This window comes from Schistocerca cancellata, chromosome 3 (genome assembly GCF_023864275.1).
Source record: "Schistocerca cancellata isolate TAMUIC-IGC-003103 chromosome 3, iqSchCanc2.1, whole genome shotgun sequence".
Classification (NCBI taxonomy): domain Eukaryota; kingdom Metazoa; phylum Arthropoda; class Insecta; order Orthoptera; family Acrididae; genus Schistocerca; species Schistocerca cancellata.
Genome location: NC_064628.1, coordinates 552,791,525 through 552,862,199, shown reverse-complemented (window position 1 = coordinate 552,862,199; position 70,675 = coordinate 552,791,525). Strand labels below are relative to the sequence as shown.

The window sequence follows — 70,675 nt, the reverse complement described above, 5'->3', positions numbered from 1 at the left end:
GGTTGAGTTTAAAAAATGAAAAAACTGACGAACTTTCCTGTCTTAATGCTATTTTTTATTCTTTTATGTAATTTGAATGTGCAGTTGCAAGTGTGCTGTTGTAGTTGATTTATGCTTCAGTTGAGCGGAGCGCAGTGTATTTCCTCCGGGACGGTGGGAGGTGGCATCGGGGCTTGACGACTTGGCCGTTGCCAGTGGAACTGTGTTTCTTTAGACCGGGCTTCATATTCCTGGCCTTCTGTCTTGACCTCGTTCTTCAGTATGGCTGTTCCTGGTTCCTGGTTCTGTTAGATCGTTAAGCTTTGTAGTTCGTTCCTTCGCCGCCTTAGTGGGTGCCCCTTTCGCTCGAAATGTGAATTTAAACTTGTAGCCGGCCGCGGTGGCCGTGCGGTTCTGGCGCTGCAGTCCGGAACCGCGGGACTGCTACGGTCGCAGGTTCGAATCCTACCTCGGGCATGGGTGTGTGTGATGTCCTTAGGTTAGTTAGGTTTAAGTAGTTCTAAGTTCTAGGGGACTTATGACCTAAGATGTTGAGTCCCATAGTGCTCAGAGCCATTTGAGCCTTTTTTTTAAAACTTGTAAAATTGGGTCATTCTGTAATTAGTGCCCGATCAGATTGCTGGAGGCTCCGCCTTATTAACTCTGTATTCCCTTATCAGCCATTTTTATCACATTTGTACCTTGTATGCTGATTGTGAAGTTTAATTCAAAAAAATGGTTCAAATGGCTCTGAGCACTATGGGACTCAACTGCAGAGGTCATTAGTCCCCTAGAACTTAGAACTAGTTAAACCTAACTAACCTAAGGACATCACACACATCCATGCCCGAGGCAGGATTCTAACCTGCGACCGTAGCGGTCCCGCGGTTCCAGACTGCAGCGCCAGAACCGCGCGGCCACTTCGGCCGGCTGTGAAGTTTAATTCTTATAAAAGAGAGTTTCAGGTGCGTATGTTCTCTGAGAAAGTTTAGATGCCGTTCCGCTGTTTGTATTAATTGTTTGTTTTTTAATTAGTGCCTACCGGTACTGGCACTACTTGGATTATTCCTTAGTCAGAAGTTCGTGTGCTTGGTGTCTTCATTGCCGAGCGTTGAAGTCTTAGTTGTCTTATTGTTACTTGTGTGCATTATGTTATGCCTTAGTGTTATACCTTGGTATTAATTTCTATTGCGAAAGAGAAGTCTCTGTACAGGAGAGCCTTGCGGGTTCAGAGTTTGACAGGTTTTGATTGTATGAAGTATTTACATCAACAGAAATTTTCTTAATGTTTTATGCATTTGTTATGCAGATTTCAACAGGGTCCTGGTGCTTCCTGTCGTATTACTGGACGCAAATAGCACGTCCCACGTGTCACCTGTCACAGTCGTATCTAAAAGAATCAGGGGTCCTATGTAACTCCAACTGCACACACCCCTCATCATTACAGAGCCTCCACCAGCTTGAACAGTACCCTTCTGACTTGCAGGGTCCATGGAGTCATGAGTGCTCTCTAAGCCCGTACACGTCCATCCATTTGATACAATTTGAAATGGGACTCGTCCGACCAGGCAACATGTTTCGTCATCAACAGTCCAAAGTCGGTGTTGACGGGCCAAGGCGAGGTGTAAAGCCTTATGTCGTGCAGTCATCAAGGGTACATGAGTGGACCTTCGGCTCCGAAAGCTCGTATCAATGATGTTTCGTTCAATGACTTTCACGCTGGCACTTGTTGATGGCCCAGCACTGAAATCTGCTGCAAATTTCCGAAAGGGTTGTACTTCTGTCACGTTGAACGATTCTCTTCAGTCGCTATTGGTCCCGCTCATGAAGGATATTTTTCCGGCCGCAGCGATGTTGGAAATTCGGTGTTTTACCGGATTTCTAATATTCACGGTGCATTCGTGAAATGGTCGCATGGGAAAATCCCCAGTTCATCCTTACCTCGGAGACGCTGTGTCCCATCGCTCGTGTGTCGACTATAACACCACGTTCAAACTTACTTAAATTTTGATAACCTGCCATTTTTACCTGCCATTGTTACAGCAGTAACCGATCTAACAAATACGCTAGACACTTGTGTCTTCTATAGGCGTTGTCGACTTCAGCGCCAGATTCTGCCTGTTTACATATCTCTGAATGTGGATGCCTGTACCAGTTTCTTTCTCTCTTCAGTGTAGAAAGTGAAGGTTGTTTCAGTTACTTTAGCAGTATTTGCCAAATGAGTTAATGGTACAAATTATATGTTTGAAAACCATAGAATCAACGGGAGATAACAGGAACGAACTTAAAGCATAGTTGATTTAGCTCTGCGCACAGCCCAGTCTTCCGATAGGTCACCAATGGAGATCCACTTCTAGCATAAAGCAAAAAGCCCAGTTTACGTGACACCAGTAAATTTTTCTTCTCCATTTTGCTATAAATTCACATGACCTTGGTTTCTTATTGCAAAGCATATGGCTGCAGGAGTAGTACGACGAGACCCATGTAAGGACACAGTATAACAATATTCTTTTCACGTCCTTCATTTACCTCAACATAAAAGCATGATAGCATGGCACACTGGTATCAATATAGATATTACAGACTACAGTAACTTGTTCTTATCGGGAAAATTTTATTTAAATCAAATGCGATAGTAAAAGGGAAAACTGAAACTGACAATATACTAAATTTATAAATTGGAGGCACCGGCAGTCAGCCTGTGAAATATAACACACATAATAATTAACAACATAAATCCCTAAGAAAAACTGAACGTTTATCTATGAATTCCACAACGTTAAACAAGATCGCTCCTAGGCACTGCTTGTGAAATTGTATCTCAACTGAACTGAAACTTCAGATTCAGATATCGCAATTCCATAAAAAAATAAAAACCTCAAAACCATGCAACTAATCCCTTTGTCAAGGGGTCTTTAAACGAGACGCAATTTTACAGCATTTAAACAAACTTATTGTAGAGAAAAATAGAAAAAGGAACAAAATCCTTCAAACAGCAATTTTAGTTTACGTAATCTGCAGCGTGATGAGCCTAGTAGAATCAGTACCCTCAACTTCCTCATCTTAAGAATAGCATTATTTACAACAATTTTATTTAAAGAAAACACTTTGTCATCAAGATTGTGTTGTTGCACTACGGCACCATTGAGAGAGCGTAGGCCCCAATGACTGCGTGGAACGGCGGAAGCACCTAAGTCAGCGCTGGACACGACACAGAAAAACAAGTTGCACTCTACAACATACGGAAAAAACAATAAATTTATAGCCAATCGTTGTGGCTCTTGTGAAGCTGCCGGCCTTTTTCGCAACGCTAATTTTAGTAAACACTGAATTAAGCGATCAGAGTAGTCAACTACTTCGGTAAATACCAAAACTCCTCGTATTGTGGCCCATATAGACCAGCTTTCTGACAAGGAGCTGAAAATTAATCATCACTAGTCGGATTCTACCTTTCCTCCTTTCCAGCATATTAGTATTAAAATACACAACCCAATTCATAGAAGCACTGGGCGTTTAAGAGGCTTAACTAACCTAAGTAAAACCGAATACAGGTAACGTGCAGCAAGCAGATTTGGAATTTACAGTATTTATAATGACACCTCCCAGACTGAATGAAGTTTAAGAATCACTAACAGAACTACAGGAGCTTAGCGTTTCTGACTGGTTTCACATTAAATCTTTTTAAATGTACGTGCCTGGCACGACCATAGAAAATTTATTTTAAACATACCAAAAACTGAGTTAAATACGCATAGCAATATAGAAGGAGCAGAACTCGGGCACTGCTGAACCAGAAAGTAAAATAGTGCAATCGCAACAAGGCAACAGAAAAATAGCTGCCAGAAACTTGGTATTTAGGAGCACAGAACTTAGAACGGCTCACTCACTAGAAAGGACGCCGTCTGTAACAGCAGCGAGAGGGTTGGACACACTGCGTGATGCCACAGGACGGGACGAAGCCACACCAGGTCTAACCGCCCACTGACAGGAACGGCTTCTACTGCGTACACTGGCAGCTCCAGTTCCGCTACGCCAACACGGCCTCCCACCCACGCGTCACGCCAAACAACAGCGGTCCCGCACTGTTCCAGGGCTGACTGCTCCTGCGACCGACATTAAAAGTCCCTCGAACCTCGCTGGAAACCGACCTGTCAGCCCGTCATAGCCCGCTCTTGTCTAAACTTCACCTGCCTAATCACGCTACGGCAAAGCAAGCTAAGGTGAGGAGCCGGCATACGGTTGGCGTCAGATATAAAGAGAAGGCGTCACCTCTCAAGCCACTTACGGCCAACGGAAGGTCATGTTAGCATCCTCATGCTACAGCAAATGAGACATCAAATTATTAATCATACAAAAACTTCCTATACAAATATACAATATAAAACTCCCACAGAGAGCACATTCAACGGTATAGCACTTCGTTTTCGTATATTCAAACTGTGAAACACCGCAAGTTTAAAAGTGTAGTTTCACACTGTAAACACACACACACACACAATGTTTCACATAAAATAATCTGTGTCTAGATCTACAAGACTACTCTGCAGTTCACACTTGAGTTTCGTAGAGGATTCATCGACCCTCATTCATCCCATTTCTCTACTGTTCCACGCTCCAACAGTGCGCATGAAAAGCAAACACTTACGTCTTTTATACGAGTTTAGACTTCCCTTATTTTATTACAATGGTCATTTCTCCCTATTTAGATAGGTATCAAAAAAATAATTTTCGCATTCGCGGCAGAAAGTTGGAAACTGAAATTCGTCAAAATATCACGGCGCAATGAAGATTTAATGTTGGTAATTTTTGCCTGACAAACATTAGTATATGCTCAATAGTAAACGTATGATGGCCTGGAGTTATTAAACAATTGTAATGTAAAAGAAATGAACCGTCGCATAGCAGCGACAAAATCTATTATTGTTTATCTTTGCCGCTCCTGTCCGGTGGCTGTAAATCTCTATGTACACATATCGATTAATGATATAAAACGAATTCTGTTGTTTCAAATGAGGCTTTGAGCGCTTTACTGTTTCTGTTCCAAGAAAGGCGGATGCGGACTTGCTGCTTTCCACAATCTGAGTTTTATAATTTGTGGAATATATTCTGTAAATGTACTAATTGTCTTCTCAATCACAGAACATATATGTTTATGTAATTAATTACGACCAGGCACCATCAAGAGGACATTAATCTCAATTATTGGCTATTGTGTGCAAAGCTTTTGTTAATAGGCACCAGCTATTGTAACTGTAATATAAAACGGTATGTAGCATTAAAAAAACGTGTGTTATATATGAAGTGTGCTTATTTAGACAAATTATCCTTAAGTATCTCCATCTCCTCATTACTTGAATGTTAATCATTTTGTATCAGTTTATCTCCAGAACTTACGATCACGCTGATGGACCGAACGCAGCATTGAGGTAGTAGGAACATTATCGTTTTACTATCATTTCTGAATCAATCCTTTTTAATTGTGTAGTGTTGTTTTTCTTTTAAAGTCAGTAAATCTTTTGTTCCCTTAGTGTCGATCCGGGTATGACTGCATCCCGGTCATGAAAACGCTCGCAAATGATAGTGTTACTTTCTACCAATCTCAAATAAATTAATCTGATGCTCTATGTCCAAAGAAAGGCCGATATTTAAAAAAATATTTATCAGGTGAAATAGTCAAATGGTTCAAATGGCTCTGAGCACTATGGGACTTAACATCTATGGTCATCAGTCCCCTAGAACTTAGAACTACTTAAACCTAACTAACCTAAGGACAGCACACAACACCCAGCCATCACGAGGCAGAGAAAATCCCCGACCCCGCCGGGAATCGAACCCGGGAACCCGGGCGTGAGAAGCGAGAACGCTACCGCACGACCACGAGATGCGAGCTGAAATAGTCATTACGGTGACTTGTTACGATAAGACAATACAATCAATCTCTGATTCTGTTGCCAGGTTACACACAAAATTTCATTATATTTTCAAAATTATATTTTTCTTATAACACTTCACTTGGTGCCCAAAACGAGACTGATCAAAAAATCATTTCATGAATGTCTTTAAAAAATTTTAGTGCTCGTTCTAATAACTGTTTCATTCTTTCATGTGGATACAGTTCATCCGAGAGAGAGTGGGAAAAACCATTGAATCGATCCGGAAAACGAACACAGGAAATACCAAAAAACACGAGTATCCAGCCGTACAGCTGTCAAGACAGCAAAAAGTAAGTGAAATTTTCATATGCAGTAGCCAAGCTTTCCTAGTGACGTAGCATCTTTCGAGTTGATCAAAACTTAACCCTGTCTTTTCCCGCCTTGAAACTGCTTTATTTCATTTTTTCCATAGTCAAGTCTTCGGTAGTTAAATTCAGGAATGTGTATTATTATTGTCAGTGTAGCGCAAAAAATTTTACAATACGGCGAATAGTTGCGAACAAAAGTGGTAAAAGGTGTGTCATTTAAGAGATAAGAACCATCTTGTCTTCGTGAGGTATGTGAACGTCAATTGTTACCCACAGTTAAAGTTTGATTCCAGGTCCCAGCAAACCATAGCACTACGTCACAGACAAACGACTGACTACAGTGACAAATAATATCGGTGGCATCTTGACGTTTAACAAATAATTCACGGACGTGGCTGATGATAAACAGCGGGCACAGACAAAAGCAGATGACGGCGGTGATTCGAATGGACCTCCCTATCCATTACGATGGCGCGCGATAGGTATACGTGCGGAGGCAGAATAAACCACGACTGAAGTTTTGGAAGCCGGTCCTAGTGTGCAAACTATTTCCGTTTTTGAAAATAGTGACCTGGCTGCAATGGTCGAATCAATAATGGAAAGCGAGTTCGAAATTCAAAGACAGAATGAAACACAGACAAGGGAATGTAAAAAGCAGGAAGAAAATGAATAAAAATTCCCGCGAAGACAATGAGAAGGCCGAAAGACGGCGCAATCAAGACCAGGTCCTTGCAAATCTTAATGAGAAGATAGAATTACTAAAAACAGAGTTACGAACTGACCTTCATTAGAATGTAGAACCTATCAAAACTGATATAATTTTTGTCAAGTCAGGTATAAATTCTGTAACAACAAGCATAAATTCAGTAAAAACAGACCTGCAAACAGAGGTAAATGACCTAAATCCACGGTTAAACAACGATAAGACCTAACTAAAAGCAGACATAACAGCTGCTTTAAATACCCAGTTGGTTAACGCACAAAACCAAATCAGCAGTCAGATCAAAACCATGAGGTTAGAAATTGACAAGTAGAGCCGAAAATAGAGGACATACCCAAACGGTTAGATGCCAAAATCGAAGCAGCCAAGAGAGGGCAAATTCGAAAGTGATGGAATACCGTCAACAATCTGCGACATTGAAAGAAGATTATAATGCAATTTCTGATGAGGTAGAGGGAGTTAAAACCGTAGTAGACACGATGGAGCACGTTATTGATGGTAAAGAATATTGTCAAGGCACATGCCGAAGCATTGTCCGGCCACTACCAGGAGTGGATTAAAAGCAAAGACGGAATCATAGAAAAGACGGTCAAGAACGAACTAAGGGAAACTGTCAAAAATGTAACTTTTGAAATACTGGTAGCCCCCGGATTAAAAGGAGACACGGTCCTGTCAGAATTAGTCCAGGTAAGACGAACGTTAGCTCTGGATCTACTTGAATGGCGTCAACAGATTACAACATAATTATGTTTAAACACTGACATGTTCGCACTGTGTATTTCAAATTGTTGACTGTGCTAGGCTGGTAAACATGTTTCTACAGTTGTTGATTTAGTTCAGATTAGATGGAACACTATTGCAGCAGGAAGAGCTGACTAAGTAATAGAGATGGCGACTCATCTCATATGGGTGCTAAGTGCTTACAGTGGTACATTGTAGTGAAAATATCGTGCTATTAAAATTAAAGTTTGTAGAAGTCCTTTTGTGATTTAGTAAGCAGAATTTTATTGCAGGACCACCTCTCTTGTAATATGGATAACAAGAAATAAAATACCGAGAAAAGTGCCAATCGAATAAAAGTAGTCGAGCTGTATACTCATAATTTTGTAGACATAACTTTATTCTCTTTTCTTTTATGTCTAGGTACGTAATTTTCACAGATATAGGTGTAATGTACTCTTAAAGTTTAGGTACAATCGTTTGACAGATGAGCATGAGTTAACAATTACAAATATGTCAGACGAGACAGAAATGGTAAATTATTTTTATAAGACTGGTAACGATCGTATCAGAACATTAGAGATATTGAAAGTTTTCAGTTATTATATATTATTAGTCCTGTTGGTACAGTTCTGACACTGATCATAGTCACAGTGACCGGGATAAAAATACCTAAATTCAGAATTCAAAAATTTTATTTAGAGCGTAAAACAAAACATTGTTAGTAGTTCTGCATTATCACTTACGTGATACGTTGGGTGCGAAGCGCATTTGTATATTTCCGTTCACGGCCAGCTGGCTGTGTTCATTGTGTCAGTCTTAAGAAGCTATTAATCAAATTTGAGCTTATGACGGGAGCACATGTAGACAACAGGCTGTCCTTTCGTATAATCAAGTCTGTGCAGTTAACAGTGGTACACAGTGCCAAGGTTTTCCGAACAGAACCGCGATGTCAGATCGCTTAGTTTTTAAGCAGTGGTAGAAGCTGTCTTTGCAGTTTAAATTATGGCAATTCAGGTCGGCCTGCTATGCAGACAACTATTCATTTTTATACCCAAATATGTTTTGACACATCTGCGCCATCATCAGTTGGTACTTTTATTTAGCATCAGCAAGGACCAAGCACACAACAGAAACACAAAAAAATGTATTTTGTGAACTAAAAATGTGTGAAGTTGTGAGTGTGGTGCAACTAACCAATGTATGTATTTCTACAACAGATGAGAAAGTAAATGAGTATAGGTGACTCGAAATTAACTCATTAACTTCCCATTGTAGATGTTCAATCATGTGGAGTTAAAAGAACATCATGCACGCCATGACTGTAGAGCTTTCTTAGTTCACAATTGCACTTTTTCAGCCTTATGGCCATTAGCAGGAGGTACTGCAGAATATTCTGTTTCAAAATACGTCGAACTTTAAAATCCTCCGACATGCTGACACGTCATCGTCAGAACTGAGCCTTTTCACTGTTACAATACACCAGCATTGATGGAGTGCGAAGCTCTGTACATCGCGAAATGATGTAAATTACGTAAAATATTGCCAATGTTAACATCCTTCACAAGAATCTCAGTAAACTGATTCTCTTACAGATGAACGCAGGCAATTAGCACGAAAATACATTCACAAATGACCGCATATAAACACTGTCTACGAACATGAGTTTACTGCGATTCCAATAAAGGGTATTAACACTGGTAATAGTTCATGTAATTTACGTGATGTTGCGCTTGTTCAGTGCTACTGTGCTGTTAGAGTGAAAATGCTCAGGTCTGACGATGACGTGTATACATGAAGGAGGATTTTAAAGTTTGACAAGTGTTTCTTTGATTATTATTCTCTGCAGTACCACTCGATTAAGGTCTTAAGGCGGAAACTGCAGCTGTGAAATAAACAGCCTCTAGTGTCAACGGAGAATATGATGTCTTTTAAAAAGTACGTATTTAGCTGTAAGCAATCGCAAAGTACAGTCGCTAAACATTTTTTTGCACAGCAAAATTTTACTGATAGTTAAATGGATTTGTTAACTCGCCAAGTAACCTCACGAAAACATGTCATTTGCAGATGTCAAGCTAAAGAATAATGTAAAGTAACTTCTACAGAACGTAACATTTCAGAGCAGGGTGTTCTGACGCTGGCCCGCAGGGTGCTGGCGGCCGTGCTGTTTGCTTGCCCTCGCACAGTTAGTACATAGAGGCCATGTGCCAGGCGGCCCCATTGCCCGTCCTCTGCGCTTGCGCTCGACCGCCCCGCCGCATTGCGTCTGCGTAAAGGTCGGGACACACATGTCCGGACCGTGTCCGTGCCGAGACACGTTCGAGTATCGGCCGTCACCCGGACAACGAAATACACCATTAAAACTAATGTAGCGGGCCCCACTTGACCGGGCCCTGCACGGGGAACGTCAACGGGCCGGGGCCGGGCCGGGCGGGATTCGCCGTGTTTAATTTTTCACGTGACGGACACGGCCTGACGGTAGAACTGTCTTGTGAGCTGTGCAACTGCGCAAGACTGTTCTGTGTACAAAACATGGATGTGGAACGACTAATAGAAGAAGTTCATAAGTTTCCTGTTCTTTACGATCAGGGAAGTGAAAACTACAGGAATATCGAGTACAAAGACAGAGTTTGTCATCAAGCTAAAAGAGGATTTTTTCAATTGTACAAGACTTTGAGGTGAAGCAACTCATGAATGACGTATCAGTCCATCAATTCACTCCATCATCCTCCAATTCCTCAGCACAATCTGTTTCAACACCATATCCTTCACCTGTGGAAAACGAGTCAACAGAACCTACACCGCAGCTTTTGGATCTGCAAAGGGATTCCCACAATTCGTATATAAATAACCAAAGCGATCATCCTCCAAGTTCCCCTGCATCCTCATCAGCTTCAGAAACTAATTCACTGAATAGTCCTCATTTGTTTTTCTTAGGGTAGTAGAAATTTAACTGTATTATTTACTAACTTATGTATTTATCTTTCAATTACCAAAGTAATAAAATAAAAATGCTGTCCTTAAAACTTCATATTTATTTGTGTTCTGTGTACTTTTCTTTAACCTACCTTAAAAAAACAGCCAGTCGTTCTTTCGGTGAAACTGATACTCTCCAGAAAGTGTCCTATTTTCTCAGTCTTGGTTCTAGTTTCTTTAAAAGTTCACAGAAGCTGTGCTGCGTCATCCTATAATATTCATAAAACTTAGTCTCAGCATCTATGGGATGAGAAAATAATTTTCGAAACTCTCCCTGTACCGGTCTTGTTTTCCAGGCACTGTGGATCCATAATTTTCTTCTTCTTTGCCTTGGTTCTTTTTGCTCTTCGTCTGAAGCAAGTGCTATAAGTCCTAATTCTATATTACGAAAATTAGTTAACATTTTTTACAGCTTTCACAAACAGAAACACAGATCATCGCGTCCGAGTCACTACAAGGAACAACAAAGACAGACGTGCCCCGGCCATGTGTGGCCCCTGCAGGAACGGACCGCAGCACGGCCGTCGCTCGTCCGACGCTAGGCCCTGACACGGCCCGGACGTGTGTGTCCCGACCTTAAGGCTTGGTGCTGCTCGTTCCCCCTACCCAGATGCCCATCAAGCTGTAACAGCTGTACAAGAGAACAGATAATAATCGCAATAGATTTGGTAAGCCTCCCTTTCATTCCAAAAATTATTATCTGAAATATATTTGCATTTTGCAGAATCTGACGATAGGGCAAATGTGCCTCAACGCACAATGAGAATTCACGTAATTCGCATGCTAAGAATGGGGTAGTTCCAGTTCCCTGTTAAGGGCAAGTCTTTGCAGGCGGCAGCGTGTGTGGAAGTCACGCCGACCCGCGGCTGTCTGCGGCCGGACACTCGCCGTCGACGCAGGGCTGCGGGTCCGCCGTCCAGTTGTGCAGCCGCTGCAGCCAGCCGTAGAGCGCGTCCCCCGGACACGTGGTGTTCCTGGCCTGGCGGTGGCCCAGCACCTCGAAGCCGGGCCGCAGCTCGCCCAGCGCCACGCCGCACCACATCAGCTGCTGCAGCGCCCGCAGGGCCGCGTCGTTGGGCAGTCGCTCTGTGGGGAAAAGACGAAACAGCATCCGAACTTGAGGGTCTCATACCTATACTGCATTGTCACATATGGTGCTTACGGAGAAAAAATGTTCACATGTATGTGAAATCTTATGGGACTTAACTGCTAAGGTTATCAGTCCCTAAGCGTACACACTACTAACCTAAATTATCGTAAGGACAAACACACACACACACATGTCTGAGGGAGGGAGGACTCGAACCTCCGCCGGGACCAGCCGCACATTCCATGACTGCAGCGCCTCAGACCGCTCGGCTAATCCCGCGTGGCGCTTACGGAGAGGTTAGGAGATCGACACAAGAATGGAAGCGACAGAGAACACCGTAAGATGACTTAAAAAAAGTGGAAAATGATTCAAGTAATAAAACATAGATTCGTTCAACTAGGCTGTTCGGGTATTTCCGGAACCGTTTAAGATATCGTAATTTTGAATTGCGAAAAGTCCTCCATAATCGACGTATACTTTCTTTTTATAGCTGTACTCGCTGAGTACGCGGCGTCGCCTGGAAATGTATTCACTCTAGTCTTCTTCTCCTCTCTCCTCCCCCCTCTCTCTGTCCAAGAGCTCCTCCACTCTCTGTTGATTTTCTACTTCCCCTGTATCCGTCTTCTCCCGTACCTCCAACTCAATCTTCCTCTTCCCCCTCTCTTTGCCAATTTCATCCTCTCCCTTCTGTCGGTCCGTGTCTGTCCTCCTCACCCCTGTTCAACATTTCCTCTTCCTGTTTCCTGTCCATTTCCCCCTCCCACTCACTCTGTTCGTCTCCCCTTCCCTTCCTCTCTATTTCTTCCACATTCTGTCTCTTTCCGTCGTCTACTCTTCACTTTTTGTGCCCGTTTTCTTCTCCTCCTCTCTTTGTCCATCTTCTCCTCCCCTGTCTATGTCGATATCCTCCTTTCCTCTCACTCTCTGACCATTTCCTCCATCCCTAACCCCCCTCCCCACCTCTCTCCTAACGTTATCACGCTCACTCCAGTGGTAGCTGGTGGTTCTTATACACACTGCATTTCTATCCAAATCATAATTAATATGTGTACCAAATATGGTTGAAATCGTTTCAGGTATTTATGATGATCTCTTTAACCACGGAATATGTCATAATGTTTGATATAAATTTAACATATTTTTTGCATATCTGTACGTATATTTCACCCGATTCACTAGCGAATTTCGCATATGTTTTACACATTTTACACTTAATTTACACGTATTTCACCTGTATCCCTAGCAAACTTCGCCCTGCAGTTTCATTTTCGCGCAGCTCAGCGTTCATGACGTCGTATCTTCTGAACTATGTGCTGTTAAGTTAGATAATTTTGCAGCTACATCCAGTGGTGTATGTGACTACCGTTACAAAATGTGTTGTGAACAGAAAGCATATTAAAAGATAATTCATTAAAGCGTCATACATTATGGGGCAATTTTTCACGCATCTTTGCCGTCGTTTCTCCTGAAATAGATCATTGTACACCCACCGGTCTTTTCCTTTTCTCCGTTCCTCTGATCATTCCTCCCCATCCCCCCCCCCCCCACACACACACACTTTCCTCTCCCTCCCCCACAGCATCTCGACACTGCATCTGGCAGCCTCATCTGGCTAACATCTAGTACCTGCACACTCCAACAGGAAGTGCTGACTCCTCTCCCCCCACCCGTATCTTGCTATCCCTCACCCTTTCCTGCCATATCCTGGACTGCTACTTGTATTCGATGTGTTGTACAATGGTCTGGTTTTTTTAGGTACGTTCAGTAACATATGTGTATGCTGTATACGAAATGTTCTGCGAATAGACTTCGCAGCAAAGAAGTAATAAATTAAAACGCCACGCATGAATCGACAGTTTTACAAGATTCTTAATATTTGGCGTCATAACTTCGGAATAATGTGTAGTACAATGATATATTTTAGCAGATACTTGTGAATACTATCTGCAAAAGTATCGCGAATACGATTATCGCTAAAAAAGTAGTAAATTAAAACATCATAATTCATTTAGCAGTTTTACTGCAAGAACAGCAAAAATGTAGTATACGATAAACTTATTTTTCTTTGATTATTTTGTGGCCGTTGTTGGTGAGAAAAGTTTCATAAATGTTTAAAATATGTGTGCAGAGTTTGAAGCAAGTCACTAAGTGCTCCCATTATCAAATACTGTGTGAATAAACTATGGGTATTCGCACGTCGTGGGCTACACTGCTTTTTCACCCCTACCCCCACCCATTTTTGACAGGTATGTGGTACTTGCTGCGACAGTGAGTGATATGTGTGCCAAGTTTCATTGAAATTGGTCGACTGGTTTAAGAGGAGATGTGGAACAAACATATATACATGTACATCAATTTTTATATGTTCCAAATCGCTGCGCAAAAGAACGGGATTCTTCGATGTTCATACCTCGTGTTCTATTAGTGACAGAAAGGTAGGGTCAACTGCCTTGGATAGCCTTGGGCTAGGGACCATTTGTATATGCAACAGGAGGAGATGACCTTAGTGTCGCTATCCTATAGTCCAAGGTCAAAGTGTGAATAGGACACACTTCCTCCTGCTTAGGTAAATGTAGCAAATCGCTATGTTCTTTTTGCATCTGATGTAGTGTACGATGGAGACGGTTCCTTCTAACACCAATTTTTTTTTTTCGCCGTCACCAGCGGACCAATAGCCAGTCGACAATTCCAAGACGGCTATACACAGAAAATCGCTGAAAGTTTTGAAATATATACCCAAGATTCCTATCTCGAAATACCATGAAACCGATTTCCAAAGTGACCATGATGGTGCACGTAAAATAAGCACGTAAAAGTTTTTAAATAAACTGCAGCCGTCATATCCTCTGATTTAAACTGACGGGTATACCCATGATGAATGAATGATGCATTTGCTTAAATTTTACGCGTGCAATGCGACAAAATTATATTACCTGTAGGCCTAAAAAATGTTGAAAACATGATTTTTGGTACCAAATCCCAACCGCGGATTCCGACAAGGCTGTGCGCAGCTTATGGCTCACCTTTTTTCGATATATTCCTAAGATCCCGATCTCGAAAACACTTAAATATTTTCTAGGTATCCTTATCTCTGTCCCAGATGCAGAGGTTCAAAATTTTCCTATTGGTACATGAAATATATACCCGTAGAAATTAAACAGATTGATTGATGACGCGTATATCCATGATAAACCCATGATTTAATTAAATAGACGGGTATGCCCCGAATCAATGCCCGAATGGGTGAATAAATGAATGAAGGAGCGAATGATACATTTTCTTAAATTCATGGACTATTCCTGAGGAAACCACAAAAAGGCGATTTTCACAATGTTTCCGTTGTCAGCATTTGGTCAAAACAGCTATCCACAGCAAATGCCTGTAATTTTTAGACTATATTTCTAAAATTCCAGTCTGTAACAACAATGAAAATTTTCTAGAAATCTATTTCCCATTTTAGAGATACAGAGGTTCAAAGTTATCCTGCCTGTGGGCGTAAAATACGCAAGTAAAATGCGATGTGAGGTGAAAATGTAGTTTATACAGCTACGTAGCATGGAGTAATATGATGTAAAGTGTCTCCGTTACCATCAGAATTGTTCTGGGAATTCCACGTTGTAGTGCTTGAAAAAATTACATAAAAATTTCCTGTGCACGTAAAATCCGATCTGAGGTGTAAAATTAGTTCTGCATTATTTCAATTCCACATAAGTAAATTATGAAAATTAGTGACCCATATGAGTTATATGAATGACATGCCCTGCCGTGGCAGGGAAAAGAAGGGTATTAGCGGAAAGATGCTTTTACAGCAGCACAGAAAACGCGAGTGTGCTTCTCTTTAGTAGACGATTCTGACCGAAACGTGGGGTATGAGCTGCCTCATTCTACCTTCCTTGGCATCTATAAAAATTTTACGGAAAATATCGGCATGAGAACATATTCGCGGTTTTTTATCCTGAGAGAGAAGTAGACAGCGGCAGAAGGAGACGGAGAAGTAATAAATACTGAAAAGTAACTGACAGTGGTTGCGATATAGAAAGAGCGAAAGAGACAATGACAGTGTGGAGAAAGAGAGGGACTCATTGGCAGTGGAGTATAGTAGACAGTGAGAGTACAGTGCTAGGGCGTCATGCCACGGACTGCGCGGCCACACCCGCCGGAGGTTCGAGTTCTCCCTCGGGCATGGATGTTTGTGTTTTTCTTAGCATAAGTTACTTTAAGTTTTAAGTTGTGTAAGTCTAGGGACTGATGACCTAAGCAGGTTGATCCCTTAGGATTTCACACACATTTTTGAACAGTGCTAGGAAAAGAGAGGAGACAGTGCCAGTGGGAGAGAAATAAAGAGAAGGAGAAAGTGGAAGTAGGTGAGAGTCAGTGATAATGACAGAGTAGATGGCAATGACAACGAAGAAGAGAGGGGTAATGGTAGTGAGAAGGCGCAGCAACATTGAGAAGGAATGGGTGGGATAGCAGCAGCAAGAAAATAGAAGAGGCAGAGAGTGACAGTGAGAGGACACAGTGTAGTGCTAAGACAGGAGGAAGGCGAGTATGGCTGAGAGACAGGAGGCTGTGGCAGTTGGAGGGCCACCATGAGATAATGACATTTAGTTGGGCCGAATGAGTGAATGGGAATGGGAGTGAATGGACGTGAGAGATTTACAAAAAAATGTTTCAAATGGCTCTGAGCACTATGGAACTTAACATCTGTGGTCATCAGTCCCTTTGAACCTACTTAAACCTAACTAACCTAAGGACATCACACACATCCATGCCCGAGGCAGAATTCGAACCTGCGACCGTAGCAGTCGCGCGGTTCCGGACTGCGCGCCTAGAACCGCTAGACCACCGCGGCCGGCAGGGATTTACAACCATGGTCTGGTGGGTGAGAACGAGTTAGAGTTAGGGCATCTCGTGGGAGTGAGAGATAAGTTGCATGTGAAAAAGAGCAGAACATTTTCGCATGCAAATCGTTTTGAAAAAATTTTTAAGGCGCTAAGGAATGGACAATGAGATAGCTGGTACCCCACTTTTCAGTCAGAGTCTTTTAACAAAGAGGAGCATATTCGCTTCTTTCACGCTCCTATAGGAACATTTTTCCGCTGGTAATATGTATGGATTAACTATGGAGATATTGGTATCAAATTTGCTTTTTCATACGGAATTGAACTAATTCTTACTGATATTATGGTAATTGCAAAACAGAAGAAATTAAAGGATTTTTACTCGTCGAAATCCAAGTCAGTTTCGGAGTAATTACAATATTTAGTACTTAGTATTTATCTATTTGGACATGAAACAGATTGCTGTCTCATGGGAATTAGTATCTTCATACTCAAATGTCACGTCGGATAAGAAGGAAAATACGTATTGCACCACCGCGATACCTATATAACAGATGCACAGACCTAATCTACCTGCATTGAATCTATGTCGTTCGTGTGTGCCAACTTATTGTTAGTTTGAAAATAAAAAAATTCCACAAGCCAAGAAAAACTAGATATGCTACTGCTTTACAGAGAATAAAGAACAAGCGTGCAAAGAACGGTGCGAATGAAATAAGTGTTAGGGTAGCTGCTGCTTATAGTTTACATGTTAGCTCCAGAGAAACTGCAAGTGCCTCTCGAATAAGTCATCCCACCGCCGTTCTCATTTTTTGCGTAAACAACAAGTTCCATCCGTATTGTGCGTCACATTACTAGCGGATTCACCAGCGCCACTGCAGAAGACATGTCACATTCTGTCGCTCTGTTCCGATACATCACGACAAGAGATTTTCCCTTCAAAGCCTTCTTTCTATCGACGAAACTACCTTTATAAATCATGGAAAACTGAAGATAAGAGTATATCGTGCTCGGCTGTTCTGAATCCGCAGGCAGGGAGGCTGAAAATCGGGGCCAACCGAGTGTGAACGTTTGGTGTTAAATTATTGGACACTGCATGATCGGTCTTTAAGGGGTAAAAGACCTGTACAGTTTCATATGGAAATGCTACCGGCTCTCTTAGTTTAAGTGGCACTTAAAATACCTAAATGTTTGTTGTATCAGTAAGCTACTCGCTTGTGACTGCGAAAGCACTCACGCAGCTCATTTCTGATTGCTGGATAGGACGTGAAACCATCGTCAGTAAGCCTGCATGTTCGTCTGATCTAATGTCAATGGACTTTTTTTTTCGGGGGTGAACTCAAAGGTGAAGCTTATGTAGAATATCCAACGAGCAAAAAAGATCTAAAAATGTAATTTGGCCTCATTTGCAATGATATCAAATGTACTATCACGCCCCCCCCCCCCCCCAGGAGTAAAGCTAAGAACCCACCTCTGTTGTTAATTCATCCGGTACAACACACTGGCCACCCTAGCTGTCGTATTCGCAGGATTGAAGGCACATCTAGAATTCAGTTAATCACAGGAGAAGCTCGATCTCGCAGACTATTAACATCAGACTACACCAAATACTTATTTAGTCCTCAGAAGCACTTAAAACGTCCATATAAGTAGAATGTTCAATAAAAATTACGAATTAAGCGACCTGGTGTCCGGTCGTGCTTGAACCATATTATGTCAGTGCAAATACGGCACAAAATTGCAAATGGTGTTTGCGAACTCATTCTCTATCTGTCTCCATATAGTCCTGTTAACTGGTATTTAAACAGTCCTGCTGCATTAGAGGAAAACCCAACGCTGCTGACGAGCGTGAACGGTAATTTGTGTTACTGACGTCTACATTTAACTTGTTGACAACATTTTCATCGTGTGCAAGTCTCTCCTCTTCAAAGCAGTATTATCGTGAAACAAAAGGCTGTCGTCCCCACGTACTTCCAGATACAAATTTCTGTTACTTACCTGATACGTCACATTAATAATGAGGAAAGTAAACATTCCGGGTGTGACTTAACTAGACATTTGAAGAAAATATGCTCTATTTGTAATTACTCCCGGTAAATGTTTACTCATATAACAAATTACAGAAATTCGCATTGCATTTTTAACAATCCATAAGAAGTTTGGAATAGCTCAGAATAAATTTGAAGCTTTGACAAATCTCATTGTGATGGGCACTTTTACTCGCAGCGACATATTGTATTGCTCCTCTTAGCGCATGACTACGTCCATAAATGAGGGCAGCAGACTCTACGATGCGACCTAGTATCTATTCTCGCCTGCATGAATCTATTCTATACAGCATAACTGAAAATCTAAAGACGTAACATCCGAATCTCTCAATTTATAAAATCGTGCTATCAGGACGAATCTACAGATTAACAAAAGGTTTTCCCCATAGTTATCTAGGAAGGATAGTCTCTATTGTCAGTGGAATGACCTCTAGCTGTTCAGTTAACGTGTTTCCTAAAATGTTTCAGTGTCATCCCAAGGTTGCTGTGCAGCCCCTAGACACATGACACATAAGATACAGAATGTGTTAGACTTCATCAAGAACACCCTGCACACTGCTTGTCACGCGCCAAGTGGATTATGAGTAAGGAGAGGTTTACATCGGTAAGACTAGTAAACCTGTAGCAATACGCATCCAGGAACACGAGCACTACATTCGACTTACATAGCACAAAAGTTCGACGGTGGTTGATCATCAGAAAGACCGCGAAGAGAAAATAAAATTCAGTGACACTTGTGTAAGACCAGGGAGGCCATTAAAACGTCCGAACAACATAAACAGAAAAGATGACCACAGCTTCTTCCACCCTCAGTACAAGCTGTCAGAGTCCATCAGGCCCTACTAGCAACTTAGGGTTGGACGAAGGCGGTACTAGTGGTCATCAGATAATGGTATTAGGAAAATGCAGATTTGGATGAAGAAGGCATTGATGGACAGACTCGAAAGTGACCAGTGAGAAACTGCTGCTACGTTTCCGATTTCCTACAAGAATACAACGAGAAAGGATCAAACCCTACCACCGTTCCTCATTTGCTGATGACTGATGTATCCACGCTTTATGTGATTGGGGATTTACTGTGTAGTTTTTACGAAAGCTTTCTTTATAATTTCTTATTTTAGGTTTTTGAACGATTTTAATAATATTTTAGTAATAATAATAGAGCAGTCACCAAAAATGATCAAGTTCAAGGCAACCGAACATGGGATATAGGACTCTTTGGAGGACTAAATAAGCCTGTAATAGCGTACTGTTAAGTTACTACCGTTATTACCGTTACTGTTTCGACTACTGTTACTAGTATGATTACTGGCCATGCTCCTTGTCAAATGTACTTAATCGTGTGAGTCATTTATGTGTTGTGACGTGAACGTCTTGAAAATATGTTGCAGAAAAGTATTTCATAGTGTTTTTGTGTTCTGAGAACTTGGAAATCTTAATCTTTGAAGACAGTGCCTCTGCCCAAGCTAGCACCTAATTACAAAAAGAAATTAATTCAATAAAGTCCAGAGCTAAAGGACTAAAGCAAACGATAAAAATACAGGGCTATTACAAATGATTGAAGCGATTTAATAAATTCACTGTAGCTCCATTCATTGACATATGGTCACGACACACTACAGATACGTAGAAAAACTCATGAAGTTTTGTTCGGCTGAAGCCGCACTTCAGGTTTCTGCCGCCAGAGCGCTCGAGAGCGCAGTGAGACAAAATGGCGACAGGAACCGAGAAAGCGTATGTCGTGCTTGAAATGCACTCACATCAGTCAGTCATAACAGTGCAACGACACTTCAGGACGAAGTTCAACAAAGATCCACCAACTGCTAACTCCATTCGGCGATGGTATGCGCATTTTAAAGCTTCTGGATGCCTCTGTAAGGGGAAATCAACGGGTCGGCCTGCAGTGAGCGAAGAAACGGTTGAACGCGTGCGGGCAAGTTTCACGCATAGCCCGCGGAAGTCGACGAATAAAGCAAGCAGGGAGCTAAACGTACCACAGCCGACGGTTTGGAAAATCTTACGGAAAAGGCTAAAGCAGAAGCCTTACCGTTTACAATTGCTACAAGCCCTGACACCCGATGACAAAGTCAAACGCTTTGAATTTTCGGCGCGGTTGCAACAGCTCATGGAAGAGGATGCGTTCAGTGCGAAACTTGTTTTCAGTGACGAAGCAACATTTTTTCTTAATGGTGAAGTGAACAGACACAATGTGCGAATCTGGGCGGTAGAGAATCCTCACGCATTCGTGCAGCAAATTCGCAATTCACCAAAAGTTAACGTGTTTTGTGCAATCTCACGGTTTAAAGTTTACAGCCCCTTTTTCTTCTGCGAAAAAAAACGTTACAGGACACGTGTATCTGGACATGCTGGAAAATTGGCTCATGCCACAACTGGAGACCGACAGCGCCGACTTCATCTTTCAACAGGATGGTGCTCCACCGCACTTCCATCATGATGTTCGGCATTTCTTAAACAGGAGACTAGAAAACCGATGGATCGGTTGTGGTGGAGATCATGATCAGCAATTCATGTCATGGCCTCCACGCTCTCCCGACTTAACCCCATGCGATTTCTTTCTGTGGGTTATGTGAAAGATTCAGTGTTTAAACCTCCTCTACCAAGAAACGTGCCAGAACTGCGAGCTCGCATCAACGACGCTTTCGAACTCATTGATGGGGACCTGCTGCGCCGAGTGTGGGAGGAACTTGATTATCGGCTTGATGTCTGCCGAATCACTAAAGGGGCACATATCGAACATTTGTGAATGCCTAAAAAACTTTTTGAGTTTTTGTATGTGTGTGCAAAACATTGTGAAAATATCTCAAATAATAAAGTTATTGTAGAGCTGTGAAATCGCTTCAATCATTTGTAATAACCCTGTAGTTCCAAATCATGGAGTTTTTTCTAAATAATAATTCGCAACGAAAAGTCAGAGACGTACCAAGCTTTCTTGAGAGCTGACTCGCAGCGACTGCAAGGGCATGATATATCCGACAGCCACCATTAACATTTCTAAATAATTTTGATACAAGACCATTCAAGATATTTAGTGTGAAATGCAGTATCTTTTACAGACTAGACTTTAAATACTAAGTGAGTTATTGCAGAACTGTGACTTTAGATAACTAGTTAGTGAAATAACACATGCTGTACAAAAAACAACTTTTTGTAAATCTGTGAAGTGAACAGGAAGGCAAATGATCTGTCAGATTATAAACTTGAGGCCTCATACAGAAGAAAGCATTAGTTCTGTAAAGAACTGAGCCACTTCCGGCTATAATAATGGATCTAAATTGCGTCTCTGAGATTCCATGAAGTCGGGTGGAAGCAACAAACATGACATTCATTCAGTCAAGAAGGGGCGGTGTCACGACCGATCATGGCTTATCTTCACTGGAGCAATAGACAACAGATCCGCATACGTTCGCCACAAGAAATCAATACAACAGACTTTCTCAATTCTTCCCATAACAACAGTAAATTTCTGTGGTAATGCACGATTATGGTGAAATATTATTGGATCCTCACCAAACACAGTACATCAGTAGACACTGGGAAAGGTTCTTCTACCGTGGCCTAAATGTCGATTTTATTCATTTAGTGACAGCTATTTCACTACGTGACATGACTCTACGCTTAGAAATCTTTGTCAGCTGTCTAAATAGTAAAAGTCTACGCACTTACAAATGGAAAAGGCTGATATTTAATAAAACTAATACTGAAGGCTATAAGGAAAATACGGGGCAGTATCAAAGCAGCACTGATGGCTGTAAAAGAAAGAGATGAAATAAATGGAGGGTTTGGTAAAGGACTTACAAGAAGCCACTGTGAAATAAAGGAATTAGGATACTAGAGACCTGGATAACAGTGATATTCATTGGTATATGTTGCTGAGTTTAGTTTTATGTGTGTCTCCAAGCTGATGTATCCTAAGAATGTCTTAATAACTATTGCATCCTACATTCATTTGAACCTGCTTACAGTATTCACGTCTATGTCTCCCTTTACAAATTTTATCATCCACACTTACACAACTGACTGTTCCTTGATGCCTCAGGATGTGTTCTGTCGACTGATCCCTTCTTTTAGTCAAGTTATTCTGTAATTTTTTCTCCAGTTCGATTTAGTACCTCTTCAACATATAATCTATCTGCCCGTCTAATCTTCAGCAGTTTTCTTCAGCATCACATTTCAAAAGCTCCTATTCACTTCTTATTTGTACTGCTTGTCGTTCACGTTTCGCTTCCGTACAAGGCTACAATCCATACAGATACTTTCAGAAAAGGCTTCCTAACACACTGCATTACATGGCAACAAATTCCACATTTTCATAAATACTTTTGTTGGTACTACCATTCTGCACTTTATATCTTTTCTGCTTCGGCCATCAACAATTATTATGCTGCCCAAATAGCAAAACTAATCCACTAGTTTCAGTGTCTTATTTCCTACTCTAATGTCCTTAGCATACCGTGATTTAATTGACTACATACAAAGTCTTCTCAAAACTCTCTACATTCCATTCAACAGACTTTCTAATTCCTTTGCCGTCTCTAAAAGAAATGCAGTGTCATTGGCAAACGTCAAGTTTTTATTTCTTCTCCCTGTAATTTCCGATCCAAATATCTCCTTGGTTACCTTTATTGCTTGCTCAGTGTAGAGATTAAAAAACATTGGGGATAAGCTACAAATCTGTCTCCCTTCTCAACGACTGCTTCCCTTTTACTTCCCGCGACTCCCGCAACTGCAGTCTGACTTCTGTGTAGGTCGTAAATAACCTTTCGCTCTCTGCATTTTGTACCTGCTACCTTCAAAATTAGAAACAATGTAATGGAGTCAATATTGACAAAATATTTCTCTAAACCTGCAAATGCCATAAGCATTGGTTGACTTTTCTTCAGGCTATCTTCTAAGATACACTGTGTGAACAAAAGTATCCGGACAACTGGCTGAAACTGACTTACAAGTTCGTGGTGCCCTCCATTGCTAATGCTTCAATACAATACGGTTTTGGCCCACCCTTAGCCTTGATGTAAGCTTCCACTCTTGCAGACATACGTTCACTCAGGTGCTGGAAGGTTTCTTGGGGAATGGCAGCCCATTCTTCATGAAGTGCTGCACTGAGGAGAGGTATCGATGTCGGTCGGTGTGGCCTGGCACGAAGTCGGCGTTCCAAAACATCCGAAAGGTGTTCTTTAGGATTCAGGTCAGGACTCTGTGCAGGCCAATCCAATACAAGGATGTTATTGTCGTGTAACCGCTCCGCCACAGGCCATGCATTATGAACAAGTGCTCGATGGAGTTGAAAGATGCAATCGCCATCCCCGTATTGCTCTTCAACAGTGGGAAGCAAGAAGGTGCTTAAAACATCAATGTAGGCCTGTGCTGTGATAGTACCACAAAAAGCAACAAGGGTGCAAGTCCCCTCCACACGATAACATCATCGCCACCGAATTTTAATGTTGGCACTACACACGATGGGAGATGACGTTCACCTTGCATTCATTCGCCATACCCACACCCTACCACCGGATCGCCACATTGTGTACCGTGATTCGTCACTCCACACAACGTTTTTCCACTGTTCAATCGTCCAATGTTTACGCTCCTTACACCAAGAGAGGTGTCGTTTGGCCTTTACCGGCGTGATGTGTGGCTCATGAGCAGCCGCTCGACCATGAAATCAAAGTTTTCTCACCTCCCGCCTAACTGTCATAGTACTTGCAGTGGATCCAGATGCAGTTTGGAATTCCTTGGAATTCCTGTGTGATGGTCTGGATAGATGTCAGCCTATTACACATCACGACCCTCTTCAACTGTCGGCGGTCTAAGTCCGTCAACAGACGAAGTCAGCCTGTACGCTTTTGTGCTGTACGTGTCCGTTCACGTTTCCACTTCACTGTCGCATCGGAAAAAGTGGACCCAGAGATGTTCAGGAGTGCGTAAATCTCGCGTGCAGACGTGACACTATTGACAGCCTATCACCTGACCACGTTCTAAGTCCGTAAGATCCGCGGAGCGCCCCATTCCGCTGTCTCAAGATGTCTAATGAGTACTGAGGTCGCTGATATGGAGTACCTGGTTGTAGGTGGTAGCACAATGCACCTAATATGAAAAACGTATTAGGAATGTGGAAGTTTTTCTGCAAGCTGTATTGATGGATATTTGATGACCACTACCTGAAAACTCCCCAATGATGCAGATGCCGATGCTCTGCTGATTGTAGCCGGGGGCGTGCGCTCCCTTGGCGTCCCAGCCTCGGCCCTCGTAGGCGTTGCCGTCTTCTCCGACGATGAAGCTGTACCCGATGTCGTCCCAGCCGTTGGTGTCCATGTGCAGGTCCTGGTAGGAGCGCACGATGGCGGCGCACGCCTCCTGGTCGTAGCAGTAGCCGCGGCTGGCGCCGCCGTGGTGCACCACCACGTACGGCACGGCGCTGGCCGTCATGTTGTCTGGGGGCGCCGTCGGCTCGCGAGCGCCCCACTCTGCGCGGCTCACGATGCGCGGGCAGCCGGCCTCACCGGGAGGGCTGGTCGGTTCTGGTGCTGCCTCAAGGAGGTGCTCGTCGACTGGGGCACCTGTACGGAAGTGATAACAGCCGTATGTCAGAGCGTTTAGCGAATCGGAAATTAAATTTCTTTCTGTCGATCTCGCAGGAATTCCAGAACGTCTACTCTGCAGACAGCTGTGGAGTTCATGGCAGAGGGCCCTTCTCATTGATCCTTCCCATTCCATTCAAGGATGGATCGCGGGATAAATGATGGCTATGATGGCTTAGACGCCTGTATGCCAGCTGTAATTAACCTTTTCTTAATCCCTATAGGAGTTACATGTAGAAGGTTCTGGTGTACATCAAAAGTATCCACAGACATATCACTGGACATTTATCCCCCCCCCTCCCCATCGGGCATGGGTGTGTGTCTTGTCCTTAGCGTAAGTCAATTTAAGTTGGTTTAATTAGTGTGTAAGCTTAGGGACTGTTAGCCTTAGCAGCTTGGTCCCATAGAACTTGCCACAAATTTCCAAATTACTGGATATTTCAATGGGAAGTTTCTACCATTCACGACTGACGGCTTGATCTCTGCCAGGGACGCACATTCCAAGTGGTAGAGACGCCTGAGAGGCGTTGCGAATCACAGTTTGGTTTACTGCTAAAACGTCGAGAGCGTACGGTCCTAGAAGCGTCAAGCAAAACACAACCTCCTTCTAGCACACCTCGTGGGAAGACCATGAGCACAAAATGAGATCCGACCCGACACCGAAGGTCTACCAACAATTGTTCTTCTCCGCAGCATTCACTATTGTAATGTAAAACGGGGGAAGTGACAGTTTTACACATTATACAGTGCACCACAGACCATAAGGTCACTTGCGAGTATATTACGTAGATACCGGTAGTGTCGCGCTGTGGTGAGAAAGACACCTGATGTGGTGCCATGCTTTACAGTCGAAGTCGGTCATGTTGTTAGGAAACAAGTATTTGGGGCAATGGAGGAGTCTCACATTGCAGTCGTTCTACTCCACTGGTTTCCAGGCTTTCCCAGAGTATTATCCCGGCACAAAATCGAGGATCAGCCGTTGCACCAATGAAGTTTGGCTTCATACTCAACATAAGAAAAACAAAAGGAAGCACTACTGATTTTAGAAAGACAGAGGAAGTTATTAGGAAATTGAACAACAGTAATTAAGAAGCAGTGCAGAAATAAACGATCATGTAGAAAAAGTTACGGACAGAATGAGGAAAGGTATACTACTTTTTTATGGGCACAGCGGTGGAATGTGTCCAAACATAACCAAAAGTAAAGTTGTACAGTGTTTTGACACACTACAATTGGAAATTTAACAAAGACCTAACATAAATTGCCATAAACAAACAAGAAAATGAAGACAGTACAAAATTTATGAGCCGTAAATTTTCCATAATAAATAATTTCAAAAACAAAGTGAACAAAATGTACGGCAGAACAGAGGAAAGAAAAATGTGAACTGGTAAAGAAGTATTGGAGAAAAGGTATCGCATATTTAGAGGCTTAGACATGCTCGTTAGTAGGATTTTAGGTGAAGATGAAGAACGAGCCAAGTGGTAAATACTACTTAGTCAACGTTCAAATGTTTCTACTTACCTCTTTCAGATTTTACTAAACCAATAAATAATGAGCTCATAAGAAGACTGGTTCTTATTTATAACAACTGCTTTTTTCCCTCTCTCATGTCGCTGTGTATTGGCCAATGCATATCGTAAGTAGTGCTTCAATTCATACGGTTCTCCGACCTTCCATATTCTTCGTTGCTGCCATAATCTACTTTCACACCTGCAAACTGTAGCCATCGGAATCGACATTCTTTACGGTATTTCCGAAAATAAAGTATACCAGCCATGGACGGTTCACCACGAAAATTCATCAAAGATGATACCCCCTGCGAAAAGGTTACAGATAGCATTTCCAGGACAATATTGCTTTTACAAGAGCAAAGAATCCTACTCTGCAACGTAATTCCCTAACGCACACTGCTGGAGTTGTGAATCGACTCTGTTGGAACTCTGATAACGAATTTCATCACCAGTAATTTGTCAGTAAGTGGGCGAGAGGTCTTAGCGAAATGAAAAGGCAATCAAACGCATTTGGTTCAGACCCCTAGAAAGGTACATTTACTCTTCCCACCACCCGCCCCCCCCCCCTGTCCATCCCCAGAGGTGGTTAAACCACCAGGGTGCGAACAACTATCCCAATCGTCAAACAAGTGTCTCAAGTTATCTGTATCACACAGATGACTGTGGCAAGTGCTGTTGCTGTGGCGTTTTGTATTGTGTTTTAGCTGTGATGTTCTGGATGAAAGCAAGGGAGAGGGTGAAATAACGTATACGCCGTGGCCCACTGCTCTCGAAGAGATTGTAATCGGGCTTTACACCTTCAACCGATTTCTGGATAACCATCAGTAGTGTGACATGTCTTCACTCCATCAAACCCAGTACAGTGATTTGGAATTTAGCCCTGGACTTCGAAGGGAGGAGGAGGACGACGAGATTAGTGTTTAAAGTCCCGTCGACAACGAGGTCATTAGAGACAGAGCACAGGCTCAGGTTAGGAAAGAATGGGGAAGAAAATCAGCCTTGGCCTTTCAAAGGAACCGTCTCGGCGTTTGCCTGAAGCGATTTAAGGAAATCACGGAAAACCTAAATCAGGATGGCCGGACCCGTATTTGAACCGTCGTCCTCTCGAATGCGAGTCTATTGTGCTAACCACTGCTTCACCTCGCTCGGTTCTGGACTTTGGACGGTAGTCTGGTGATCAATTATGTTTCACTGAGACCTCTGGTAGGCTTACTAACCAAACATTGGTGATGATAAATTTTTGCCAGGTTCGAATAGCCCACCTCAGACTCGACCGCCAAAGCCAGGTTGGGCGTCAGAAAATTATACTTCAGTGAAGGATGCTGTGCTTTATGAGAAACAATATTTTATCCTAATTACATCTGAAACCGTCTTTGTTGACGCTTAGATCCTTATTAGTGCTATTGACGGAATCAAACCTTGACTCCTGTCTTTCGTGGACACTGCTGCATAAAATCAGTCATTCACCCACGACTGGCACAACCTTGATGTGACGAGAGTAAAATTTTCCCTCTGTCGCGGAGTGTGCGCTGATATGAAACTTCCTGGCATGTGAAAATGGTGTTCCGGACCGAGACTCAAACTCGGGATCTTTGCCTTTCTACCGATTGAGCTACTCACAGCTTCAATTCCGCCATTAAGGCAAAGGTCCCGAGTTCGAGTTTCGGTCTGGCGCAGAGTTTTAATCTGCCAGGAAGTTTGAACTCTTATGTCAGCTTACAGGTCAACTTAACAGGGGCTCTTTCCAATTACTTCGTAACTCCTCAGGCGTTTTCCACCGATGCTGTTGTACCATCAAAATACGAAGAAAGGTGTTCCAATAAGCGTGTCGTCTTTACTTCACAGTGAGTTGACAGCGTACTATGCAGCAGACTGAATATTTGTAAAACTTAATACGACATGTTTGAGTCTCAGGTTCAACTTTCCGAAAGCTTAGAGATTTTTCTCTTTCTTTATTAAACGAACAATAAGTTTCACTGTTTCACTTTAAAACTATAATACCACCAACTACTATAAGATCACACTCCTCTCTTGTAATTTTAATGTCAATAAGACGTTGAGCTATGATCTTATTTCCCACTCATGAGTACGTAAATAGCTCATGGTACAAAGACTGTATCGAAAATATATTGACGAACTTTCGGACTGATTCCTCATAGCAAACAATGAAAATAAAGCAATTGTATGAAAAGGGATAGATTACTGATTTTTAAACGTAGAATTTTGTATACTGAAATTATTCGCTTTGTCAAACTCAAATAGACTCATTGAAATTGCAGGAAATATCAGCCTTCTGATTCTACGTATTGATGAATTTGCTGTAGAACGTAGCACCCTTTGAAAGACCCCAACAGAAGCTGAATTCCTGTTGACGGTTGTAGCATACCTATTGTAATTTCCGTACATTGTACGTAGGAGGGTGATTGTTTCTAACTTGATCTCATATTTTAAGGAGAGAAAAGCACAGTAGCATGATAGCAATCGAGAAAATTTGGCTCTTAGTACGCAGTTAGGCCTTCTGAAATCACAGCTTTGAAACCATCACGACGCGCGGGGCTGCCGAGCGGCCTAGGTAGGCGCCAGGTCACGTTCCGCTCCCCCCCCCCCCCCTCCCCGCCCACAGCGGTTCGAGTCCTCCCTCGGGCACTGGTGGTGTGTGTGTTGTCCTTAGCGTAAGTTAGATTAAGTAGCGTGTAAGTTAAAGGACCGATGACCTTCCAAATTTCCAAACCATCTTGCGCTCTGTTTATTAGTCGCTCCGCCCCAGTACAGGCGCCTGATGCCCCAGCTCGGAACACAGAACAGCCAGGTAACAACAAGAGCCCTCCTATTCGAGGGACGTTGAAGGCGAAGGAAGAGGAGGGGCAACCGGACACATCCGCCCAACGCGTTTTCGAATCTTCTTCGAGAGTGCATGTTATTCTACACGAAACACACTATGTAATACGAGTACGTAACATGTCAGTCTCGCGCAATACCCTCAATATTATTTTAACTGTTTTCTCTTTCTGATATTCTGCAGCTATATATACGCCCCAAAATCAGAAACCTAAGCAGCTGAAAAATTATTATGATATTAAAGTCATGATTATAGATCTGCAATTTAATGACGGCAATCACTTTGAAGAATAGCTCAACTCCTGCAAATAAATTTCACTTTAACAGTGCCGGCCTTAAAATTCAAAGAATGTAAGGAACAACAGCGATGTTAATAATTAAATGATGCTGCGCTACATCCATAATGACACACTCATTTATTCCAGTGATTTACACCGAATTTGTGAATCTAAAGAAAGAAATATTCAAAGCAAAGACGTCTCAGGCACCAGCTACTAGTTATAAATAGCGCACTTCGGCACAGTGAGCGAAGCATGTTATCAATGTCAAAGTCTTATTCCATAAATCTCTTATTCACTTCATTATACAGTAATTCGCTCTCGGGTACTCAGCGGCTGCAGTGGTGCGGAGCGACTGACTGCGGGTCCGCGCCCACCTCTAAGAGCTATACTTTCAGAAAGTCATAAGTACGAACTCTCCGGATTATGGACCAAACTTTCACCAGGGGTCGGTTGCTGTGGCTGATACTTGAAAGCGTGCTTTTTTCTCCTTAAAATGAGGTCATGTTGGTCATGTTTCCCTGTCAGGAGAGTAATAATGTGCTTAATTGCCATATTACCGTGATTAGTTCTTCCTTTTGTTAGTGAGGAAATTGCAGTTCCGGTATAATGGCTGTCCGATTCGCCCAGTGTAAGAATAAACTTTCCTTGTCCATGTGTCATTAAGTTTTCTGTAAGCAACTGCGCATCTTTCTCCGCTAAGAAGGGTGCTGGTACTTTTTGAAGTATGTGAACCTAATACATCTAGGGCTAATACTTCTAGGGATCTTCAGAATTAATGAAAATCAGTGACGTTACAAAGTACTCCCACGTAGGGATCAATTCTATCATTGTTATTATTACTGCTGTACGTTGGAAAAACCAGTGTGGTAACTTGATTTTAGGTACTGACTTTTTACTTCCCTGTTCATTGCCATTTCCGAGTATAGTATTACGGAAATTACGTATTAACTTGTGAGAAGAAAGCCTAAATTACTGTGGAATACATTGGAAAATACACCGTAGGAAATTTAATCTATTGATGCAATCAGCTTATAAATCAAACTTTTGGTATTATTGGTATGCAATAGAGCAGTAGAATTCAGGGTGTTGCATTGCAGCCATGTTCACCATTGTTCCGAAGGGCGAGAAGGGAAACATCAGAGTAAGCGTCAGAAATGTTGACGTGGGCGTAAGTTGTCTCATGGAGAGGAGCTAAATGACTTCTCGGTCCTTCTAGAAGGTTACACTACCGTCAGAACTAAAGAGTAAGACTGGGTTTGAAGAAAACAAACATACCCCTGGGGCTGCAGGGAGGGACGCATCCCTGTTTCTGAAGGGGGATACACGAAGTAAAACGTCAGTAAAAGTTTGGATAAGAAATACACACATACCAAAATGCTAGTAATTTTGGTGGCTCGGGTGGTCTATCTCAGTGCTGTAATAAACTGCTTTGTTAGTGTATCTGTTCACGCACACGACCCAGTATCATTAATGTTACCACCGTCTATGTTCGACGTCAAAGTGAAATTACCACACAGAGACGGCATGTGGCAGCATTGGCAATGGAGGGTATATACAGCTCGTAGAATAGACGTGGACAACATCGCAGTCGCGGCGTAACGCGGAAACGGAGTGATTTATCTGACGACCAAAAGAGTATGAGTATTGGCTTTCGGGCCAATGGTAGAAGCATTTCCGAAACGTCTAAGTCTGTGAACAGTTCACATGCCGCCGTCTTCAAGGTACATCACGCACAGCAAGACGGCGCTGTCGAAAACTGACGCCGAGGCATCAGTGGTGTACCATGGGCCATAGATGACAGTGGTAAGCGATTGCTGCGGAGATATGTAAGGGCAAATAACGTGCAACTGTTGAGCAACTGACTGCCCCGATGAACCAATGGGCTACTAGGGGCTATCAACAGTGTCTCCACAAGCGACCGTTCAGCGAACGTTGCTACATATTGGCTTCTGCAGCTGGCTACTGGTTAATACTCTCATTTTGATGCTGTTCATTGGCGACGAAGGCTTGAATTTGCACGCCAGTACCGCAACTGCACGTCCACTGGGTGGCGAAAAGTGGCCTTTTCAGATGACTGACGTCCGTTGGCGTGTATGATGTGTAACGTCTGAGAGCGAACATCCTGCACAATCGTCGGAAGGTTCCAGGGCGGAGGGTGGAGCCTCATGGTACGGAGGCTGTTATCGTGGCATTCCCAGGGCGACCTCGTCATATTGAGAAGCGCCATGGATGAGGTATGCTACTATCATTTGGGACTATGTCCACCCATGCCTGCAGTTTATTATTACTTGGCACGATGGCACTTACCCTAGGACGATGCAACGTGTCACACGGCTCGCAATGTACTTGACTAGTTCGAAGAGCACCAGGACGAGTTTACCGTACTCCCTGGCTACCAGACTCACCAGATTTAAACCCAGCATCTGTGGGACTAGCTCGATCTGGCTGTTAACGCCATGGATTCTCCACGAGAAACCGAGCGAAGCAGGCTATGGTATGGCTCCACAATCCTGTCCGTACCTTCCAGAGCCTCACTGACTCTCTTCCTACATATCTCGCAGCGGCACACGCTGCAAAACGTCGTTATTCAGGCTTTTGACAGGAGGTCACATGAATGTGAGTGGAAGCTTAGGAAGCGATTGTACATGTTTTCTGCCATATCATAACTCTCGGCAGCAGTCAAGGCTATCTTCGTTGGCATTTAAAACTGCTGACTATTGGTAATGGAGGGAGATTTTGTACGCAGGGAACATCAGATTGCAGAATCTTCGGGAGCTTGCCCGAATGCGCGGAAAGCCGAGTCATCCAGTGCTGCAGATCCGATAAGCGCGGCCAGCTGACGTCGTCAAACAGCGTCTGCATCGAGTGAAGGTGACTACTTCAGAGGTTATACTAAACGTACCTGCTCACTGTCAAAGTCATTCGTGTTTCAGTGCTTTCCTATCTGCTCGTAACCACTTCCTAATCTGTTGATTTGTTAGTTACAATGAAGAATGCAGTTTTAACTTCAACGCCTGTGTCTGGTTATATTTCGGTCAGCTAAAATTCGCAACATGTTTCTGTCCAATACAAGACATCATCTCTCTCTTCCTGTTTGAGCTAACCGAAGTGAACAGCTGACGCCCTCTTCTTCTTACACGGATGCACAAGAATCCCGTTCTTGTTACTACCTAAAAATGTTTAGATATCTTCTAAGTGATAATACAGTATAGATGGTAACTATAACGATATTTAAACAGTAGAACCTAGGAAGTTCATAATGCCATAATGTTTTAGTTTTCTTGTTCCATGAGTTACAGCAGTGGGACCCATGTGTGCAATGTAATTTAATCTGCTAGTGCAGGAATATGTATCTTTTCGTATCTGTGGTGTACAAATAAGGCTAGGGAATTAAATCACAAATTATGTAATTAATTTCACCGTGAAACAATTTACGAGGGCTTGCTGAAAAGTAAAGACTCTGAATTATTCACGTGAAAACTACACAGACATTTTAACTAAAACAAACGTTAGTTACATTCTAAAATTTCGTTCTTCGTGTCTAAATACGAGGGCTGTTAGGAAAGTATGTTTCGATCGGTCGCGAAATGGAAACCACTGTGAAAATCAAAACTGTTTCTGTGCAACCGTTAGCTACATCTTCCAGCTACTTCTCTTCATACATGCCGCTGCGACTTCGAGATTTGTCGTAGCGTTGTTCCAACTTTCCAGTAGGCTCGTCTTGAAGGCAGCTGCCTGTGCTTTCCGCCAATACTCTACGCTGGTCTACAGCTCGTTGGCTGTGCCAAAATAATGTCTTCAAAGCCAGCAGTCACGTGAACGGAGATGAAACTCAGGGGTATCGAGTTACGTCCTGTAGTGTGTGTGTGATCAAATACTTTTCAACGAAAACGCTACAGGAGAGTCTTCGTTGCCCCTGTAGAGTGCTGCAGAGAATTGTCGTGAAGAAGAAACCGTATAACAGTTGTCTTATGTGGGCTGCATGACATCAGGCGAAATCTCTCGCCAGGCCCTCATACTGTCCCCTGGCATCTTTACGTGCTCACTGTGCATTCAGAACTAAAAAGGGCGACGTGACGCGATCGACAGGCATACTGGAGACATTGACTAACACATATGTGCAAAGCTTCGTCGGATTTTCACAATGGTTTCCGTTTCGTAACCGATCGGAACTTACTTTCCGAACAGCCCTCGTATTTATTTCTCAACATACTCACCCAACCGACGAACACATTTCTCTCAGCGAGAGACCAGTTTGTTAACACCCTCACTGCAGAATATCTGACTTTGTTGACACCGCTTCATCACTATCAAAGTGAAGTCCTCGAGGGTGTTGTTTTAAGTTTTGGAAGTCTGGACTGTATGGAGGATGATCGATAACAGTGAACCCAAGGCGTCGGATTGTTGCAGATGCTGCAGCACTCGTGTGTTGTGTGGCATTGTCATGCTGAAGAAGAGGAAGCCACATGTGTGGAGGAATTCTTCGAATTAGAAACTCGATTACAGCACGCTGTTTCGCCCGTACCGATATAGTTACGTTACACACCGCCATTCTACGGGCTGTAATTCGGAGCCCTCAAGCGGCAGAGGGCTGCAAATACAGGGTGTAGCGAAAAGAATCATCCGATTTGGCACGTCTCCATTTCTGACACTAATAAACATATACAATGAATTTCGATTTTGATGAACGGAAAACTCAAACAGTTTTTTTTCATACCTTTTCATAGGTGTTCCATATGCCCTCCTCGAGGTAGATGGCATATGTCAATGCGTATTTCCAATTTGTTCTCACCCTGTAGCGATCGTGTCTTGAGTTACAATGCCTAAGTTCATTCATTGTTGCTGATGATGGAGGCACATTAACAGGTTCTTTTATAAACCCCCACAAGAAATAATCACATACAGTCAGGTCCGGTGACCTTGGAGGGCTGTAATGTAATGCTGAATCATTTGGTCCAGTGCGACCGATCCATCGCTCAGTAATCCTTTGATTTAACAGTTCCCGCACTTCCAGATGCCAGTGTGGCAGTGCCCCAACCTCTTGGTAAATGAAGTCGTTAGAATCAGTCTCAAACTGTGGGAAAAGGAAGTTCTGAAGCACATCGAGATATGTGCTTTCTGTAACAGTGTTCTCGGCAAATAAAAAAGGACCACACACCTTTTCCAGTGAAACTGCACACAACACATTAAATTTTGGGGAGACCCTCTCTTGTACAACTTCATTTGGTTGTTCCATACCCCATATTCTCACATTATGACGGTTCACCTCTCCATTTAAATGGATTGCTGCCTCGTCACTAAACACTAAGTATGCAAGGAAACTGTCATCCACCATCTTGTCAAGAATGAAACTACAGAACTCCACACGTTGTTGTTTGTCACTTTCACGATGAGCTTGCAGTAGCTCAATTTTGTATGGTTTGATGTGTAAACGTCGACACAGCACACGGCAGACGAACATCAGGTGCATGTTAAGCTGTCGAGCTGCACGGCAAACGTATTTCTGCGGAGTACTTGTGAGAATATGGCGGATGCGTTCCACGTCTGTGTCAGACATTCGGGGACGGTCCGACGATTTGTCTTTACACAAACAACCTGTTTCTGGCAATTGTTCATGCCATCGTCCATTAAGAGGATTCACACAATAACTATTACAAAAGTCACGCTGAACAGTTATTACTGAGTCGCACTGAGCAAAACGTAGAACACGCTTTCTGTTGTCCCAACACCTTTTATACTAGAACTGTAGTGGGCGCACACTGCTGATGTCTTTCGGGAATTATGTAAAACTCGAGAGTTTGCTCTTTCCAACAGTACGTTATTCACGCACGTGTCTCAAATAACATAATAGTTCCGATTTTTTGTATCGAATGATTCTTTTTGCCACTCTATGCCTGTGCAGTAATCCGGACAGGGTCACAATATGGCCCAACACCTCTTCCCGTACTGTAATGAGATTGCTTTATGTAACATGGCAGTCAGAAAACAAATGAAAAGCGCATTCGTCCGAGTCCAAGAAAGCTCTTGGCAATAATTGACGTAGTACCGTGAACGCAAACCACAAATAATTGTTCGGATTCCTATTGGAACTGTAACAACCTACACCACTATCACTGTTTCAATATATAAATGTTCTATTCATAACTCCTAATTTCACCGATTCATTATACCATTCGCGTTAGTCATTGTCACCGGAAAAATGCAGAAATGCGTGTTATTAACTTTATTTGTTGCTCAATTTGATCACTGTAACTGCGGAAAGTGGATTAACCGTTAGCGTATAGCTGAACGCTGCGAAATTAGTTATTTGATTACGAAGAAACTAAATTACGGAACGAAAGCTATGTGTCAGTGAATTATGAGTCGTTGTGATAAATGGTTTCGTTGGATATTAAATTAACTATACGGTGAAACTGTGGAAGTGTGTATATATGCACACACATTCTGTAGTACGATTGTGCAGAAAGAAGTTTTCGGAATCAAGTTCAATTACAAAAAGAATGAAGAAGATATTTTGTTTTTAATTATTTTTCTTTGGTTTGTAAATATAAATTGGTTGGTTGACCTACATTCATGAGCACAGTCCATGTTCCACGTCGTTTAAAAATAAACGGTTAAAGTGGTATTTGCTGAGTCCTAAATTCATTACATCTTCGGGCTACTTATATCCCCAGTTGTACTAATTACTTCCTCACCTAAGCTACGGTTTTTTGCTCTACAATTTTACATGGTGGAGAAAAAGCACATAGTATAACGTTAACAGTTTACTGCAGATCCAGAAGGCTAATCGCAAAAATTAAACTTCATTTCTATCTAAAAGTTCCTGTAGGTAACTAGCTAAGCTGTAAGACATTCATATAAATGTATTTTTTGCCATTAGCTGTGTATATTTAAATTGATTCTCGAACGGCTTCCGTTATTTCAACCATCATCCCTAGAAGATTGCACAGCCGACCGGTGTGGCCGAGTGGTTCTGGGCGCTTCATTCTGGAACCGCGCGACCGCTATGGTCACAGGTTCGTATCCGGCCTCGGGCATGGATGTGTGTGATGTCCTTAGGTTAGTTAGGTTTAAGTAGTTCCAAGTTCTAGCGGACTGATGACCTCAGATGTTAAGTCCCATAGTGCTCAGAGCCATTTGAACCATTTGAAGATTCCACAAACGGAAAGAACTTTACCTAGTATACAAAGACAAAACAACAAAAATGTTTAATTCTATAAAATTAAATAATTGTTCGTTTATGCATGTAACATGTGATTTGACAGAAAAATTCACTGTCACTGTCTGTTATATTTGTTGGCTTGCATTTTATTAGTGGTACAGATAACACTTGATACTGAAACAAAATTATGTAATCTTGACTTTACCTTAATTGAGTGATAAGCTCAATTATCGTAATTACTGTTTACAAATGTCTTTCATAAAATGATATTATACCGTTTTTTGGCTCTTACAAGACATTTTCATGTGTACGTTTCACTTGATTGCCGCACTCTGCAAGACAGCGTCGTCTAGCCTTTGTTTTCTTTATGCTACACTCACTGAATGCTGCCTGTTGATGGTAACAAAAGGGTGTAAACAATGAAATTAACCTTGTTAACAAGTGTCCCGACTTCACCATTGACTGTAATACCAATCTTCTTATATTTTTACCCTGTGATTTTATACTCTTTCGTCATCTGAGGTGACATAGGCTAGAGATGACAGCCGCCTGTTATCCGTCAGTAGTGCGTATTCTAATAACCCATTACTACAGTTTATTCTTTTGTGTGTAAAATTTTCTTTAGTCTTGTCCAAAGGAACTTATTACTGAAATTTTGAGTGAGGATCAAAGAGTCCATATGATAATATTTATACTATTTGTAGAAATAAACACGGTGCGGTCTTCATTTGGTTTTCGAGGGTGGTAAGAGATTCCTGGCTGTTCGGTTTTGTCTTTCACCATCCTGATATTGTCATGTAAGCACAGTTTTCTGTAGGTGTGAACGCTGCGTAGTTTCTAGTATGGTGAACTAACTTCTATTAAAAATTGTTCAAATGCTTTATTACAATACCAGTCCATATATTTACGTTAATAATCACTGCATTGTTAGTTCTAATTTTCAACCTCTTGCAGGAGAGACGCTTTTTTTTATTTTCTCGTACAACCTGAACCTGCAGTCATTCGAAAAAGAAGTCCACGAATTTTAACTAATTTCAGAGCACAATTTTCAAGAATTCCATCAGTCCACATCTTCGTTGCGCTGTTCCCAACACGAATGCGGGATAATTGCAATGTGCTTTACTTCGCTGCTTTGGAACTTATTTAGTGAGCTGTGAGGTGGAAGCTAATTCAAAGTATGCAGTTTGCTCACGTTTTTCAAGATATTGCCAAATTATGATTCTCATTCCACAGTTCGTAACGGTAACATTTGGTATGCTAATTTGTCTTGTACGTGAAACATTCATTACTGATGCATAATTTTGTAATAATTTTGTAAGTAATGTATGTTTCTAGAAGTCATGAACATCAAGCATGTTTATGTTAAGTGCCTAATTTTAGTATACAGTTAATAGGAAACTCACATTATGTTCATCTAGTGCTTACATAAGAGCCGAACGGCACACAAAAAAACGGGAATCGTAAAAGTGAGTTGTAAGTCACAAACCTATAATTATATATTCTCTAAACAGTAATGTAACTTAACTGTGCTGCCATGGAACACTACATATCCTATAACGTAAAAGTATAGTAAAATAGTTATTTTGATAGACTATAGACGATACCTAGTACGAGGAATTGAGACAGTGTGGTTGTAAACAATAATAACTATTTAACTGCAAAAGATGGACAACTTTTATTGTTAGATACATGATAGATATATTTGAAATGAAAACTGAGGAAAGATGGAGGCAAATTTTAACAATATTTTGCCATTGGTGTTATTTTCATCCAAATTGTCATGGAAACGGAGACGTGACATTATTTCCGGAGTACCCTTGGCGCAGGCCGCCAAATGGAATCGTAACTAGAGAGCATGCGTCTTCTGTCAGTGGAATGGGAAGCAGTCATATGTATTGTAGAAAATAATGTCTATTTCCAGTTCCGTCTTTATACAGGCTGTCCTGAAAAGACAGAGACATACGCTATTCCAACTGTTCTGATTAGATTCGGCAAACACCCTTTTAATAGATACGTAATGCTTATTAGGCGACTTACCTGAGACGGCCGCCAGCAAGTGCATAATGATGATGAGTTTCCACGTGTCATCCATTGCCCAGCCGCTGCCCGTTCGCCTCAAGTCTGTATCTACTGCCGCCCGAAGCTACTACTAGAGTGTTGGTGGAATGGCGTGCTGCCACACTCAACGGTTCTGAGCGATGTCCTTCTGGTGGGGAATTACCACGGCGAAGGCCTTCCACTTACCGACGTCACAGCCCACTGTGCTTCTAATCGCAACTGAAACCGCTAGCCCGATAACATAAGTGTCAGTTGCGGGTGCATGTTACGATAACAGCGTGTGAAGTGACCCTGGCCGCAGCTGTAATCGCTATCGGATGGCACCTGGACATTTTTAACAATTCAAGGCGATTTTCCCTGGTGTTTGCGGAGATCTCCGATAGCCATAGGTTCCCTTCAAGTGACAGATGGTCACAAACATGTATTGTGGTATGTCGCACACATGCTGCGGCTAGAGGAAGCGTACCTCGTGAATGCACCCGCCTGCTACAATCATATAGATCGTGAACATTACCGTACTTTGCTAGTTAACCGACACTGAATGTGCGGATCGTTCAAATGACTCTGAGCACTATGCGACTTAACTTCTGAGGTCATCAGTCGCCTAGAACTTAGAACTACTTAAACCTAACTAACCTAAGGACATCACACACATCCATGCCCGAGGCAGGATTCGAACCTGCGACCCTAGCGGTTGCTCGGCTCCAGACTGTAGCGCCTAGAACCGCACGGCCACTCCGGCCGGCAATGTGCGGATGATAATTCGTGTAAAAGACATCGGAGACTACAAAAGAATTCTGGTTTCCCTCGTTGGAAGTATTAGAATGGATCTGTAATATTGCAGAAAGATAGTTCCGCGTCCTTAAACCGCCTCAAAGGATAAGTGTTTGACTAACAGTGGTCACGTCGACTCCGCAAAGCCATACGGAGTGACCCACGGTCTACTTTGGTCTCGTGGCCGGTATGTTCTACATAAGGTTGAAATTTAGCGAGAACGTCAATACGAAATGTTGGTAATAGTTTCCACAGCAAAATTCTGTCTCGAAATCTCGGCAGAAAACCTAAAGAGATTCCGGTCGTACATAAAGTACACCAGCTGCAAGGCTCGATCAGTATCTTCACTGCATGTTAATAATGGCGAATAATGACGACAGTGCCACTAAAGCAGAGTTATACTAAACACTGTTTTTCGAAATTCCTTCACAGACAAAGTGAACTCCCAGAAATCGAAACAAGAACAACTGCCGGTAAGAGTAACTTAGAGGAAGTAGACATCTTTGGCGTAGCGAAGCAGCTTGAAACACTTGAGAAAGACAAGGCCTGGGGTCCAGACTGTATACCCCTCACGCTCCTTTCAGAGTATGCTGATACAATAGCTCCATACAGCTTCTTACTTGAAGAAAGATCGATACTCAAAGACTGAAAAGGTGCACAATTCACACCGAAACTCAAGAAAGCAAGTAGGAGTAATCCGCTGAATTACAAACTTAGTTATCGAAGATTTTCAGCAGGATTTTGAAACATGTACTGTGCTCCCACATGATGAATTACCTCGAAGAAAACCATTTATCGACAAATAGCCAATACGGGTTTAGAAAATATCGTTTCTGTGAAACAAAACTAGCTCTTTATGCACACAAAGTAATGAGTGCTATCGACAGGCGATCTCAAATTGGCTCCATATGTTTAGATTTCCTCACAAGCGACTTCTAATTGAACTGCATACTTACGGAGTATCGTCTCAGCTATGTGACTGGTTCAAAAAATGGTTCAAATGTCTTTGAGCACTATGGGACTTAACATCTGAGGTCATCAGTCCCCTAGAACTTAGAACTACGTAAACCTAACCTAAGGACATCATAGACATCCATGCCCGAGGCAGGATTCGAACCTGCGACCGTAGCGGTTGCGCGGTTCCAGACTGAAACGCCTAGAACCGCTCGGCCACTGCGGCCGGCGTATGTGACTGGATTCGTGATTTCCTGTCAGAAAGTTCACTGCAGTAACTGACGGTAAGCCATCGAGTAAAACAGAAGTTATATCTGGAGTTCCCCAGGAAGGTTGTTTCGCATCTACGTAGACGATTTAGGAAACAATCTGAGCAGCCCTCTTACATTTTTTGCAGATGATGCTGTCATTTACCGTATTGTAAAGTCATCAGATGACAAAAACGAACTACAAAATTATTTAGACAGGATATCTGTATGGAGTAAAAAAAAGGGCAACTGATTCTAAATAAGGAAAAGTGTGGTGTCATCCACATGAATACTAAAGGGAATCCGGTAAATTTCAGTTACACGACAAATCAGATAAATCTAAAGGCCGCAAACTCAACTAGATGCTTGGGGACTACAGTTTCGAATAACGTAGAACGACGACATAGATGATGTTGTCAAGAAAACAAACCAAATACTGTTTGGCAGAGAAGTTAGAAAATGTGACAGGTCTACTAAAGAGACCGCTTTCATTATGCTTGTCCGCGCTCTTCTCCAGTGTTGCTGTGGAAGTAGCATCCGCATTAGATAGGATTTTGGAGAACATCGATAAAGTTCGAAGTATGGCAGCTCCTCTTTTACTGTCGCGAAATAAACGACAAAGTGCTACGGATATGATACACGAATTGGGGTGGCAGTCATTAAAACAAAGGCTCTTTTCCCTGTGTCAGGATCTTCTCATGAAATTTCAATTACCAGATTTCTCCTTAGAGTGTGAAAATACTTTGTTAGCGCCCACTTCCATAGCGAGAAGTGATCATCACAATAAAATAAGAGGAATTAGAGCTCGCACGGAAAGTTTTAAGTGTTCATTTCTCTCGCTCTCTGTTCGAGACTGCACCGGTAGTGAAGTAGCTTAAGCTTGGTTCCAAGGGCCCTCTGCCAAGATTTTACACCTATTAGATTCCTTTCAGAGTATACCGATATGGCCATTACTCAAGAAAGGAATAGAAGTAATCCGATGAATTATAGACCCATATCACTGACGTCGATTTGCAATAGGATTATGGAACATATACTGTGTTCAAATATTATGAATTACCTCGAGGAAAACGATCTGTTAACACACACTCAACAGGTTTTCAGAAAATATCGTTCTTGTGAAACACAACTAGTTCTTTGTTCTGAAGAAGTAATGAGTACTATGAACAGGGGATCTCAAATTGATTCCTTATCTCTAGATTTCCAAAAGGCTTTTGATATCGTTCCTCAAAAGCGACCTATAATCAAGTTGCGTGCCTATATAGTACGTCTCAGTCCTGCGACTGGATTCGTGACTTCTTGTCGGAAGGATCACATTTCATTGTAATTTATGGAAAATCATAGAGTAAAACAAAAGTAATATCTGGCGTTCTCAAGGAAGTGTTATAGCCTCTGTATTCTTCCTAATCTATACGAACAGTTTATATACCAATCTGAGCGACAGTCTTAGACTGTTTGCAGATGACGCTGCCATTTACCGTCTAGTAAGGTCATCTGACGATCAAAACCAATTTCAAAAATGATTTAGGCAAGATATCTATATTGCGCAAAAAGTGGCATTTGACCCTAAATAATGAAAAGTGTGATGTCATCCACATAAGTACGAAAAGGGATCTGTTAAATTTCTCTTACGTGATAAATCACTCAAATATAAGGACTGTCATTTCAGTTTAGTACCTAGGAAGTGCAGTTACAAACAACTAAAATTGGAACGATCATATAGATAATCTTCTGTGGAAGCCAAACCAAAGACTGCGCTCTATTGGCAGTAGATTTGGAAGATAGATCAGGTCTACTGAAGAAACTGTCTATATTAAGCTTGTCCGTTCTCTACTAGAATATTGCTGTGCAGTAAGGGATCCTTACCAGATGGACAATTCCATCATGAACCGAAAAAGTTCAAAGAAGGGCAGCTCATTTTGCACTGTAGTGAACTAGAGGACAGAGTGTCACGGATATGTTACGCGAGTCTAGGTGGCAATAATTAAATCAAAGACGTTTTCGTTACAAAATTTCAATCTCCAACGTTCTCTTTCGAATGCGGAAACATTTTGTTGACACTCACCTATATAAGGAGAAATAATCACTGCAATAAAATAAGAGCAATCCTGGCCCACATGGAAACAGTACAGTGTTCGTTGTTCCCGCGAGTTGTTACAGAAAGGATCGACAGAGAGACAGTGTACAAGTGGTTCGATGAATCCTCTGCCAGACACTTAAGTGTGCATTGCAGAGCAATCATGTAGATGTAAATGTTTGAATAACGAACATCAGGAATCCATCTCTTCAGCAGTCGACTTTGGACTCGTGTACCGGTACTTCTCAATGACTCTTGGACATTTGGTGTTGATAATATTTGTTACCAATTTCACACAATATTGTATTCATTTCGCAGTTGTATGTGGAATTCGAAGTTCACTAATGCCGTGAATACGAGTCCGTGTATTTGTATATCTGATAGCAACGACATTAAACAGGTGGAACAGAGCATTTGTGGGTTCAGCGCCGATTGACGGAAAGAGTAGAAGATATGGTTGGCGTTATCCTCTTCAACACATGTACACAGCTGAGATGTTATTACCGGTGCTGTGCAAACGTATCTTGAAACGGTCGTGACTAAAGCCCAGCGCTGCTGTGACGCTGCTGATGTTCCTCTAAAATCAGATGTTGTCATTCAGCGACGTAGTGATGTGTTGTTTCTTTTTCGGAACTTCGGGAGGACTCTTGTCATCCTTTCTTCTCCGCTTCCCTGGCTGAAGCTCTACGTCGTCATAGAAAACCACTTTCTCGGCGCCCACATTGACCAATTCATCCAACTGAATGACCTCTTGGACAAAGTAAATTTTACTCAGTTTCGTTCAGAGTAACTATGTTTTCATCCATCACACGCTCACTCCCTGCTGGCAGTTATGTAGTACTGATATCAGTTCTTGGGTGTAGGAAGGGGGTGTTGCAGGACCATTACTTTACACAATATGTACAAACGTTCTAGTGGATAACGTCTGAAGTACCGGAGCCATTTCGCGGATGATGCTTTTATGCGAGGATTGCCCAGAAAGTAATGCACCGCACTTTTTTATCAGCCGAAACAATGCTACGAATGCGAAACGTTAAGTATGTGTTACTTGAAGTTTTCCAAGTGAGCTTGCCAAGTTTCCGTCACTTCCGACAGAGTGCGTAGCTGCAGGACAGTTTCAAAATGGTGTCTGTAGGTGATGTACGTTACAAGCAACGTGTCGTTATCGAACCGCTCAATGCAGAGAAAGAAATACCGGGGAATATTCAAAAACACTTGTGCAAAGTCTGTGGAACATCTTCTATCGACAGAAGTACAGTTAGTCGCTGGACACGAAGGTTGAGGTCATCAGAAGGCGATTCGGCGGAGCTCCACGATTTGCAGTGGTCGGGGAGACCAACCACGGCTGTCACACCTGACATGTTGCAGCGAGCTGATGTTGTCATGCCGTTGTCATGTCATTAAAGGATGCCATTCATGGAATACATTTTAAGGACAATGAGGAGGTGATTCACACAGTGAAGCACTGGCTTCACCACCAGGGCAAGGATTAGTACTGACAAGGCATAGACGCACTTGTTTCGCGCTAGAGGAAGGCCGTAGAACAGGATGGAGATTACGTGGAAAAATAGGGTGTGTAGATAAGACACCATTCTTTCGTGTGTGTAATTTTCATTATGTTCAATAAAGAACAATTGAAGAAAAAATGCGGAGCATTACTTTCTGGGCAACCTTCATATAGAGAGAATCTGTAAAACTTGAAAATTGTAGCGAAATACAGGGAGACCTGCAGAGGACCGACGCTTGGTGCAGATATTGTCATTTGAACTTCAACATAAACAACTGTTAACATATTGCACATAATTAAGTAGGAAGACCCATTCCCGAATAACTATACGAATGCAGAACAGTCACTCGAAACAATTATACTCATAAAATGCGTAGGACTGTGAGCACTGAGCGACTTAAAGTGAAAGGACAACATGTAACTAACCGCAGGTGAATCTGATGTCACAGATCCATGGGAGATTAACATTCGAGAAATTCGTGTTCACACATAGTCTTGCCAAAAATCATTCTTCCAGTGGACCATACGCAACGAATAGGAACGGGGAGACGTGACAGTGGTACAGGAAAACACTCTGCCACATACCGAAGATTGATTACGAGGTACAGATGTAGACCTAGATTTAAATATGGTACACACCACGTTGATTACCTCTTCCGGTGCAGAAGAGTAAGCTTTCATCTGGAATCCGACAGTAGGATGAGGCCACCTTCCAGTCGTTGGTACTTATGTGGTTTCTCACAATGGGATCTTACTAAGTGCCTGCGCAGCCTTCTTCGGTTAGCGATCCACCGGTGTATGTGGGCCCTACGTGTCTCCATTTGGGAAGACACTTTGCTTGTATATTGAGAACTACTCAGTCGGTAAAAGTAAGATCTAACAAATCTTCCATCTGGAGAAAAAGCAACAAAGCGGTGTAGTATGTGGTCAAATGTGCTTCTGGAGATACAGGGACATGTAAGCACAAACTTCGGCTCAAGTGGATCGAATAAGAGCAAAACCTGATACTGAAAAAATTATGGAAAAAAATTCATCTATTTGGCTGCTTTAAGGGAGTTAAACGTTAAGATACATGTGGTTGTTAAGTTGACAATCAAATGGATTGCCTCAAATGTTACGAGATCTCAAACTGTTAATACCTGTAAATTTTTCTATGTCTGTTTACATATTTTGTTTTTTTGTTTTTACACCTGGCAGAGGAAAACTGAAGGATGTTAAATAATGTTCTCCAAATCCTGGTCTGACATTACCTCCTGACAGATTTGCAAGAGGCACATAACTGACTTTTCAAATGTTATAAAACCTATAGATTCACAAAAGAAGATTCACTGAGAAAGAGGAAATTAAAGATCTGTAGTGTCCAATGGCGAATTAGGAGCAGCTTCTGTTCAAGAGTCTCGTATTCCTAACAGCACGTGTAATGATATTTCGTGAATTTGTTGGTTAATGATGTTCAGTAAAAACTCCAGGACTATTTCGTAAAGAGTAATATGAGGTTCTTCACCTGGAGATACATGAAGATGAGGAAACTCGGATTGAAGAGCCTTAGTGTCCGACGAACGATCGTCCTTTGGTTCACAGGCCTATATGAGCGTGATTTTTAACCGTTCTTCCCTCCTCTCTACGGGAAGTCTGGACTGGCTGCCTTTATGAACCTCGTAGGCGTAGCATTGATACAGTTACCAAATACTTTTACCCACAGAGGAAAGTCTACATGGCTCACAGACACAAGGTTCGGTCACGACATTCTTCCCCTATTATAACAATCGATCTTCGGGAACAGGATTGCCTTCCTACAATTAAAAAAAAAATCAGTAGCTATGTCATGAATACCTACTTGTTATAACCCGAAATTATCGCGGAGTGAATGTCGTAGACCAGATGATATTTATATGGGAAATGTTGTAATCAGTTAGCCCGCATCTCGTGGTCGTGCGGTAGCGTTCTTGCTTCCCACGCCTGGGTTCGATTCCCGGCGGGGTCAGGGATTTTCTCTGCCTCGTGATGGCTGGGTGTTGTGTGCTGTCCTTAGGTTAGTTAGGTTTAAGTAGTTCTAAGTTCTAGGGGACTGATGACCGTAGCAGTTAAGTCCCATAGTGCTCAGAGCCATTTTTGTAATCAGTTACTGAACACTAAATGGAGAAACTAATTTCATTTGAATTATACCTAAACACTAAAACACGCAGCAGCACTACCTCCAATGACGGATTACGAGTACAGAGCGTTCGTATAGAAATTTCCAATGGTAAGGGAGAAGTGTTGTCAGGAGGGGAGTGATACTGTTCTGTATATTGTCTTAGTTTAACGAAAGAGTTTAATTCCAGACTTCCTAAAGTTGTACCACTAAACATATTTAATAGATGTGATCAACACTTCATGATTTACTTTGTCTTAAAAGACAGTTTTTTTCTTTGATATAATCTGGAGTCCCGTAATTTAAGATAAGCAATGTGATTTTAGAATGATATTTACCAAGCATTATTTCACGCAGTAGATAACGCGAGACCAGTTATCGATGCCGATAGCGTATCTCTTGAAAGATTAGGTGTCTGGATTCAGCGAAAGCACTCGTGGGAAGATGTACGAAGTAAGACCTAGACACACGATTCATCTGTTCAGTCTCTATCGAGGTGACGCAGCAATTAAATGAGAATCTGTGGAGGAATAATCTTCAGCATCCACGTAAACACCCCAAGCAAGACAGTGTACGGTGCTTGATGAAAGAGACTTCGTACCAGCGTTAGCGATTTTCTGTGCAGTTTCCTTAGCGCAGTGAGCTAGTGGCGACTCCGTACACGTCTTATCGCAGTAGAAAAAGAACTGGAGCAACAAGCCTGCGCTTTAATCTCTCTTCTGTCCTTTTTTATCTTTTTTCTCTTATGTTATTTTTATGATCTCTATGAGGCGTGTGCCAGCAAGACTGTCACAACAGCTTCCATCAATAGCAGTTTTCATAATTTTCTCAATTTGATTTCGAAATTTGGCGAGAAGAACGTCGTGTTTCCTCCAAAGTTTGCTGTTTGAGTTTCATGAGTATTTGTTGTTATACTTTCGTATTGAAATGACGTGATGGAGTGCCCTCTAAGCTCCGTATTGAGTATACGGAAGGGCTGCCCTCTTCTAACATCAGGTTAGCATTTGTCGCTGGATCAACAGTGTGTGCCGCACAAGTGGTAAAGCGCGACATCAAGATTTCCAAATCTTTTCGCTCATCTAGATACAGGGTATAGAGGATAGTAAACTGAGTATTTTAAAGCTGACAACCAATGGTTGGGAATCAATATTTCGGGCAGTGAAAGGTTTTGAATGGGCAATGCGTAAGAGGTACGTGTTTGTCAGCTGCTTATGTTTCGTAATTGACTCCCTGCCGCAACAACGTCTATGGCGCAACCTTAAAAAGCATTATACGTGTCTATGATGTTCCCAAGGTGGAGTTTGCCACTGTTTATTTAACTACTGTTATCAAAGATAGAAGTCTCTCGTTATAGGAACTCGTAGAAGTACATTTTAAGCATGGTGCATAAGGATATGACGCCTGAAAATCTACAAGACTGTATCGAGACAAATTTCACAACAGGAGTCATCATAATGCTAAGAAAGTGATACCACCAGAATTAAAGTGACCAAACTTACAGACAAAGGTTTGCTTGCACAGTTGAATCTGAGGAATTGTTGTTGGATCGTGCCGGAGAAGACGCTTCTGCAAGTGTTTGTCAATTTACTCGAATACAGTGTGTATCGGCACTGCAACGTATGCAGGAAATGAAGAAAAATAATTTAAATTCCGGAGCACAGTGTTGTCAATGGATTATCGAGAGCAGTACTGTAGTCCAGACCTTCTTACAGGTCATACTGTTGTTGCGTGAGCAGTCTTTCAGTTATGGTGGTCTTAACAACTGCCACAGTAGCCATATTTGAAGTTAAGAAAATCCCAACGTGATTCTTGACTCAGATTCTGTGGGCTGGAATTGTAGAAGTTGAACTCAAGGTGTCTTATTGGCCGCTACTCCTGTGAACGGTACTCATACCCTTGTGATGATTCCAAATGTGCAGCCTCAGTTTGTGTTCCACGAGACGATATTGCTTCGACACTGTGACAGACCATTCGCAATTTATTATTAATGTTCGTGACCTCCTAAGCAATAGACACCCACATCAGCGGTCTGGCAGTAGAGATCACATCCCACGGCTACTTCCATCGCCAGATATAAGTCAGAATAGTTTCTTCGGACGGAGGAAGGGAGGGGGGGATACATGACTTCGTGACGAATGATATCCCTTTAGAATCTGTAATTAAGGAGTTCGAAGAATGTGAGACTGATCCTTTTGATCACCTTTGTTTAATGAGCTTATTTTCTGTGGTCAAAACCATTCCTTGTGTTTTTCTAACGGACCATGCCGAAAGTGAAAAATGTTCCAGTTCAGGATGCAGCCGCTAAAGACCAACTCATTCATAATTAATCTCCTGATGAACATATGGTAGGGCACAATGAGGAGCCAGGACTTTCAATAACTGCTGCTCCCATTAACCCAACAATGTGCCAACGTATTTTCGATTTTAAGCCCTTGCCATAAAAAAGACAATGTGTGGAAAATTGGGTAAGGCTCAGTATCCAAAGTGCAAGTGTTTTAATACGCACATCCGTAGAAACTTATGGTGGTTGATAAGGAAACACACTACGTAGATCAGGAACATGAATAAACACAGAGAAATCTTTCAAGGAAGTTACAGAGCCGTGTCCTACACTTGATGAATCTACTTTGAGCCCACATGAGACAGAATAGTGTATTGCAAATGTTACGTGGGATGAAGACCGCTTGAACTTGGAAGGATGAGGATTTGAGTCTGATTTTTATTAATGAACATAGATCCAGAGTGATATTATTTCTCGAGAAAATAATCTTCTGGTTATGCCTTTCAACTGGCTGTCTTATGTCCCTCATTCCTTTAGGTGTGTATTGTAAGGCCATCTTCGAAATCCTTGTTTCTTCCGATCGTTCCGGATGTCCCTTCCAGTTTTGTTTTTGTTCTTATATTTTAGTGCTACACGTAATTATATCTGTAATTTAATATTTACATTCTATCTGTGTTAAAAGTAATGTAGCTTCCCAGGTAAATGAAGTGTTCAACTTGTTCCAAAAGTCTGATCTTTGATTACAGTTTTGTTAAGTACTAGGTATATCCCAAGTATTTTTATTTACTCCTAGCTTACAATTTTAATCGTTTCAATTTAAGTTTAAAAGGTGGATTGATTTTTGTAGTTCATCTTCAGATTTTTCCATTAATCCAATGGCGTCCTCACATAACAGTAATATATTTATTCTTGCACATATCGACCTCATCTAGTGCTTTTTCTTTCAATTTATGTATGGATTTATATGTACAAACATAAAAAAGAATAAGTGACAAATTTACACTCGTGTCTCAGAGCTTGTCTTATCAAAATCATTTCCCCTGTATAGATGGGGACTCAAGTATAATATAGGAAGGCACGCTGAAAAGTAATGCCTCCAAAAGTTTAAAGCATTTCAAATAAAACGAACGTTGTTAACATTCTACTTCTTTTTCCATGTCTATACTTTTATTTCTCAAAACAACCACCCTGACGATGAACACATTTTCCCCAACGAGGTTCAAAAAAATGGCTCTCAGCACTATGGGACTTAACATCTAGGTCATCAGTCCCCTAGAACTTAGAACTACTTAAACCTAACTAAACTAAGGACATCACACACATCCATGCCCGAGGCAGGATTCGAACCTGTGAACGTAGCGGTCACGTGGTTCTAGACTGAAGCGCCTAGAACCGCTTGGCCACTCCGGCCGGCTTCCCCAACGAGGGACAAGTTTTTTCATATCGTCACTGTAGAAAGTTTGACTTTGTTTACGGAGCCAGAAACTGTGCTGTACCGTTTCATCACTAACAAATGAAGCCCTCGAACATGTTCTGTAAGATTTGGAAACAGGTGAAAATCGGATGGGGCCAAGTCGGTACTGTATGGAAGTCGATCGATACCTGCGAACCTAAGGCGGGTGACTGTTGCAGATGTCCCGGCTCTCGCGTGTTGTCTGGCATCGACACGCTGAAGGAGAGGCCGCTCCATATGTGCACGAACCTTGTATTCGTGCTATCGGTTTTCTGAGGTTCTCGCACCATCTTGCAGAGTTTATGGTGGTGCATTTAGACATGAAGAAGAGAAATTTGTTAACATCGAGTATAGATTTAAGTGTCAGGAAGTCGTTACTGAAAGTATTTGTATGGAGAGTAGCTATGTATGGAAGTGAAACGTGGACGATAAACAGTTTACACAAGAAGAGAGTAGAAGCTTTCGAAATGTGGTGCTACCGAAGAATGCTGAAGATCAGATGGGTAGATCACGTAACTAATGAGGAGGTATTGAATAGAATTAGAGAGAAGAGAAATTTGTATCACAACTTGACTAGGAGAAGGGATAGGTTGGTGGCGCATATTCTGAGGCATCAAGGGATCACCGATTTCGTATTGGAGGGCAGCGTGGAGGGTAAAAAGTCGTAGAGAGAGACCAATAGGTGAATACACTAAACAGATTGAGAAGGATGTATGTTGCAGTAGGTACTGGGAGATGAAGAAGCTTGCACAGGATAGAGTAGCATACAGAGCTGCATCAAACCAGTCTCAGGACTGAAGACCACAACAGCGACAACTCAATTAGCTATAGTATTCAAGACAGAATCAAACCTTCGGCACAGTGTGACTTGTATCATCATTTGTTGAATTATATAGATGTGAAGCATGCAGGATAGTGGTAAATAGATTATTTGATTATGAGACACGCTGAAGTCTGCAAAACAAATTAAACTTTTGCGCTCCACCTTCTAATGGAAAATAAGTCTTCGAGCGCTTAAGATTACATCTACATCTACCTAGATGCTCCTTAAACTCCAACATGGTGAATAGCGGAGGGTATCTTGTACCACTACTAGTCCTTGTTTTTCCACTTCCAGTTGCAAATATGAGGGTTGGAACTTTATTAGTGGCAACTATTTATTTTCAGCTTGTACAAAATACATTCGTGTTTCAAAGTTTTACTGACCTTCAAAGTAGTCACCAGCATTGTGTATAACCAGTTGCTAGCGATGTGGAAGTCGTAGGATACTCTTAGCAGTGCCAGCTGTATTGACAGTTCGAGCGGCGCGGTCTATTGCCCGACGAATTCGTAGCAGTTCTGAAGCGTATGCCATGAAGTGTTTCCTTCAGTTTAGAAATCGAGTTGAACTCACGAGGGCGTAAGTCAGGGGAGTGCTGTAGGTGGTATAGCACTTAGCAGCCCCATCAGTCAAACAAATCAGTAACAGCCTGCACTGTACGTGTTTGAGCATTGTCCTGCAAAACGATTGTTAGATCCTGCAGAAAGTGTCATCACATCTGTCTCTAAGCTGGTTGTAGGTTGTGTTCCAAAAATGAACAGCAGAGATACGTATGAACCACACTTTCCAAAAATTTTTCCAATAAACTGCAGTAGATCATTTGCTTTTCTACTATCATCCTTACATGCACGTTCCACTTCACCTTGGTTTGCAGCTTCACGTCTTGATATTTTATTGACGTGACTCCTCTGTGCAGCACACTACAGAGTTTTTTTCCCTACTCATCTACATGAACTTACATTTTTCTGCGTTTAGAGCAAGCTGCCATTCATTACAACATCTTTCATTCTCCTACAGTAACTCAACGGCGAAGCCTCCCCATACAGCACAGCATCGTCAGCAAATAGCTGCACATTGCTGCTCATCATGTCCGAAGGACAGGTTATTTATACAGAGAATAAGAGCGGTCATCTTACAACTATCCGGGGCACTCCTGACGATACCCTCGTCTCTGAAGGACACTCGTCGAAGACATCGCACTGAGTTCTATTACTGAAGAAGCTGCAACGTAACAGCTTAAATTTGACAAACAAAGTTATTGAAATTCTTCGATTAAACTGCAGCCTTAAAAACTCTATCTTTGAGATACCAATTTTACAGACTCTCAAAAAAAAAAAAAAAATGATTCAAATGGCTCTGAACAGTATGGGACTTAACATCGATGGTCATCAGTCCCCTAGAACTCAGAACTACTTAAACCTAACTAACCTAAGGACATCACACAACTCCCAGTCATCACGAGGCACAGAAAATCCCTGACCCCGCCGGGAATCGAAACCGGGAGTGGGATTACACACTCTCTTAAAGACTCTCTTAAATGTCTTTGAGTAATTGTTGAAAGAAAATGAAATAATAAGTATTTGTTAATGAAATTAAGCTCATAATAATTAAGGTTTTAACAGTTATAATGATTGTCATATTCAGAGGTTATTTGGAAATGTATTAAATTTTTGAAGACGTTAATAAGAAGCCAAAGCTACGTAAAGAATAATGACTAATGCAATTAAGATATTATTAATAAGTTAATTCCATTTCATAGAATACATTAAGACCATAGCCAGTAATCAATGAGCACCAAAACAGCTATGGTAATCAGTACAATAACATTTATTAAATCCAGATGTTAGATTGTTAGAGTCTAAACTACATGAGCCATGATGGAATGAATTACGTTATTTAAACTTCTTTCATTAATTCATTATCCTAAAATCATATACAGTACCCTATTTACTTTTCGCTGTATTAAAATAATACTTTGCAAAACCAAATGGTCAAAATATCATATTAATTTTCCACAATCACGACAGTGGGTGATTGTTGTAATTTTAGCTTTCACTTTGCTGAAAAACGCACTTTCAAATCTATTTGTATTTGTCTGAAGTCTACCACTCGCATTGCTAACTTCTTTTCTGATATTGATATTGAGATTAATTTTACTACATTTCCAGTTACTTAATTTTCAGTAATTCGTAACTGCAAATTCTGAAGACGCTAATCACTGAGCTATGTCGCAATATCACAGCTCGCATCCATCTTGCTTGCGGTGTCGTCCGAAGAGCGAGGTGGCAAAGCAAGGTTGGTAGCTTGCAACGCAACCGCAAGAGAAGGTAGTCGCTGAAAGCCACACCGACGATGAGCGACACCGGAATAGTCGCGCTCAGGAACGTTTCGATACGTCGCAGCAACCGCTTTACTGCTTACGGACGAGCACAGTACCGCTCGGTCCAGTCAGTGATCATAGTTTTCTGGTAGGCCAGTTGTGTGGGCAATGTATTAGGCAGTACACTACGTGACAGTTATTTTTGAATGTACTCTGAGCAAGGCTTGATTTTGTATCAAGTGATACGTCAATGTTCAGAGATCATTAAAATACTCATGACATTTCTATGGAAATCGATTGCACGAGGTTAAATAATTCCATTGCTTATGCTAGAATAAAGTGAAGTAATATTTTATGCGTTATAGTATCCCACACTGTACCGACGAATGGATTTTCATCTGATACTACGATTACAAGTAGAACATTCAAAATAATTATAATAAAATAACTGAATTTCAGTAACAAGTAAAATTGCTTCCGTAATATTAAAGTTAAATTGCTCCTTCAGAGCTGTCCAACTAAAATCTTCATAGAATTAGAATCTTTTACAGGAGTAATGTCGTAAGGTAAGATACGTCAGTGTTCAGAGATCATTGTAAATACTCATGACATTTCTATGGAAATCGATTGTAGGAAGTTAACTAATTCCATTACCTGTGCTAGAATAAAGTGAAGTAATATTTTATGCGTTATAGTATCCCACACTGTACCGACGAATGGATTTTCATCTGATACTACGATTACAAGTAGAACATTCAAAATAATTGTAATAAAATAACTGCATTTCAGTAACAAGTAAAATTGCTTCCGTAATATTAAAGTTAAATTTCTCCTTCAGAGCTGTCCAACTAAAATCTTCATAGAATTAGAATCTTTTACAGGAGTAATGTCGTAAGGTAAGATTGTACCAGCCGACAATCCATTCGGAACTCTGGTGAGGATGTTGAGCCCCATCATCCTCATTGTTCTTTGGGGAGAGAGATCCCTGATAGATTTAGCTGCCTAAAAGTTAACGATGACTTCCGTTAGACTACACATGGTCGACAAGTTAATGAAATATCTTTAGAGTGAACAGAAAAGTAACAGTGTGAAGATTAAGTGGAATAAATTGGATAAGCAAGGTTGTCAGACGCACTCCAACGAGCGCTCATGTGACAGCGAGTGCGTTACGGCATCTCTTTTCTTCCAGTTCGAAGGAGCGCCCTGCAATGAGCACTGAAACATGACACATGTATGACAAGGCCAGGATGCTTTTGAGGAAACGATGGAATTGCGACTGTGTAGGTGTTTGAATATACGCTATTCGTCGGCGTATTCACGTCCTATTACACATCGTCGCCGACCAGTGTGGCCGAGCGGTTCTAAGCGCTTCTGTCTGGTTCGAATCCTGCCCTCGGACATGGATGTGTGTGATATCCTTAGATTAGTTAGGTTTAAGCAGTTCTAAGTTCTAGGGGACTGATGACCTCAGATGTAAAGTCTCATAGTGCTCAGAGCCATTTGAACTATTCGAACACATCGCCTCAGAGCGTTCATGAACAAATAATACACTGCTCGGCCAGTATTCTCCAGCTATGTTACCTACAAGGCGCGCATACACACACAGTGTGATGGTCCCATATAAACTTTTTTTTTTCATTCAGAGCAAATATTGTCTGAGAGCAGGAGGCTCTGTAGACAAACATTTTGCAGACTAAGCTGAGATATCATTATTCCACATCGTCGAAGTATCTTAACTCTGCTTCTCATACAGCATCTGATACCTCTACAGGAAGTACAGGTCTCTAATGGAAAGCAACAGTATACAATACTTGTATTTTTGTGCACTATATTAACTATGGGTCTCAGCAGCACGTAATGACATTGACGTAACGTGAGGTTTGTGCCATCTGGCGCAATGCCGGTGTTAAACCGGCGCAGAGCTGCAGACGCCGCGACTATGCATATACGCAGGTGTGATGTCATTCAGTCGTTCGGGTACTTTTGGACACACGTCCTCTTACTGGAATTGGTCCTACTCAACTAACATCTTGCAGACTATGCTACGCGTCTTTATTTTATGCTATGTGCTTCTCACTACTGAATTGCGTAATAGGAGTACTACTAACAAAAAATAATGTTTTAAGTAATACCCACATCCTAATCTTCTCACTACAGAGCACTGAGGTATATTATGGAATATACAGTCTGAAAGCAGTGGAGTGCGGCCATCCTATCAACAACATGAAGATGAGATAGGAAATGATGATATTTACAGTACGAGAACAAAATGGTGGTGACAGAAAGTTTGATTCCCACTCCTTTCATCCTCCCTTGGGCTGACCTTGAGACATATCATTTGTGGTCTTGAATACTACATGCCAAATCGGATCAGCTCTAATATGACATCGGAAAATAAGTGCTGACATCAATTTGAGGCAGAACATACACTGACCCTCTAGTGAAATATAATCAGTTTCTAACTTCAACATTTGACTTATTGTGTTAAAAAGTTAACGCAAGATTACGTCTCTTAATGAGTAAATTATGACATCATTTTAAATTTTTAAATTCGATGGATAATTATATAAAATACATAAAATACTGGAAATCGCATTTTTGTTGCCCCTACAAGCCATTAGATAGCCCACTTGCAACTGGAATCCGGTGACCATTATAGCCATATAGTAATCGTAATGTAAACTGCTCCTCCCTTAGCACAAAGAAGGCGAATATATATTGGGCATTACATCCATAACTCTACCTAGGACATAGTCGCCGTTTTGTGCTATGATAGGAGCGTTTTTCATTATGGTTCCCAACTTCTGCTCTACCAAAATTTTGACACTAGACCGCCCTAGCCTGTCAACTGATGTACGTTTTTGTCGACTCACGAGACGACTGATCCGGTAAAGGTTTTTTGACTGTCTTTCGAGCCACGTTACTTATATCCTGGAAACGGATAAAGCTTTCACAAAAAAACAGGACGCCTTTTAAATACATGTATTTGTCTACCTTCTCACAAAATTTGAACCGTTTCGCACAAGTCTGAAACATAGAAGTGGTGCACTAAGAAACGAACCCAAAACGTGTTTTTGCACGCAAAATGCCATTGAAGCTAGATTTTTAAAAGCGAGTTTTCAATTTTCTCGCAAGAATGCATTTTTCTTTATTTGAATCACTTAAAACCTTTACCGTGAATACAATTTAAGTGAGAATGAATTTTACGTATTACATTTAGCTCGAATTTAAACCATCATATCTCAACAACGGGAAACGATTACTGGAAAAAAATGGTTTTGACTTTATCCATTTATCTCTCTCTCTCTCTATTTGTTTAGTCGGTTCCGTCTCTTCGTGACCCCATGAACCAAATCACGCCACTTTTTCCTGTCTTGCACTTTCTCCCGTAGACTTTCTAGGTTGGAACACATTGCTTCTGTGATGCCATCGATCCATCTCATCCTCTGACGTCCTCTTCTTCTAGTTCCTTCAATATTCCGCAGCATTAATGTTTTTTTCCAGCGAGGCATGCCTTTGCATTGTTTGTCCTAAGTAGGCCAGCTTTTGTTTTAACATTAGACTTTCCAGGGAGAAATCTGGTTTTATTTGCTCCAATATTGATCTGTTGGTGTTCTTTGCAGTCCATGGAACTCTAAGAACTTTCCTCCAACACCACAATTCGAAGGAGTCAATTCTTCGTTGTTCAGCCTTTCTAATGGTCCAGGTCTCACATCCATACATCATAACTGGAAAGACCATAGCCCTCACAATACGGATCTTTGTTGCTAGTGTTATATCATTTATCTACCTGAGAGCAAAGCTTCAACCGAAGCGTACAAGTTTAAAATATAGACTTTTTGGAAGTTGATTGTTAACAACCGTCAGGTAAAGTATAAAATGCAAGTTTGACCATTAGCTGATTTTTTATTTAAAACTAAAATATCGACCCGTTTTAGTCACAGGCCATCTTCATGGCTTAGAGTTAAAACAGTTCAAGCCTCAACATGAGACCTATCGTTACTTAAATAATGGGGACCTCTCATTTGTAGAGCATGTCATTAATTCCTGTATACCATACAGGACTTTTCACACTATGTCCTGGGCAGAGTTAGGGACGTAAAAGAAGGCAGCTAGCTGTTCAAGTTATCTGGCAGCTTTGCAGAAATTTAAATTAAATACGTTAACATTTTCGCACTTTTTTACGAGTTAAGCCCACTTCCCCTGCGCACTGAGCAGTCTTAGCTGCGACGTCCTCTATGGGGTACTGGAATTCATGACGTGCTCTACATATGTGATGTGGCTATTATTTAATTAATGGCAGATGTGATGTTGTGGCTCATACTGTTTAACTGTGATCGGTGAAGATGGTCTATAACTGAAACCAGCCGATTTTTGAGTTTTAAATAAAAAAGTAGCTGATGGTCAAATTTGCATTTTATACATTAAACTACAGAAGAGGCGCGCATTAAAAACCTCCCAGAAAAACGTGTCTTTTTGCTCATATTTACACATAAAATTCTAACAGTGCGCATACAAATGGTGCCAATATCTGAGCATTAATTTCAGTGCAATTAACATCTTTTGCAACGGGAATTAATCGATTCTCAAAATTTACCTGGTCGCCAACTCCATTTCGTCGTTCAGTGCACTGTAACACGAACTGAGTACCGCGATTCTGTGCGCCGCCTTCTGTAACACATTTTTTACATGTGAAGAACAAATAAAAAGTTTCTTCTGAGCGTGTTGCTGGAAAGATAGTTACGGAAACCGTCTGCAGATCGCCACTGACCGTACTTGCTGAAAATGGCAGCGAACTAAGCAGAGAAATCATTTTATGTGTCAGAATTTCCTTAATGCCAGTCGATAGCGGGTGTGCAAAGAACTTTACGTGGTAAATTTCAAAATACGGCATAAGTTTACAATGGCATACTGAAGTAGTAGAAGAAATTCGAAGTGGATGGTTGACTGTGTGTCGTAAAAAGCTCAGGGCGTCTGGGCATGTTAGAACAGTGGACCATGCTAGGAACGTGACATTGCGAAGCCTCACAAAGTCTACGCATCGAGCTAATGGGGAACTACACATTACTCAGCCAATAGTATGGGGAATCCTTTGTGATTAAGAGTAAAGCCGCATAAAATGCCTCGCCTCCAAGCCATGAGCCACGACGACAAATTACGCCCTCTGCAGTTTGCAGTGTGACCAAGCCACTTTTTTTTTTTTTTCAGGAAAGGGCAACCGGCACAACTGACGCAACCGCTGAACACGACAGACACTCCGGGAAAGTAAACGTGGTCAGTGTCGTGTCCAGGAGGGCAGTTTATGAACCCTTCCTCTTTGCTGGGAGAAGTTTCAATGTTATTATCTACCTCGACATATTGAAATTGGGGCAGGGATTACATTTTCAACAACACGTTGACCTTCCGCGTTCACACAAATATGTACGAGACCGCGTGAATGAAACGTTGCCACGTCGCTGGATGGACCGCCGTTGAGCTCGATGACCTGGTTCTACACGAGAGGCCCTGTCGGTCGACGGACTTGACGCGTTGTGATTTTCTTTCTTGTGCGATTACATCAAAGAGAGCGTTTATGTTAGACCTGCACCACAGAATCTCGAAGACTTGCGACACCGCATCGCGACAGCTGTTCTTACCGTCACTTTTCATTACCATGGGCCGCTTATACCCAGCATTGGACTGCCGAATAGAAGTGTGGCACATAACGATGGCTGGGCTCATAGAACATTCATCAACACTGAAGAAAATGAGAATGTATCTCTCGCACACACTGAATGGTTTGTTACATCTTGGCCGTTCACTTTTGTGTCGAGCACTTTACACAAAAGTCATGGGATGCCTGCTAACGTCGTGTCGGAGCTTTTTCCCGGCGTAGTGCAGCCACTCGACATGTCATGGACTCAACAACTCGTTGGAAGTCCCCTGCAGATGTATTGAGCCATACGCCTCTACAGTCGTTCATAGTTTCGAAAGTGTCGCCGGTGCTGAATTTTGTGCGCAAACTGAGCTCTCCATTATATTCCATAAATTTTCGGTGGGATTCTTGGATGGTGATCTGGCTAGGTGGCCAAATCGTTCACGCGAATTGTCCAGAATGTTCTTGAGACCCAGAGATATGGCGCATTATCATTTATAAGAATTCGGTGGTTGTTTGGGAAAAAGAAATCCATAAACGGCTGCAAATGGTCTCCAAATAGCCAGACATAACCATTTTCAGTCAATATTTGGTTCATCCCCCAATTTAGTCCATGTAAACACAGACCACAACCACCACAGCCACCAACAGCTTGCACAGTCCCTTGTTGACAACCTGGGTCCATGGCTTCGTGAGTTCTGCACCACACTTACCACCATCTCTTACCAATTGAAATGCCGGCCGGAGTGGCCGAGCGGTTCTAGGCGCTACAGTCTGGAGCCGCGCGACCGCTACGGTCGCAGGTTCCAGTCCTGACTCGAGCATGGGTGTGTGTGATGTCCTTAGGTTAGTTAGGTTTAAGTAGTACTAAGTTCTAGGGGACTGATGACCTCAGAAATTAAGTCCCGTAGTGCTCAGAGCCATTTGAACCATTTTTGAACCAATTGAAATCCAGACTCATTTGACCAGATCATGGTTTCCCAATCGTCCAGGATCACGAGAGCAGGAGAGGCGTTGAGGGCGATGTCGTGCTGCTGGCAAAAGTAGTCGCGCGGTCGCCTGCTGCCATAGTCCATTACCGTCAAATTTCGCTGCACTGTCCTAACGGATACTTTCTTGATGCTTCCCACATTGATTTCTGCTATTATTTCACGCAGTGTTGCTTGTCTGTTAGTACTGAAAATTCTACGCAAACGCCACTGCTTTCGGTAGTTAAGTGAAGACCGTCGGCCATTGCGTTGTCTGCGGTCAGAGATAATGCTTGATATTTGATATTCTCAGCGCACTCTTGACATTGTGTATCTCAGAATACTGAATTCCCTAACGATTTTCGAAATGGAATGTCCCATGCGTCTAGCTTCAACTAACATTCCCATCGTGCCGGCATAATCACCTCGGAAACCTTTTCACATGAGTCACCTGACAAATGAAAGTTCCGCCAAAGCATTGCCCTTTTGTACATCGTGTATGCGATTGTACCACCATATGCATATCGCTATGCCATGACTTGTGTCACCTCAGCGTATAATTAGCCTTTAGACATGTATCGTTTCATATGATTTCATTCTTATTATAGACAGTCACTTATTACCAACTCAGTGCAGGAGAAAGGAAACAGGCAAGTGAATCAATAAAAGTTATTACAGAAAACTAGGAAACTAGTTATGTCTCATTATTACAACATAAAATGCGATGAACGAAATAATTCCTTATGACTTTTGGAATTGTTGCATCATCAGGATCTATCCATTCTCAGAGAATCGCGAGACTGGCGCTACGCGTTGTTCAAGGCAGACAATCTGATAAAAAGGAATCAGGAATTTAAATCTCCTTTGTGTGTTAAGTGATCTACTTGTCATCACAGTTAATGTGTCTTATCTCCACTGGGACTGATACAGAAGTAAGAATTACACGTCCATTATTTTTCCTTTTTATCTCCGGTGCCAATCTACGCCACCTGGTCATTGCGTATTATGTTACTGCGACTTATGGAACATTTTTTACAACACCTGTAAGAGTTCGATCTTCCGTTGTTAAATAATAAACAGACTACTCACGTGTTCCATTACTTTTAAAACTCCAAGATTTTCTGGCAGGATCATCTGCGCTCCTTTTTGTTAGTTGGACGAGAGGTACAATGCAATACTCAAAGGATATATTCATTGTGACGATCTTTTGTCACGCAGTAACTAACTATACTTGCTATTTCTAAATGCGAAGTTACTCACTCTAGTAGGAGACGACTTTTAAAAAGCCCTGACAGAAGAATTGTTCAAAAGTTTTTGCACAAATGACTGCTACAATGCTGCGCGAAACGTAAGGGCGGAAGCAACTTTGCATGACGCGTCACTACCAAGCAACAAAGCCCGCCTGGCTAGCCGCTTGCTCTAACGCGTAGCTTCCCGGGCGGGAAGCCGTGCCGGTCTCCGGCACGAATCTGCCTGGCGGATGAGTGTCGAGGTCCGATGGCCGGCCAGCGTTTGTATGGTTTGTAAGGTGGCTTTCCATCTGCCTCGGCGAATGCGCGCTGGTTCTCCTTCTTCCGCCTCAGTTACACTGTGTCGGCGATTTCTGCGCAAACACTGTCCCCACGTACGCGTACACCATCATTACTCTACCACGCAAACATTTGCGGCTACACTCTTCTGGTATGAGACGTTCCTGGGTTGGGGAGGGGGGGGGGGGTTCACTGAGGGCCGAACCGCAAAATAACCCTGGGTTTGGTGTGGGGCGGCGGTGGCGTGGGTGGACTGCTGTGGCCTGTTATGGGGTTGTGAACCACTGAGGGCTACGGCCGGACGAAGCGTCGTTTCTAGGTCCCCGGTTTCAATACACAATACAATACACCAAATATTGTATTGTGCCGGCCGGTGTGGCCGTGCGGTTCTAGGCGCTTCAGTCTGGAACCGCGTGACCGCTACGGTCGCAGGTTCGAATCCTGCCTCGGGCATGGTTGTGTGTGATGTCCTTAAGTTAGTTAGGTTTAAGTAGTTCTAAGTTCTAGGGGACTGATGACCACAGATGTTAAGTCCCATAGTGCTCAGAGCCATTATTCTATTGTATTGTAATCGGGGACCTAGAAATGACAGAGAGGCTCCGTCCCCGCCGCAACTGCAGTGGTCCACAACACCACGACGACTACCCCAGTCCACTTCCCCCCGCCGCCGCCCCACCCCGAACCCAGGGTTATTGTGCGGTTCGGCCCACGATGGACCCCCCAGGGAACGTCTCACACCAGACGAGTGTAACCCCTATGTTTGCGTGGTAGACTAATGGTGGTGAATGCGTACATGGAGAACTTGTATGCGCAGCAATCGCCGACATAGTGTAACTGAGGCGGAATAAGGAGAACTAGCCCGCATTCGCCGAGGCAGATGGAAAACCGCCTAAAAACCATCCACAGACTGGCCGGTTCACGGACCTCGACACAAATCCGCCGGGCGGATTCGTGCCAGGGACCAGGCGCTCCTTCCCGCCCGGAAAGCCGTGCGTTAGACCGCACAGCCAACAGGGCGGGCATACACCAAGTAACAAAGCTCGGTGAAACTTGGACCATAAATATAAATCGCTGTTGAAGTACAAAAGATAACTGAAGAAACACACAAAGAGACGAACGTGAGTGTCACTTTATTCAAAGATAATAATTACATTGAAGTCACTGCGATTTTTGATGGTCTCACATGTCTCCCCACACCATGCCACACCTGCTTGATGTGATTTAAGACGGAGGAATGGGCTCGCCAGTTCATTCACCGAAAATGCTCTCGTTTCAAACCCCCTTCCACCTCCGTTGTTTCTTGCGGTCGCTCATCGTCATCCATAAAAACAAACTCAGGGCTGAATGCACCCCTGGAAATACACACAAGAGGAAGGAGTACGTTGACTGGTGACCCCAGCGTATGCAAAGGTTGGGAGGTCAGTATGTCCATAGAACATTGTGCCTCCCCATACCATAGCAACTGGATCACCAAAATGATCATCTTCGACAATGCTCCTAGGTGTATTCATATGTGCATTACATGTTCCCGCCTCTCGTCATTACTCAACTCCATCCACTCTTATCCGAGAAGAGCACTTGACCCCACTCCTTGGTCCAGTCCTTACGCTCTTGGCACCAATCCAAATGGTACCACCGATGTGAAGGTGTCAACGGAACAAATGAACTTGTCGCACCACCGAAAGCATGATACTACATGCCTTGCAGTCCTGTCAAACGAGGCTGGAACTCCACCCGCCGTTTGATGTGGTCCTCTTTCTGCCAGTTGCACAATGGAGCGGTCATCTGCTGCTACTGTGTTGAACATGGTCGGCTACTTCGATTCCTTCGGGCAGCAGTACCCGTTGTTTCAAACGCTTCCTATGTATGTGAAATAATGCTGAGAGCAATACCAAACTTTGCTTCTTCAACTTTCTTGACCATTCCTTCCCCATGTGAAGGCATGCAGAAGTTGTCTCCGGTACATGTGATGAAAACGCCACCACAGTGCACCGTAACTGTTCGCTGATCGACACACTCTATCTTTCCCCGTTCCTCCAACTGACTCTCGTTGCAGAGTCAGCTCCATTTGGCGCTACTGTCACGCTGACGTCACGTCATGTAACGTCTAGCTTTCTGTACACGAGTGGGAGACCTCTGGATATATGCTCCCGCAATTTCATTCATTTCCACCGATTAGTTAATGTGTTATTTTGTTTTATCTATCTTGTCCTTACGTTTTGCAGAGCACTGTATTATACAATGCCTTGGCCAAAGCAATATAACTATTTGGCAGTAAGATAGGATAGCCATTCAAATGTTTCTTTACAAATATTCCATACCTTTCACCTTCTTCATGTGCCTTTCTCTCAAGTCTCTCGAAAGCGACTGAAAATTATTGACACTCAAGAGTGCTAAAAGGCTCATCTGAGAAGTCTGACACATAGCTCCATGTTCAGCGCAGTGGCGACTTTTTGTGAAAGTCCCAGAAGAAGGGATACAACTGGAGAGAAGTACACAACATCAATACTCAGTAAATAACCGGAAAAGTTGTATAAAAATGCAACACTTCCTCAAAGATTGTGTTTCTTTGTTATGTTTCTTTGTTATTATTTGATGGGTCTGGCACGTCTGCCTCACTAATGGGATCCTGGGAACCTATGAAACGAGATGGTGGCACCTTACAGGTTTGCATTAACATGGATCAGGAGACTGTCATTAGGTTTTTTTAGGTGAATGGTGGAAATAAATGGAAATTCACCGTCGGATAGAAGAGAAATTTAGTGAACGTTGTTGGAATCTAACACAAGAGTACGAGTGGGCAGATGAGTTCAAACGAGGTGTGACAGGTGTTGATAATTTGCTACGCCAAGGTCGCTCCTTCTGCGCAGGCATGGTGAACAACATTTCGAGAGCTTATAAGTCGATAGGGGAAAATAGGCGTATTACGGTGAGTGACACTGCACCCACTATGAACACTGGTGTCGGATCAGCCCACAATATTGTTCATGACGTATTGATATTCATGTAAGTGTGTGCGAAGTGAATCACCCCACCCCGTATTCCCCTGATTTGGCATCTTCAGATTAACACATTTTTTAATCCACTGAAGGAAGCTGATAATCAGTTCATCGAAGCAGCAGTGTGTAAGAGGATTGCTTGTGTAACTGAGAAGCTATCCAACGCCGGCAAAATGGCACATTCTCATAATATATTCTTTAAGAAAATTCCTTTTTTAATGATCATTGTATTATGTATTTTCTCCGCCAGGGTACCCTCTGGCAAATATAAGGCCAACCTATGTCCAAGAGACTCACCTTTTATGGTATGATGGTCATAGGAAACGGCTATTTTCTCATTTCTCACTAGTAGTAGTATATTATGGAAACAATACTAAATGTCGCGTTACAATCGCATTGCTGTCACAGATAGTGATAATATAAAGCTGTTTTCGTTTTCTTTGATAATGCACGTCTCTGAACAAGACACTGGCGCCAGTAATCAAAGTTTAAATTCAAGTAAGAATGGTAACATTGCATCCTAGATTTTTAGGACTGTGAAACTTAATTTTTGAACCTTTTTTTTGTTGGGAAAGTAAAAGTTGAGCTCAACTTTTACCATGACTACGCTTTATGTTAACAAATTCGAGACGGCACCCGAGTCTCACTCATGCACTCACATAGCCAGTGCACGAGTGCCATCGGGCGACATTCCAAAAGGGTTAGCGTTATGAAAGAAACAATTATTCGCAAGAGCAGAATACCTTTATCGTTCTACATCTACATCTACATGTATACTCTGCAAATCACATTTAAGTGCCTGGTAGAGGGTTTATCGAACCATCTTCACAACTCTTTATTATTCCAACCTATATCTTTCCGTACGAGCTCTGATTACCCTTATTTTATGGTGGTGATCGTTTCTCCATACGTAGGTCGGTGTCAACCATTTATTTTCGCATTCGGGGGAGAACGTTGGTGATTGAAATTCCATGAGAAGATTCCGTCGCAACGAAAAGCGCCTTTCTTTTAATGATGTCCAGCCCAAATCCTGTATCATTTCAGGGACACTATCTCCTATATTTCGCGATAATACAAAACGTGCTGCCTTTCTTTGAACTTTTTCGATGTACTCCGTCAGTCCTATCTGGTAAGGATCCCAAACCGTGGAGCAGTATTCTGAAAGAGGACGGACAACCGTTGTGTAGGCAGTAGATTTGTTACATTTTCTAAGTGTCCTGCCAATAAAACGCAGTCTTTGGTTAACCTTCCCCACAACATTTTCTACGTCTTCCTTCCAGTTTAAGTTGTTAGTAATTGTAATTCCTCTCGATTTATTCAGATATTTTTTTCTAAATCGCTTGGCTGTTTGTTTTGATCTTCTGATGACTTTATTAGTCGATATACGACAGCATCATGTGCAATCTGTTGTGGATGGCAAGACAGCCAATCCACTATGGGGAAGCCGAAAGGCACGCGTTTAAGCTCAAGCAGGCTGGCGTGAGGTCTGGAACAGGACACGGAAATGAGACTAGTAAAAAACGTACGTATCTTCTGGAATACTTAACTTTAATCCATAATTGGTGAACATCGCTCTTGACGGTACATGTTTTACAGCATCAATAGTAATGGTAATTGCGCCTTGCTAGGTCGTAGCGAATGACGTAGCTGAAGGGTATGCTAACTATCGTCTAGGCAAATGAGAGCGTAATTTGTCAGTGAACCATCGCTAGCAAAGTCGGCTGTCTAACTGGGGCGAGTGCTAGGAAGTCTCTCTAGACCTGCCGTGTGGCGGCGCTCGGTCTGCAATCACTCATATTGGCGACACGCGGGTTCGACGTATACTAACGGACCGCGGCCGATTTAAAGTGTGGTGTCTGGCGGTGACACCACACAATCAACCTAACATGACTGCTCAGATTGTCTCCCAAACCGTTTACATAGATAAGGAACAGCAATGGGCCTATAACGCTACTTTGGGGAACACCGGAAATCACTTCTGTTTTACTCGATGACTTTTCGTCAGTTACTACGAACTGTGACCTCTCTGAAAGGAAATCACAAATCCAGTCACATAAGTGAGCCGACACTCCATAACCCGCTTGTGTGGTACAGTGTCAATAGCCTTCTGGAAATCCAGAAATAGAGAATCGATCTGAAATCCCTAGTCAGTAGCACTCAACACTTCATGCGAATAAAGAGCTAGTCGTGTTTCACAAGAAAGATGTTTTCTAAACCCATGTTGACTGTTTGTCAATAGACCGTTTTCTTCGAGGTAATTCATAATGTTCGAACACAGTATATGTGCCAGAATCCTGCTGCATATCGACGTTAATGATATGGGCTTGTAATTATGTGGATTACTCCTATTACCTTTCTTGAATATTGGTGTGACCTATGCAACTTTCCAGTCTTTGGGAACGGATCTTTCGTCAAGCAAACGTTTGTATATGATTGTCGAGTATGGAGCTAATGCATTAGCATTCTCTGAAAGGAAAGTAATTGGAACACAGTCTGGACCAGGAGATTTGCTTTTATTAAGTGATTTAAGTTGCTTCACTACTCCGAGGATATCTACTTCTATGTTACTCATGTTCTCAGCTGTTCTTGGTTGGAATAGTGGAATATTTACTTCGTCATCTTTTGTGAAGGCATTTCTGAAGGCTGTGTATAGTAACTCTGCTTTGGCAGCACTGTCTTCGATGGTATGTTCAAATGTGAGTGAAATCTTACGGGACTTAACTGCTACGGTCATCAGTCCCTAAGCTTACACACTAGTTAACCTAAATTATCCTAAAGACAAACACACACACCCATGCCCGAGGGAGGACTCGAACCTCCGCCGAGACGAGCCGCACAGTTCATGACTGCAGCGCCGTAGACCGCTCGGCTAGTCCCGCGCGGCTTTGGAAGGTATCTCCATTGCTATTTCGCAGAGAAGGCATTGATTGTTTCTTGCCGCTAACATCACACACGACCAGAATCTCTTCGGATTTTCTGCCAGGTTTCAAGACAAAGTTTTGTTGTGGAAACTCTTATAAACATCTCACATTGAAGTCGGCGCCAAATTTCGTGCTTCTGTAAAAGATCGCCAATCTTATGGATTTTGCATCTGTTTAAATTTGGCATGTTTGTTTCGCTGTTTCTGCAACAGTGTTCTGACCCGTTTTGTGTACCATGGAGGATTAGCTCCGTCGTTTTTTAATTTATTTGGTATAAATCTCTCAATTGCTCCCAATACTATTTCTCTGAATTCAGGCCACATCTGGTCTACACTTAAATCATTAATTTGGTAGGACTGGAAATTGTCTCTCAGGAATGCGTAAAGTGAATTTTTTTCTTCCTTTTTAGTTTATTTTTGGAGAATTTGGGGATTACAGTATTCAGTATCGCTACGACAACCCTGTGTTCACTAATCTCTGTATCCGTTTTGATGCTCGTTATTACCTCAGGATTATTTGTTGCTAAGAGCTCAAGTGTGTTTTCACAACCGTTTACTATTCGCGTGGGCTCATAAACTAACTGTTCGAAATAATTTTCAGAGAATACGTTGCGTACAACTTCTCATGATTTTTTATGCGTACCTCCGGAATTAAACATGTATTTTCGCCAACATATCGAGGGTAAATTAAAGTCACTTCCAACTACAATCGTATGAGTCGGATACGTGTTTGAAATCAAACTCAAGTTTTCTTTGAATCTTTCAGCAACTGTATCATCTGATTTTTGTGGTCGGTAAAAGGATCCAATTATTATTTTATTCCGGTTGCCAATAATGACCTCTGTCCATACTAACTCAAAGGAACTATCTACTTCAATTTCGCGACCAGATAATCTACTTCTAACAGCAGCAAACGCGCCACCAACAACCGTGTTTAGCCATCCTTTCGGAACACAGTTAGGTTCTTTGCATAAATTTCGGCTGAGCTTATCACGGGCTTTAGCCAGCTTTCAGTGCCTGTAACGATTTGAGCATCAGTTCTTTCTATTAGCGCTTGGAGCTCTGGTACTCTGAAAAGGTACAGTACCGCCCGACATTGAAAACAGGTGCAACATTCTTCGTTATTCTTGTGAGAACAACATATTTTTTGTAATAATAACTCAATTTCACTTAATATACCGATGCCGGATACCAGTGTAGGTAAGAAGGACAATTTGTTTATTTAATTGATCACATGTGCACTCCCGCAAAATAAATCCCTGTATCCAATTTGGTGAGATCTGCGAAATGAATGAATGAATGCATGGTCGTCTGCTAACTGCTGATAGTGAATGTGCAATATATGATCATCTTTGAGAAGGTCCTTTGGTCACCTTTGATGGAACCAAAGAGATGAGATTTACCTGAGCTTTGAGCGCCTGAAATGTGGCTGACCAATACGGTAGCAAGGTGTTCCCCCACCTTGAGGGAGGTGCGAGATGACCTGAAGAACGGCCATGTTTCAGCACTCTGGCGCTGGATCTTGTGTTGGTAAGACCTGTCTTAGGTGTGCTCCGTAAAGACAAAAGAGTGGAGAGAATGGTATGCATGTGGAATACTTAATAGTAGTTTGGAATAAATATTTCTCTATTTCAGGATCTTTCTTTTGGGGGGGGAGGGAGGGAAATTAAACGACAGGCAGGTAATACACTCCTGGAAATTGAAATAAGAACACCGTGAATTCATTGTCCCAGGAAGGGGAAACTTTATTGACACATTCCTGGGGTCAGATACATCACATGATCACACTGACAGAACCACAGGCACATAGACATAGGCAACAGAGCATGCACAATGTCGGCACTAGTACAGTGTATATCCACCTTCCGCAGCAATGCAGGCTGCTATTCTCCCATGGAGACGATCGTAGAGATGCTGGATGTAGTCCTGTGGAACGGCTTGCCATGCCATTTCCACCTGGCGCCTCAGTTGGACCAGCGTTCGTGCTGGACGTGCAGACCGCGTGAGACGACGCTTCATCCAGTCCCAAACATGCTCAATGGGGGACAGATCCGGAGATCTTGCTGGCCAGGGTAGTTGACTTACACCTTCTAGAGCGCGTTGGGTGGCGCGGGATATATTCAGACGTGCATTGTCCTGTTGGAACAGCAAGTTCCCTTGCCGGTCTAGGAATGGTAGAACGATGGGTTCGATGACGGTTTGGATGTACCGTGCACTATTCAGTGTCCCCTCGACGATCACCAGTGGTGTACGGCCAGTGTAGGAGATCGCTCCCCACACCATGATGCCGGGTGTTGGCCCTGTGTGCCTCGGTCGTATGCAGTCCTGATTGTGGCGCTCACCTGCACAGCGCCAAACACGCATACGACCATCATTGGCACCAAGGCAGAAGCGACTCTCATCGCTGAAGACGACACATCTCCATTCGTCCCTCCATTGACGCCTGTCGCGACATCACTGGAGGCGGGCTGCACGATGTTGGGGCGTGAGCGGAAGACGGCCTAACGGTGTGCGGGACCGTACCCAGCTTCATGGAGACGGTTGCGAATGGTCCTCGCCCATACCCCAGGAGCAACAGTGTCCCTAATTTGCTGGGAAGTGGCGGTGCGGTCCCCTACGGCACTGCGTAGGATCCTACGGTCTTGGCGTGCATCCGTGCGTCGCTGCGGTCCGGTCCCAGGTCGACGGGCACGTGCACCTTCCGCCGACCACTGGCGACAACATCGATGTACTGTGGAGACCTCACGCCCCACGTGTTGAGCAATTCGGCGGTACGTCCACCCGGCTCCCGCATGCCCACTATACGCCCTCGCTCAAAGTCCGTCAACTGCACATACGGTTCACGTCCACGCTGTCGCGGCATGCTACCAGTGTTAAAGACTGCGATGGAGCTCCGTATGGCACGGCAAACTGGCTGACACTGACGGCGGCGGTGCACAAATGCTGCGCAGCTAGCGCCATTCGACGGCCAACACCGCGGTTCCTGGT

At 42.5% G+C, this 70,675-nt stretch overlaps 1 protein-coding gene across 1 annotated transcript; it reads right to left on the bottom strand.

The window, feature by feature from the left end:
- Positions 1 to 11,242: 11,242 nt before the first annotated feature.
- Positions 11,243 to 30,762, bottom strand: LOC126176424 (peptidoglycan-recognition protein SC2-like). Its single transcript, XM_049923580.1, has 3 exons — positions 30,738 to 30,762; positions 24,796 to 25,194; positions 11,243 to 11,723 (listed from the first exon to the last, which is right to left on the bottom strand). Exons 1-3 carry the CDS (start codon positions 30,760 to 30,762, stop codon positions 11,488 to 11,490), a joined length of 660 nt encoding a protein of 219 aa, XP_049779537.1. The 3' UTR covers positions 11,243 to 11,487.
- Between the last annotated feature and the right edge of the window lie 39,913 nt (positions 30,763 to 70,675).

Coding starts and splice junctions, on each gene's coding strand:
- LOC126176424 (XM_049923580.1), bottom strand. CDS start 30,762: ATGGCAATGAACAGGGAAGTAAAAA. Junction 25,195..30,737: donor AATGAACAGGGAAGTAAAAA/GTCAGTACCTAA, acceptor ACTTCCGTACAG/GTGCCCCAGTCGACGAGCAC. Junction 11,724..24,795: donor CATCATTGGGGAGTTTTCAG/GTAGTGGTCATC, acceptor TTTTCCCCACAG/AGCGACTGCCCAACGACGCG.